The following is a 70,774-nucleotide window of genomic DNA, read 5'->3' as shown; positions in this document are numbered from 1 at the left end:
GCCTCCTGCCTCCTGCCTCCTGCCTCCTGCCTTCTGCCTCTGCCTCTGCCTCTGCCTCTGCCTCTGCCTCTGCCTCTGCCTCTGCCTCTGCCTCTGCCTCTGCCTCTGCCTCTGCCTCTGCCTCTGCCTCTGCCTCTGCCTCTGCCTCTGCCTCTGCCTCTGCCTCTGCCTCTGCCTCTGCCTCTGCCTCTGCCTCTGCCTCTGCCTCTGCCTCTGCCTCTGCCTCTGCCTCTGCCTCTGCCTCTGCCTCTGCCTCTGCCTCTGCCTCTGCCTCTGCCTCTGCCTCTGCCTCTGCCTCTGCCTCTGCCTCCCGAGTGCTGGGATTAAAGGCGTGCGCCACCACGCCCGGCTCCAAATCCTATTTTTAATGATGGTTCTTTTTTTGTTTTGTTTTTCAACAACTAGTATTTTATTCAGATAGCAGTTCCGTCACACATGGTCCAAGAACACTCAAATAAGAACTCAAATCGGAAGTTAAAGGTTGGTTTTCAGACGTCATAGCGAACAATGCCACGTTTGCCTATGATCTCTCTGATATAAAACCACATCCACACCTCAGTGGGCACAGCTTCCTTCACTGTAAGGTGTTTGAAGGTACCAGTGTTAGCACTTTGAATTATTTTTTTCACACTCTGAATAGCTATAGGGATTTCACCAGGGGTTGGGGCGGGGGACCATCTCCACCTTGGCGTAGTGCCAAAATGTGACCAATCGAGGTAAGTCATGGCAATGGCCACCATCGACGGTGCCTTCTCCTCAAAGTGACAGATGAATTTGGCCATGGTCTAAGGTGGAAGGTATGTCTCTCTGGACCACCGGCTGAATCTTAGCCTACCACCCACCAGAGGTAGTGGGAAAGAAAGGATATGGGGGGAAGTGGGCCTGTTTAGAAAGGTTCTTTGGAGCAAATCCCTTCTGTGTGGTCTGGAAATTGGCAGTTCAGTTCATAGGTTAGCAGGCAGCGACAGCTCACACACACCTCACAGATACACCAGCAGTCCAGCTCAGTAGAATCAGGTTAGCAATAGCAGCTGCATGACCTAGCAGAGACAGCCAGGCCTCAGCCTCCGCTCGAGTCAGCAGGGGGGACCCGGAAGAACACCAGGAGAAGAACACCTCCCTTGACTCGGCACTGGCCTTGCCTCAGCTGACATCACTCTGCAAATCAGCCCAAGTGCACGGAAGCAGAGGCAAGAAACTGCAGCACACACTATAAGTTTTTGGCTGTGTTTTTCTCTATGGCGTCCTGACAAATGCAGCTCAACTATGCAATGTAAGCGGACCAATAAGTTCATGTTGTCAGCAAAGACTCCTTCATCACGTGTCCTTTCATGTGCTTGCTTTAGCAGAACATCCTCTCTCCTGTGTCTGCTTCAGTGAAACGTTCCTCCCCGAGTCTGCCTTAGCCTTTCACACCTGTGTCCACTTTAACGAAATGTTCCTTCTTGTGTTTGCCCCAGCAAACCACCATCCGACCAACTTTCCAAAGAACCCTTAAGTTTCCTCATGAGTGTCTGCACACACACCTGACATGGTACCCCTGAGGAGGCCAAAAGGAGCCTGTTCTTCCTTCCACCATGCGAGTTTTGGGGGGTGGAACCCAGGTCATACAGGTTGGCAGCAAGTGTCTTTACCTGCTAAGCCATCTTGTTGGCTTTCCATCTTATTTTCTGAGAGACCGGCTCTCCCTGCACCCAGAGCTCACAGATTGGCTAAGCTGGCCAGCCAATGAGCTCCAGGGACTCACCTGTCCCCACTGTGCCCACCACCAGGCTGACTTTTTATGTGCATGCTGGGGATTCAAACTCAGGTCCTAGTGCTTGCCCACTGAGCCACCACCCCAGCCCCCAGAGGGCTGTCAACAATGAATTTTCTTGTTTTTTTTTTTTCTTGAGGACAAGTAAAATCTATTCTCGAGGCCAAGCTGCCACACCAGTCACAGCTGACATTCACGGGCTGAGCCTCTACAGCCCCCTCCTGCTGGCCTGGTATCTGAAACAATGAGCGACTCTGAGCCACATCTCCAGCGTCTTAGATCTGCCTACACATCTCTCTTCCCTCTTTTCAGCTCTCAGAGACAAACTGGGGCGTTCTTTCCTTGTGTACCGGATGTGTCCCCGCCTGGTGTGAGCAACTAAGTACTCTCTCCTTCCTACTGCCAAGGTGGGGGGACCTGAGTCCCCCTGGAGCCACCCGGATTTGAAGCTCAGCTCCACCCAATGTGTAGCTGAGAAAAATCACCTAACCTTCCTGTCTCTATGGGGAATAACAGTTTTCCCAAGTAGATAAAGCGGTCACAGGACTTATTCAGCCATGTTCCCTGTTGTTACCCTCTCCCCTCTCACATGGAGGTGACAGCAAGGATGACAGAACCCAGGAATTTATGCGCAGCAGTGCAGGTACTCTATCTTCGGGCTACACCCCTTAGCATATAAACTGAAGTTCTCTCGAGTCTTGTTTTAAGACAGGCTCACCGGGATATCTCAGGCTAGCTTTAAATTCACCTGAAAATGAAGACGGCATTGAATTTCTGATCCTCCTGCACACACCCCTGTCTTATGAGGTGCTTAGAGATTGAACCCAGCGCTTCTAGGCAAGCACGCTTCTAGCTGAGCCACGCCCCAGCTTCAATTCTGGCTCTGAGGCTGGCGTCAACTTCTATACTCCCCGCTGCCTTGGCGTTTGAAGCCCATAGACCTTTGCTCAAGCTGTCCCCTCTGACCCTGTTCCCATACTCCCCCTGCCGCTCTACACTCCATGTCTTTCTCAGGTTTCAGGCTTCAGGCCTCTAGGGATCTCTGGCAAACACACCTCCACCCTCAGTCCAAATAAACCACTTCCTCCGGGGATCCACAGCACAGAGTGCAGGGCAGCTCCTTGCTGCTTAAGTTGTTTGTGTAACTCGAGGTTCCTCCCACCCTAGCCCCAGCCCACAAGGGTCACTAGCTCTCAAAGCTCCATCCACAGGCCCCTTGGGGCTTCCCAACAAACTCCTCCTCCCTCCAGCCCTCTATGGGGGGGGGGGGGCACACTCCTACCTATCTTTGGGCTCCAGAGGTTTCAGGCACTGTCATTGGTCCAGGGTAGACCACATGACTGAGCTCACCCAATCATAAGCGGCTGGTGTAGAGGCTGATTTTTCTTTTTTCTTTTCCTTTCTTTTCTTTTTCTTCTTCTTTTTTGTATTTTAGGTTTTTGTTCTTTACTTTTTTTCAAGACAGAGTTTCTCTGCATAGCCATGGATGTCCTGGAATTGACTCTGAAACTCACAGAGATCCTCCTGCCTCTGCCCACCATGGCCAGTCTGTTACATTGTGGTTTGGTTTGGTTTGGTATTGATGCAGACTCTCACTCTGTACTACAGGCCGTCCTGAAGTTTGCTCTAATGGCCGCAGATTCTCAGTCATACTCCTGTCTCTCAGTCTTCCCAAGTGCGGAGATTGCAGGTTTGAGCTAACAAACCCTGCTTAGTCTCTCTCTCTCTCTCTTTTTTTTTTTTTTTTTTGCAAGCTCCAGGACACTTTGTCTCCAAGATGTTGATGGCAGCCACCAATATCCACTACTCTTGGATCAAAGCTCAGAGCGGGAGACATAAGGTTCCTCGGGCCTCGATTGAGACACTGTGTCCATCAATCCCCACACGCGGCATCTCCTGAGACTGTTCCCTGCTCTCCACTGTCACCCGCAGCAGTCGGAGTAGTTTTTTAGGCACCTTGACTCAAGGAAACCAGAATGGATGGCTCTGGTGCTGAAAGGAATCTCAGGACTAGCTAATATGAAGCAAAGAGATTTTAATGAGATATTTGAAGCCTGAGGGTTGGGAGAAAGAGAGACACTCAGAGGATGGGAGACACACCGGAGACCAAGAGTTTGGGACTTTCAAGGAAGAATAAGACAGAGCTAGCGTGGGCCCAGGCACCTCATGGGGGTATCCCAGGGCCTGGTGTTTTTCAATGGTCATGTGTAGGATGTTGTAGGGTTTTGGTTGCTAAGAAACCTAGGTGAGGTCACTGGGTGGTTCCCAAGGCAGCATCTGACAAGATTAAGATTGATGAGGTAGAAACCAACCCATAGGGATACAGGAAGGTAGGCTATCTTTAACTGTAAACAGCTTCTGTTTGGAGAGTTTCAGGAAATATCTACAGGAAGGAAAGATGCCCACCCAAGGTCATATGGGTTCAAACTTTAAACCTGAGTCATTGTTATTGGCACATAAAGGACTCTTTTTACATTTGCAGGATGTGTTAACTGTATCAGAACCTCCAGAGCCAGAGTTACGGGCAGTTATAGGCTCTCTGAAGTGAGTGCTAGGAACCAAATTCAGGTCCTCTTTGAGAGCAGTAAACACTCTTAGCCACTGAGCCATCTCTCTAGCCTTTCTTTCTTTCTTTCTTTCTTTCTTTCTTTCTTTCTTTCTTTCTTTCTTTCTTTCTTTCTCTCTCTCTCTCTCTCTTCCTTCCTTTCCTTTTTTTTTTTTAAAGATTTATTTATTGTCATATGTAAGTACACTGTAGCTGTCTTCAGACACTCCAGAAGAAGGTGTCAGATCTCATTACGGATGGCTGTGAACCACCATGTATGTGGTTGCTGGTATTTGAACTCAGGACCTCTGGAAGAGCAGTCGGTGCTCTTAACCACTGAGCCATCTCTCCAGGCCCAGGTCCTTCTTTTTTATTACCTCTTATATAACTACTTGTCTTCTGGTTTGTTGAAGCAGTTAAGTCAGACAACCCTTGCCACAGGAATGCCTGTCAAAGTGGCTACCCTTGAAAACTCCAGCACCACACTCATCAGAAGGATACTCTCGACGATGTTGGCTGATTTTGCCATTTCCATCCACCTTATAATATTTCAGCACAGCCAACTTAACCTTCTTCTTCTTATGCTTACTCTTTTTGGTGTAAGACTTCTTCCTTTTCTTAGCACCACCCTGAAGTCTCAACACAAGGTGAAGAAGGGTGGACTCCTTTTGAATGTTGTAGTCAGACAAAGTACGGCTATCTTTCAGCTGCTTACCAGCGAAGATCAGCCTCTGCTTACCAGGAGGAATTCCTTCCTTATCCTGGGTCTTGGCCTTTACATTATCTATAGTGTCCGAGGGTTCAACCTCCAGCGTGATGGCCTTCCCCATAAGGGTCTTCAGAAAAATCTGCATCATGGAGGCCGCTCTACCAACGATGGATTGGCAAGGAAGAGCCTAGCATGGCCGACAGGGCCCTCTCCAGCCATTTGTTGTTGTTGTTGTATTAACTTTTTATTTGGGGGGCGGGGATGGATGCATGCATGCTATGACTGGCACGTGGAGGTCTGAGGACAACTTGTGGAAGTTGGTTTTCTCCTTCTTCTTCCACCATTTGGGTCCCAGGATCAAACTCTGATTGATCAGTAAGTTTGGCCAAAACCACCTTTACCCTCTAAGCCAGTGGTTCTCAACGTTCCTACTGCCCTTTGATACAGTCCCTCACGCTGTAGTGACCCCCTAACCAAAAATTTAAGTTTGTTGCCACTTTATAACTGTAATTTTGCTACTGCTATGAATCCTGGTATCAGTATTTTTGGAAACAGAGGTTTGCCGGTGTGATCGCGACCCCCAGGTTGAGAACCGCAGATCTAAGCTCCCTCGCAAATGTTCTCAGTCTTGCTGGCTGTGACATAACACTGTTCATATCTCCACCTGCATTTTACTAAATGCATACGGCTGCTTTAGTTGCATGTCTTTCTGCACACCATGTGCACGTCTGAGGCCCTCAGAGGCCAGGAAAAGGTACTGGATCTGTAAGTATTACAGCTTTGAGGAGTAGGGTCTCCCCAGTGGAGGTGGAGCAGCATTGAGAGGAAAGGTATCCTGGCAATCAGGAGCCAAGTAATGGCCAAGTCATGCCACACAATAAACCTCACAAGAGGTTTATGGGGAAAGACACCTGAGGGTGCCCACCACTGCTCTGAGAGAAGCAACAAACAACTAAGCAAGAGGCAGGCTTTAGGGCTGGTGAGATGGCTCAGTGGGTAAGAGCACCCGACTGCTCCTCCGAAGGTCCAGAGTTCAAATCCCAGCAACCACATGGTGGCTCACAACCATCCGTAACGAGATCTGGCGCCCTCTTCTGGAGTGTCTGAAGACAGCTACAGTGTACTTACATATAATAAATAAATAAATCTAAAAAAAAAAAAAAAAAAAAGAGGCAGGCTTTATATAAGATAGAATTTCGGGCCGGGCGTGGTGGCGCACGCCTTTAATCCCAGCACTCGGGAGGCAGAGGCAGGCGGATTTCTGAGTTCGAGGCCAGCTTGGTCTACAAAGTGAGCGCCAGGACAGCCAGAGCTATAAAGAGAAACCCTGTCTTGAAAAACCAAAAAAAAAAAAAGATAGAATTTCGGGGGGGGGGGTGTTCCAGGGTGGCCCGGGATTGGTGGGATTCTGTGACCTAATTTATTTATTTATTTATCTATTTATCTCTGTAGGGTGAAGCTTGGCTGCCTGCATCTTGAGGGGCTAGAAATGGCCATTATGGCCCTTTAGAGCAGCAGGGGTGGGGTTGGGGAGCTGGGACCAGCCATTCTAGCCCCAAGGGGGTGGGACCTGGCCACTAGGTGGGCTTATGAACCCCATGGTCCTCAGATGGTTCTGGGAATTGAGTCTGGGTGCTCTGGAAAAAACAGCAAGTGTTCAACTGCTGGGCCATCTCTCCAGGCCTTCACCCTGAATCTGTGAAGTACTTGCTGCACGCCAGAGCCTGTTGTGAGGCTGCATGGGCACACATTTCCCACGCCTGCCTGCTTTGAGAGATGTGACCTGTGACAGCCTTTCTGTTGCATTCTTGGGAGAGACTTGCATTTTCCCATCTCAGCTACTCACTGTGTGGATTCGAATTAACTGTGTGTTAAGCCTCCCTCTACACTTTTCAAATCTGAAACTGCACCTAGTTCTCTGGCCCTTGTAAAGATTAAAACAGAATATGAGACAGCTCAGAGGTTAAGAATACTGGCTGCGGGCTGGAGAGATGGCTCAGCAGTTAAGAGCACTGACGGCTCTTCCAGAGGTCCTGAGTTCAATTCCCAGCAACCACATGGTGGCTCAGAACCATCTGTAAAGAGATCTGATGTCCTCTTCTTTTTTTTTTTTTAATATTTTTTATTAGGTATTTTCCTCATTTACATTTCCAATGCTATCCAAAAAGTCCCCAATACACTCCCCCCCACTCCCCTGCCCACCCACTCCCACTCTTTGGCCCTGGCATTCCGCTGTACTGGGGCATATAAAGTTTGCAAGCCCAATGGGCCTCTCTTTCCAGTGATGGCCGACTAGGCCATCTTTTGATACATATGCAGCTAGAGACAAGAGCTCTGGGGTACTGGTTAGTTCATAATGTTGTTCCACCTGCAGATTCCTTTAGCTCCTTGGGTACTTTCTCTAGCTCCTCCATTGGGAGCCCTGTGCTCCATCCAATAGCTGACTGTGAGCATCCACTTCTGTGTTTGCTAGGCCCCCTGATGTCCTCTTCTTGTGTGTCTCAAGACAGCAACAGTGCACTCATATATAATAAATAAATCTTAAAAAAAAAAAACCAGTACTGGCTGCTCTTCCAGAGGACCCAAGTTTGATTCCTAGCAACCGCATGTTAAGTGTCCATCACTCCGGTTCCAATGCATCTGGTGCTCTCTGCTGACCCTCATGGATGCCTGAGGAGTTGGAAGCACAAAGGTCTAAGATCAAAGTCATCTGCACTACACAGAGAGTTCAAGGCAACTTAATCTATACAAGACCCTGCCATAGAAACAATCCAAAACCAACTAAGGCTATTTTTTCCAATGAGGAGACTGAGCCTGGAGTCTGTGACCTGACCCAGTGGCACATATCATCCCGTTGTGAAGCCCGCTGGGGTGGCACACTTGGCTGAAGGCTCTGTGCCAGCCTGGGAGATGTAATGACAGGCAGTGGCCGGTGGCGGCCTCATCTGTTGCCTGGGCTACTTGTTCTACTAATCTTTCTAGAAGCCTTGCCCCTCCCTAGGAGCTTGTCTGTCCTTCCTGCTTTCAAAGGACCATGGTCATGAGTTGGGGCAGGGGCTTCCTTCCAGGTATCTTCTCAGGCAACATGGCTGGCAACTGAAGTGTTTGGCCTCACAGAGATCCTGTCCTTCTTGGAGGCATGTTGTGACTCAAATGTAGTGCTTTCGCTGATAGTCGAGCACCCCGGGTTTCTAACTGGAAGTGTCTGTCTAGGCCTGTGACTTGGGGGCTCAGACAGACTCTTAAGAATATCCAGTCACCCTTACCCTTCCTGTGGACCACCCCAAACCCTGAAGGAACCAACATCTGCACCAGGCCTTCTGGCTTCTTCCTGTCTCCTTTCTGCTAGACTATAATGATCACCAGACCTGCTACAGACACAAGTGTTAGTAGGCTGTCTTGGTTGAGGTTTCGTTGCTGTGAAGAGACACCGTGACTCTTATAAAGGACATTTAATTGGGGCTGGCTTACAGGTTCAGAGGTTCAGCCCATTATCATCATGGCAGAAAGGCATGGCAGTGTGCAGGCAGACATGGTGCTGGAGAAGGAGCTGAGAGTTCTGCATCTTGATCCAAAGCCAGTCAGGAGAAGACTACTGTCTACCAGCCAGGGTCTCAAAGCCCACAAGCTTCTTCCAATAGGCCACACCCACTCCAACAAGGCCACCTAATAGTGGGTGGACTCACCGCTCAGTTCCCTGAATCCTACAACTAGCCCCCAGTTTTCACCCAGGGATAGGGAATTTGTTTCAGAGGATATGCAATGAGTACCAGATGGTGTCTGGGTACACAGTGCACCCCAACTCCTAAAGAGGGGATAGAATTATAGGGAATCAAAGGGTGATCGTTGGGAATGGATAACCTGGGTGGGAAAAGTTCCTAGGCACATACCTCCCTCTTCTGTTTCTCAGATGCATGGCCCTGGCTGGCATGGAACTTGCTATGTAGACCAGGCTGGCCACAAACTCTCAATCCTCCTGTCGTATCTCAAGCCTGAGATTACAAGAGTTCAACACCATGCCCGGCAAACAGGCAAGAATTTTTTTTTTCTTTAGCTTTCTACCTCAAACACCTCATTTATAAAGAAAGCAGAGTCAGTTGCTCCCCAGACTGCCCAGGAGACACTGGATAACACGTGCCTGGACTCCAGATGTGAGAGGCTCCGGGAAGAGATTGTGTAAATCTGAAGCGCAGCCTGGCACACTGTACGTGCTGAGCAGGGTCCCTGCGCCAAACAACTAGAACCACATAGATAGTCCTGGACTACTCTGGGCCCCTCCCACCAGCCTGACTCCTCCCATTCTCTCTGGCAATCCAGTGTCGTCATCTTCCAACCCAACAGCAACCGACTGCCAGGAACTGGAGTGCTGGGTTTAAAAGCCTGAACCCCTATCCCATCCCCATCTCTATCCCCATCCCCACCCCACCCCCGTCCCATCCCCATCCCCATTCCCTATCCCATCCCCATCTCTATCCCCACCCCCACCCCACCCCGTCCCATCCCCATTCCCTATCCCATCCCCATTCCCTATCCCATCCCCATCTCTATCCCCATCCCCACCCCACCCCGTCCCATCCCCATTCCCTATCCCATCCCCATTCCCTATCCCATCCCCATCTCTATCCCCACCCCCACCCCACCCCCGTCCCATCCCCATCCCCATTCCCTATCCCATCCCCACCCCACCCCCGTCCCATCCCCATTCCCTATCCCATCCCCATCTCTATCCCCATCCCCACCCCACCCCCGTCCCATCCCCATTCCCTATCCCATCCCCATCTCTATCCCCACCCCCACCCCACCCCCGTCCCATCCCCATCCCCATTCCCTATCCCATCCCCATCTCTATCCCCACCCCCACCCCACCCCCGTCCCATCCCCATTCCCTATCCCGTCCCATCCCCATTCCCTATCCCGTCCCATCCCCATTCCCTATCCCATCCCCATTCCCTATCCCATCCCCATCTCTATCCCCATCCCCACCCCACCCCCGTCCCATCCCCAACAAGGCTGACTTGTCTTCTGAAGTAAGGTTTCTGATTGGTCTGGAGCCAACCATAATGGGCTGGATCTGCTGGCCGGCACACCGGAAATCCTCCAGTGTCCACCTCTCCCAGCCCTCGGGTCACAAATGTGTGCTTCCACAAGTGGTTCTGGGATTGGAAGGAAACCATTTTATCAATGGGACCACCTCCTCAAACCCTCTCCAGAGTTTTATGCCCAAGCTGGGTGTGTGTGTGTGTGTGTGTGTGTGTGTGTGTGTGTGTGTGTGTGTGCGCGCGCGCGCGCGCGTGTGGAACAGCCTTGGATTGATTCAGGTCATGTGACTGCCAGAAACAGTCATCAAATGGAGGGTCTGGGAATGGAGAGGGACACTGCTTGGTCCGGACTGTGCCTGTCTCTACTATCAGGCCACTTTTCTTCTCACCTGTCCAATGGTAGAGTTTGAAGCTCAGGCGAGAAAACTGACAGGAGAAGGAAGCAGTCTGAACCCTGAGGTGAAGTCAGTGGAAGGCCAGTGAGGGCTTTCATCTAATATGGAGCAGCTTGAGGGAATGGGGACAGAGACGGTTGCAGGGAGCGCAAGTTCCTGCCCAGGACCCCAGGAGAAGAGGAGCAGAGGCTCCAGCTGTTACAGCCGATTGCTTGAGAACCAAGCCCACGTCATTCCTGGCTAGGGGCCTACAGATGCCAGCTCGAGCATGGGCGGGGACCCATGAGTAATCCTTCCCTCTGTCTGCTCCCACACTTACCCTTGCTGGGCGCCAGGGAGCCCAAGCTCCGTGGCCCCAGCTGTGGGGTGGCCACCCCCACATCAGGCTGTGCTGTGCTGGGGGCTGCCACCACCACTTCCCCCGTCCCTGCCAGCCCCTTCTGCCGTGTCTGAACCCCAATCCCTGCCCCATCCATGAGCTGGCTCCAGTCTGAATGGAGCCATTGTGAAAGTCGCCCAAGAGCTGCAGTGGCTCCAGGCCAGCACACGTGGCTCCCTCACAGATGCCCACAGCAGCCTTAGGCCAGGAGAGCCAGGCTTGCCTGAGAGGAGGCTGGAGGGCCTTGAGCTACTGTACAAGGCTCCAGCCTGCAGAGACTGCACTCCTAGATAGGCTACATCCTGACTCTACTTGTCTCTAGTCTGAAAGAGTGGAGGGAGGGGCTAGACTTATCCCTGGAACCTTTGGAGATCTGGAGAAGACCTGAAGCTGGGTGGGCTCTGGGATATCTCAGGCTCTCACCAAACTGAATGTCGTGATTGGAGAAAAGAAGCCAGAATCAGCCAGAACCATGTTCCTCCCGCACAGCTTAGTGTAAGAAGCCTAATAGGAGGGACAGAGCCCTGGGGGCATCCCAGGAAGGTTTCTGAGGTCCAAAGGTGGGTGGTGAGATGAGAAGCCAAGGATTTGTTGTTTCCTGATAGACTGCCAGGGTCTTCCAGACCAAGCCTGCCATGATGGCGTCATAACACCCTAGGAACTGTTTACTGAAGACTTACTAAACGTCTGGGTACTGCGCCAAGAACTTTCATATCTCATTTGACCCTCAAAACATCCATAGAAGGCAAGTGTTATCCTTATCCCTGGGGCAGCAGCGGCCCAGGTTCCATTGCACAAAGGAACTGAGTCAGGGTGGGGCCCTTAGATCGAAAATCCACTCAGTGAGCTTACTCAACAGTCTCCCTGGAGCCTGGCTTATTTTCCTCACATTGTAGTTGAGAGATGGATGCTCACAATGAAGTTGATAGATTAGGGGTTCAAACTTGGATCTGGTTCTAGGTCCTATCAGTTCCCATGACACACTCTTTTCTGCCTCAGAACCTACCTGTCTGCGCTAGCTGGCACTGTCTTAGGGGGTAGCAGGCTGGCCAGGGAGGCAGGAACTGAGAACTGCAAAGGTACAAGGCACAAGCTCCGCCCCTCCCTTTCCATCCACTTCAGTCTTCACGGTCTATGGGAAAGTGGGTGTTTCTTTTTGTGCCCCCTCCCCCGAGACAGGGTTTCTCTGTGTAGCTCTGATTGCCCTGGAACTCACTCTGTAGCCCAGGCTGGCCTCAAACTCAGAAATCCACCTGCTTCTGCCTCCACCTGCCAAGTGCTGGGATTAAAGGCATGTGCCACCACTGCCCAGCTTGTGGTGTTTTAAGACAGGGTTTATCTGTGTATCCCTGGCTGTCCTGGAACTCACTCTGTAGCCCAGGCTAGCTTGAACTTGGAGATTCGCCTGCCTCTGCCTCCTGAGTGCTGGGACTAGAGGTGTGTGCCAATACACTACTATATTTCATCTAGGATTCCTGTTCTGTTTTGTTGGAGACAGGGTCACACTATGTAGTGCAGGCTGGGCCCTGCTGATCTATACCTCTTGAGTGCTAAGATTAAAGATGTACATTATGGCCTTAAGTTTTGTTTTTTGAGGCAAAGTCTTCAGGTAAGCTAGGCTGACCTCAAACTTACTATGTAGTTCAAATTGGCCTTGAACTCCTGAACCTCCCACCTCCACCTCCTGAGGGCTGAAATTACAGATATATGTCACCGCGCCTTACCTTAGAGTCCTTTAATGCAAACAGGAAAGGCCTATTTTGGCTTACTAAGAAAAGGAAGGAATGGACAGGAAGGATTCAGGACAGCCCTCGGACTAGAGAGGAGCTGAGCTAGGCCTTGGACCACCTATAAACCATGCTTCAGGAACCTGCAGTGGGCAGAGTGAAGGCCACCTGGTTCCCTTAATGATAGACCAGGTCCTCAAAGCAGAAGAAAAGGAAGTGGTAAGGCTGGGTTGTTCAGTGGTGGAGTGCTTTCATTCCTGTGTTCCAAACTCAGTCCAGCAAGGAATAAATGAGCAAAGGAAGAAGTGGGCGTGGTGGTGGGTGGGGCAGTGGGCGGGGCAGCCCAAACAGCTCTACCTCCTAGTCAGGTTTCAGGACTGCAGAATGAAGGGAACCGAGGGAGGTTCCTTGTGGCTGTGAAACTCACAGGAATCTGACCAGATACCATGCTCTCTCATCATCTCAGGTTCCGGATGACAGTGTGTCCCTGGGCACTGTCACATCTCTCCTGGACTGTAGTTCCTCCGTCTGTGAAAGGAAGTAAATTAGCCCCTTCCACCCATCCACCCACACACAAGCTCTCGGGCGCGTGCACGCATTCACGTGCACACATGAATTCCGGAGTCAGTTCTCTCTCTCCACCCTAGGGTCTATTCTTGGAGCTTAGGTCAGCATACCTCTTCGCCCAGCCTTACACAGCGAGCCATCTGAATGGCTGGCCATATTCTTTTGATTATTCGTGAGACAAGGTCTCATGTGTCCCAGGTTTATCCCTGATGTGTCCCAGGCTGGCCTTGAACTTGTGATCCTGTTCAGCCTCTGAAATGCTGGAATTACAAGTGTAGTCACCATGCTCAGACCTCCCTTAGTTTTCAAAGCCCTTAGTAAAGTTCCCAGAGGAAAAGAAAGAGCGCTCCCAGAGCACTTGCTCAACAGAAAGGATGAATCACTGATGAAGGAATGTCAGGCATTCCTGAAGATGACTTACACTGGATGCTGTCTGTCACCAAGTAGAAAAACACTCCTTCTTCCAGAAGGTCCTGTAAGGCAAAAGGCAGCAGAGGCCAGGGCCCTCACACGGTGCTTCTAGAACCCACACAGGGAATGGGCTACTGGCCTCTAGATCCTGGTGCCTTTGATGAAGGCACAGCTAGACTTGTGGCAGGCACTGAGACCTTGAACAGAGGATAAACTAATATTATCCTTGGACCTCAGTTTCTACCTCTGTCAAATAGGAACCAATTCACTGCCACAAGCCAGCCTTACGGGGTCTTTCTGAGACCAAGGCAGAGAAAGAAAGCTCGAGGGCTGGCACGGTGGTGCTTTGCCTGTGAACCCGGCACTTGGGAGGCAGAGGCAGAAGGTGGAGGCGGAGGCGGAGGCGGAGGCAGAGGCAGGTGAATCACAGACCTTCCAGGCCACTTAGGGCTCCACAATGAGACCCTGTCTCAAAAATAATGCAAAATACAAAATGTCTGGGGAGATGATCCAGTTGGTAAAGTGCTACCCAAGCCCGAGGGTCTTGGTTCCATCTTAGGAACACACGGAAGAAAGCCCGACATGGTGGCTTCCATGTGTCTGTAGTTGCCCGTGGATGCCAAGGGGCATAGGAACTGTAGTTACAGACAGTTGTGAGCCTCCTGACATGGGCACTGGGAACCAAACCCGCGTCCTCTGACAGCGCAGTTGTTTCCCTTAACCGCTACTTCATCTCTCCAACTCTGTCAAGATTTTTTTGGGGGGTTGGGGGGGCGGCGGTTCGAGACAGGGTTTCTTTGTATAGCCCTGGCTGTCCTGGAACTCACTCTGTAGACCAGGCTGGCCTGGAACTCAGAAATCTGCTGCCTCTGCCTCCCAAGTGCTGGGATTAAAGGCGTGCGCCACCACTGCCTGGCCAGATGGCCGTGGGTGCTGGGAACTGAATGCTTATATTTTTGGTTGTGAGCCTAGCCTTTAATGGTTGAGTCACCTCTCCAGCCCCCTGGCAAGGTTTTTAAATGTTTATTTACGCAGCTGTGTGTGACCATGTGTGTGTGTGCACACATGCGTGCGTAGGTCTATGTACACAGGCACACATGTGGAGTTTTTAGGACAGCGCTCAGGAGTAGGTTCTCCCCTTCCACCGTGTGGATCCCACAGATAGAACACAGGCTTTAGGCTTGGTGGCAAGCGTCCCCACCTGCTGAGCCATCTCGGGAGCCCTGCATTGATTATCACGTGTCCCAGGCGGACCCTGAACTCACTACATAGCTGAGAATGACCTTGAACTTCTAGTCTTCCAGTGTCCCTCTCCTGAGCTCTGAACTTGAGGTGTGTGCCCCAGATCCTGCTAACTTACGATCCTTTCCTTCAGTTAACATAATAGACTCTGATGTCACCTCCCTCATTTTAGAGATAAAGAGACTGAAGTTCCTAGAGAGGAGAGACTAGACCGCAAATTTAGGCAACCTGGTTTTTTGTTGTTCCCCCCCCACCCCCCAGATTGAGGGGTGGTTTCACTATGTAGTTCAGGCTGGCCTTATACTTCTGTGACTCCTCCTGCCTCAGCCTCCCAAGTGCTGGGATTATAGATGTTTGCCTTCCAAGGCTAGCTCAGCTCCTCTCATTGGTTTGGGGGTTCTGCAGGCTGGCTGAGCCGGCCTGGTATCCTCTGGTGGAGATGCTGGAGTACTTGTGGTTGCAGTCAAACCATGACCAGACCCAGTGTGAGCCAAGGCTTCCTCTCTCACATCTCTGAAAGCTATTGCTGGTTGTCAACTTGGATCTCAGGTGGGAAAATTAGCCTAAATACCAAACAGGGCCTTTTCAGTGCCCCGGGCAAAACATGGTGACTGCCTTCCAAGAACCAACTTCCCAGGAAATGGGAAATAGTCCCTGTAATGTCCCAAGATTGAAGTCATTTTGTTCATACTCTGTTGGTCAAATAGTCAGTGACCCCATGTTCAAGGGGAGGGCATACACAACCCTCCATCTAGCAAGTCCAAGAAAGATGGGGCGTTTGTCTTGGAACCGTCACTGTCTTCGTTTTCTCCGAGTTCTTTTAGGATGGGGCCCCTTTTCTTAGGCAACTTCTTCCTCCTTCTGTATATTCAGATTCCACTTTAAAACTAATTATGTGGGGGCTTGGAGAGGTGGCTCAGAGGTTAGGAGCACTGACTGCTCTTCCAGAGGTCTGGAGTTCAGATCCGAGCAAGCACATGGTGGCTCACAACCACCTGGAATGGGATCTGACACCCTCTTCTGGTGTGTCTGAAGACAGCTACAGTGTACTTATGTATAATAATAAATAAATCTTTAAAAAAAAAAACCCAACCTAATTATGGGTTCCTCTGCCACAGCTTATGCGTGGAGGTGAGGGTCAAACACAAACTTTGGAGAGTTGGGTCTCTCTCTCCTACCACTTTTTTAAAAGATTTATTCATTTATTATATGTAAGTACACTGTAGCTGTCTTCAGACACTCCAAAAGAGGGCATCAGATCTCATTACAGATGGTTGTGAGCCACCATGTGGTTGCTGGGATTTGAACTCAGGACCTGTGGAAGAACAGTCAGTGATCTTACCCACTGAGCCACCTCTCCAACCCCTCTCCTACCACTTTTAAATGGGCTCCAGGGATCGAACTCAGGTTGCCAGGCTTGTGCAACAAGCGCCTTTACCTTCTGAGCCCTCTCATTGGCCCACTTTAGCTTTTTGTTTTGTTTTGTTTCAGACTGGTTCTCATTATGCAGCCCTGGCTGGCCTGGAAATGGCCACATAAACCAAGCCTGCCTCTGCCTCTTGAATGGTGTTATGTCACCACACCAAGCTTGGCTTTTTCCTTTTTGAAATTTTTTTCTTTCCTTTTTTGAGACAGAGTTTTTCTGTGTAGCCCTGGCTGTCCTGGAACTTACTCTGTAGACCAGGCTGGCCTTCAACTCATAGAGATCCACCTGCCTCTGCCTCCCAAGTTCTGGGATTAAAGCGGTGCTCGCGCACGTGTGTGTGTGTGTGTGTGTGTGTGTGTGTGTGTGTGTGTGTGTGTGCTACCACTGCCCAGCTGGGCTTCAGCTTTTTCTTATTTATTCTTCTTATTATTTGAGACAGGGTTTCTCTGCATAGTTTTGGCTGTCCTGGAACTCAATCTGTAGACCAGGCTGGCCTCGAACTCAGAGATCCACCTGCCTCTGTCTCCGTTAGAATTCAAGGCGAGCACCACCACCACAGCCCGCCTGCTTTTTTTTTTCCTTCTATCATGAGATGCCTCAGGAGACTCCCTGATTCAACAGTCTGGTAGCCAATGGGATAGAAGACGATCTTCAGACCATCCTCATCTTTGCCAGGACAGTTAGATCCCCACTCCCCCTTCCTGCTCCAGTGTTACCTCCTGCCTCCACCATTCGGGGAACGCCATTACCTTACTTCCCTGAACAGTGAATTCCTCTGCCTTTTCGTCCCAGTGCAAGACAGCAATAGGGGAGTGGGGTGGATCTCTTCCTACAGTGGTAACAGTCTTCAAGCCAGAGCTATTCAGCGGAACACATGCAGTTTCTTCCCCAGGAGGAACCCAATCGACTGTTGGGATGTTTCCAAGCTCAGAATTTGTCGTAGTCAGGGTTTCCATTCCTGCACAAACATCATGACCAAGAAGCAAGTTGGGGAGGAAAGGGTTTATTCAGCTTACACTTTCCACATTGCTGTTCATCACCAAGGAAGTCAGGACTGGAACTCAGGCAGGTCAGGAAGCAGGAGCTGATGCAGAGACCATGGAGGGATGTTCTTTACTAGCTTGCTTCCCCTGGCTTGCTCAGCCTGCTCTCTTATAGAACCAAGATTATCAGCCCAGAGATGGTCCCACCCACAACGTGCCTTTCCCCCTTGATCACTAATTGAGAAAATGCCTTACAGTTGGATCTCATGGAGGCCTTTTCTCAACTGAAGGTCCTTTTTCTGTGATAACTCCAGCTGTGTCAAGTTACACAAAACTAGCCAGTACAATTGACCCCTTGTCAACTTGACACACAAACACATCACTAGTAAGCCTCAACCCTTAATTTCTTATTCATCCCCAAGATCTAAACAACTTAAAAAGTCCCACAGTCTTTACATATTAAAAGTCAATCCCTTTAAAATGTCCAATATCTTTTAAAATCCAAAGTCTTTTTACAATTAAAAGTCTCGACACACAAGTAAGAGGTAGGAGAACCCGGACCGACTCCAAAGTGGTGGCACGTATGTGAAAGATCCCTGCAAGCAGGAGGACGAGGCAGCAGGATGGGGACAGTTAGAGGTCACTGGGGTCCGCAGCCAGGGACTAGGGTTGCTATTGAGCATCACCAGGCCCATTTTTCCTCTCTTTCCTTAGCTACTGGCCAGATGGAGCCCAGCAGCTCAACCAGGAAGCATTTCACCATCAGTGACTTTGAAATCGGGCGTCCTCTGGGCAGGGGGAAATTTGGGCGTGTGTACTTGGCTGGGCTCAAGGAAAATCATTTCATCGTGGCCCTGAAGGTCCTCTTCAAGTCTGAGATAGAGAAGGAGGGATTGGAGCACCAACTTCGCAGGGAAGTGGAGATCCAGGCACACCTACAACACCCGAACATCCTTCGCCTGTACAACTACTTCTACGATGACACTCGGATATACTTAATTCTGGAGTATGCTCCAGGAGGTGAGCTCTATAAGGAGCTTCAGAGAAATGAGCAGTTGGACCAGCAGCGTACAGCCACGATAATACAGGAGTTGTCAGATGCCCTGACCTACTGCCATGAGAAGAAGGTGATTCACAGGGACATCAAGCCAGAGAATCTCCTGCTGGGCCTCAAGGGTGAGGTGAAGATCTCAGACTTTGGGTGGTCTGTGCATACCCCCTCCCTCAGGAGAAAGACAATGTGTGGGACTCTGGACTACTTGCCCCCGGAAATGATAGAGCAGAAACCGTACAATGAGATGGTTGATCTGTGGTGCATTGGCGTGCTCTGCTATGAGCTGCTGGTGGGGAAGCCACCCTTTGAGAGCAGCACCTCCAGTGAGACATTTAGACGCATCTGCAAGGTGGATTTTAAGTTTCCTTCATCAGTGCCTGCAGGAGCCCAGGACTTGATCTCCAAGCTTCTTAGATACCATCCTTCAGAGCGACTGAGCCTGGCCCAGGTCCTGAAGCACCCCTGGGTCAGGGAACACTCTCGAAGGGTGCTGCCTCGCTGTGTTCAGATGTCTTCCTGAGCCCTGTCCGTCTCTATCCCTATATATTTCTTCAGGAAGCTCTCCAGGCTGTTTGTTAGTGTGTGTGGTTTGCTTGTTTTCTCTTTTATGAAATGATGTTAATTAAAACTGATTATTTTCGCATCAAAAAAATAAATAAATAAAAAATAAAAAAAAAAAAAATAAAAGTCTCTTAACTGTGGGCTTCACTAAAAAACTTTCTTCAAGAGGGAAAAATATCAGGGCACAGTCACAATCAAAAGCAAAAATCAATCTCCAACCATCCAATGTCTGGGATCCAACTCACAATCTTCTGGGCTCCTCCAAGGGCTTGGGTCACTTCTCCAGCCATGTCCTTTGTAGCACACATGCTGTCTTCTAGGCTCCAGATGCCTGTACTCCAGTGCTGCTGCTGTTCTTGGTGGTCATCTCATGGTACTGGCATCTCCAAAACACTGCTGTCTTCCACTGTAACTAGGCTTCACCAATAGCCTCTCATAGGCTCTATTCATGGTGCCAAGCCTCAGCTCCTTTGCATGACCCCTTCAGTCCTGAGCCATCAATTGCTACTGTGGATGCATCTTCACCAATGGCCTTCCATGGCCCCTCACAGTGCCGAGCCTCAGCTGCTCTGTGTGACCCCTTCATGCCCTCAAAACCAGTACCACCTGGGTTACTCTTACACATTACCAAGTCCAGCCACAGCACAAGGTACAACCTTGGCTATCTCTGAAACACAGCTTCTGTGCTTTCAGGAAACATTTCCCAGAAGATGTCACCTCAACAATGCTGGTCTCTTCTTAATCACCACTAATTTCTTAGCTCCAGCTAACCAGCATCAATAGTCCCAGTAATTCAAAGTTTTTGCTTTAGTAGTTCTGGTATCTTGTTAATCACAGCTGATTCTTCAACCCCAGCTAACCAGAACCACAGAATCTTCACAATCAAACTAGCAATGGCCCTGAAAAAAGTCTTTAATCTTCCCTCTGAAATTTCACAAGCCAGGCCTCTATCTTCTGCACTGTTCTTAACATTATCTTCCAAGCTCCTACACAACATCTGACAGATCTCTTAACAACAAATGGATCTTCAAGCCCAAAGTTCCAAAGTTCTTCCACAGTCCTCCCCAAAATATGGTCAGGTTGTCACAGGAATACCCCACTATGCTGGTACCAATTTGTCTTAGTCAGGGTTTCTATTCCTGCACAAACATCATGACCAAGAAGCAAGTTGGGGAGGAAAGGGTTTATTCAGCTTACACTTCCATACTGCTGTTCATCACCAAGGAAGTCAGGACTGGAACTCAAGCAGGTCAGGAAGCAGAAGCTGATGCAGAGGGATGTTCTTTACTAGCTTGCTTCCCCTGGCTTGCTCAGCCTGCTCTCTTACAGAACCAAGATTACCAGCCCAGAGATGGTCCCACCCACAAGGGGCCTTTTCTTAAGCACTAATTGAGAAAATGCCTTACAGTTGGATCTCATGGAGGCATTTCCTCAACTGAAGGTCCTTTCTCTGTGATAACTCCAGCTGTGTCAAGTTGACAAAAAACTAGCCAGTACAGGATTAGAGGAGCCCTTGTGGATGTCCCCCAACCCCACCCCTCAGCACAACACTTTGCCATCCTTGTTCCTGGGAGGGGGTGCCATTTCTTGAGCTAGCCACAGAGGTTCCATACAGATAGCACCCTGTGGCTGCTTGTGTTAGGGAAATGCTGGGTCCCACAGCCTCACTGACAGCCTTGCCAAACAGTATTTTCCATGAGGAAAGAGTTGCTTTAATCCATGTGTGCAACGGGGGCCACCAGTAGGCTTTCCCAGGACATAGGGCTTGTGGCATGTAGGGCTTCATGCCCCTGTCCCATTGTGTGCCGGCCCATGGCTTACATGAACCGGGTACACCTGGGAGGCAGGCTGGGGCTGAAAGAGACTTAGACTGCAAGAGAAATTAATGGAGAGCAAGACAACGTTCCTGTTCAAGGCCCGCAAGTTTACTAAGAGACTGTGCTTATAAAGGGGAAGGCCCATCCCCCTGCCAGTCTACTCTTGGTGCCTGGAGCCATTCTGTCAGCACTTGGTCGCCAGGCTGGTTGCTTATTCAGGAATGTCTCAGGAAGACAGGTTCAGCCTCTAGGCAGGTAGCAGAATCTCAGGGCAGTTGTCACTTCAAAAAGGAGCCAACCAAGTCGGAAAGCTGCGCTGCAGGTGGCCTCACCTCAGTGGTGACAAGGTTTGTACCAGCCTGCTTCAGGCTGGGGGAGGCTACACTGTCCCCTCTTCCTGAATCCTGGGATTACAGCATGTACCGTTGTACCCAGTTTTATGCCATGCTGGAGACTGAACCCCCGGCTGCGAGCATGAGCATGCCAGGCAACCACTCCACCAGCTGAGTAGCTACATACTCCTTGTAGGGCTTTAAATCATACCAACTCACGAAAGTCAAAACCCTCCTGCCTCTGCCTCCTGAGAATGGGATTAAAGGTTCGTGCGGATCCTGACTCAGAAATCTTAGCGTTCTTTAGGTGTGGACTTTTGATAAAAATGTTCCACATATGGTAGTGTCTCCTCCCAGGCCTCTCAGCTTGGGAAGTGCTCCTCAGTTGGCAAATGGAGACACTGAGTCTTGGGAAGGGGTGGAGATTTATTCCAGGTCACTCAGCAAGCTTGATGCCCAAGCTGAGGCCCGGATTCTAGCCTCCTCCCTCTCCTGGCTGACCTCTGCCGCCGGGCTTCTTGCCAGCCACAAGCACTAAGGCCAAGCAGGACACACAGCCATCTTAGTGCGGGCTCCCAGGCAGAAGCCAACACATTTAGCACACTTCTTTCTTAACCCGGTTGGGTGGCTTTTAGCAGCCCAAATATAGACATGGGGAAACTGAAGCTCAAAGAGGGCTCAAGAGCTTTGCCTAAAGAGCTAAGGGGTTGTCATCACTTAGAATGAGCAGAACGTCCGAAATGAGCCATCGGGAGGAAGAAGGCGGGGCCACAGGGAGGAAGGAGAATTACGCCGCCGTAAACAATGAACAATGTTCTCGGGTGTGTTCAAGAGCACCCGGAACTGGCCCCATGCCAGAGAAAAGTCAGAGGAAGCAAAGAAATCCTTTGCAAAACCCAAAGCCAACTGTGGTTCCCCCAATTCTGCTTAGGGGTGGGGCAGGAGGTCCTATAGGACGATCTTATAGGTTGGCTATCAACCAATTGGATCCCTGGTGTGAGTGCTCTGGCCAATAGTGACTGGAGTTGGCATTTACACCTTTGTAAGGTGGACTGTAGCAGCCCAAGGATCACCAGGAAGGAGCCAAGGGTCCGTTGGGTTCTGTCAGTTAAAACTTTGCATAACGGCCTCAGCCACAGACATGAGCTAGTTCTGGAGAAAGGATGACGTAAGGGTCCTGGAACAATGGGAAGCCAGGGACAAAGGATGGTGTTGTGCGTGTGCGTGGGTGCAAAAACTTCTCGGTGGTGCAGATGGGGGTTGGAAAAGGATGGGGAGTGCCTAGTTCCGGCTCCCCACCCTCCACGCCCCATACCTCTCTCAGTTCACACAGCCCTTGTGGGCAAGCAGTGGCCCTTGACCTTGGTATTTCCCAGCGCCAGCTAGGTCATGGCATTCACTGCTGTGATGCGGAGGGCCCAGAAAGCTGGGCTGAGGTAACCAGGAGCTCAGATACCACTCAGCAGGGAGGAAGGAAAACAGACGTGGACTTTCCAGCCCAGAGAGACCTGGGAATGTTTCTCCTTCTCGTTATTTATGTCAAATATTACCCAGTTTCCTCTGTCCAGAAGCTCTTTGAGACGACGCTGTTGGCTTTAGTCAATCTGAGAACAGATTCATCAGACTTGCCTGACAGAGTGGCCCCACAGATAGCGTAAGTTTTAAATAGTCCATTAAACCTGTCTGTGACTGCCTAAGCCTCGGCCACATTCCTCTGGATGGACTCGAGGTTGTTGGCACTTCCCGGGCACATACAGCCTCACGTACCTCTACAAGAACACGGACTCACCCTGGTCGGTCTTCACATCCAGGCGTGGCCTGCTCCTTCTGGGGTCCAGCGAGAGTTTCTTTCAGACAGGCTTTCTCTATGTAGCTCATGATCCTGGAACTCACAGGAGTGAGGAGACCAGGCTGTCCCGGAACTCACTGTAGAGACCAGGCTGTTCTGGAATTCACAGACATCCACCTGACTCTGTCCCTCAAGAGCTATAATCAAAAGTATGTGCCACAATGGCTGGCATTCCAGTATTCTTCTTCTTCTTTTTTTTTTTTAAATAGTCTAATTTGTTTGTTTTTTTCTTGCTATTCGAGTAAGACCTGAGTCTCATGTAGCCTAAGCTGGATTTGAACTTGCTGTGTCATGAGAGAGGACCCTCCTCCTGACCCCATACTGGGGTTGTACAGTGAGCCACCATGCCCAGTGGGTAGTGCTAAGAGGGAACCCAGGGTTTCTTGCATCGGACGCACTACCCACTGGACTACTCTCTCCTGCCCTATATTCTAATTTCTCTCCCTCCTTTCTTATTCTTCCTTGTTCTCTCTCTCCCTCTCTCTCTCTCTCTCTCTCTCGATATGATCTCTTGTATTCACATATCCTAGGCAAACTTCTTTTTTTTTTTTTTTTGGTTTTTCGAGACAGGGTTTCTCTGTGTAGCCCTGGCTGTCCTGGAACTCACTTTGTAGACCAGGCTGGCCTCGAACTCAGAAATTCGCCTGCCTCTGCCTCCCAAGTGCTGGGATCAAAGGTGTGCGCCACCACACCCAGCTACCACCTAGGCAAACTTCTAATCACTATGTAGCTGAACTGATTCTCCTGTCTCCACCTCTCAAGGGTTGGCAGCAGCGCAATGGGTATCTGTCTGGTTTTCTGGGTCCCCTTAGGGTTGCACAAGGACCCTGATGGGTCACATCAGGATCACATCCCGTGTCTGAGCTGGCCCCGTAGGTTTGTTCCTGGCAAGTGCATTCATGCGTAGGTGTTGAGATGGATTCCTGTTTGTGTGCCTGTGAGTGGCTTAGCCTTGTGAGAGCATAGCCTTTGTCCCTGGTACCTGGCTTCCCGATGGCCATGGGGGCTGGGAATGAGCTGGGTTCCGACAGTCGGCTGTCACCTGAGCCTGCTTTACCTGTGTTTTAGGTACTCAGGAACATGCCTCCCAGTCATTCACTCAGCCGGTCTGGCGGTGTGCATTGAGAGGTGGCTCCTGCATCTCTACCTCAGACACCTGGACAGGGGCTGGGAAGGAGACCGGAACCGGAGAGCCTGGGCGGTTGGGTGGCGATGGGCTCAGGTTGCAAGCTGGCCTGGCCTGCCAGCTGGCTTGTCCTCAGCCCCTCAGTGTGCCTTTGTCCTTCCCTGGTCATTGCTCAGGGTCCCTACTTGGCTCAGAGCAGTCTCAGCTGACCTTTGACTCACCGTGTGAACCTCCAGCTTGACCCCTAGGCATGCTGGGATCCTGGAATACCAAGCGAAGTTCAGATACCAGCATTTTCCATCTGGCTCATCTCAGGCAAGCTTTTTCCTCTCTCCTGTGAAACGAGGGCGAGATACCCACCCCGCCAGCTGATGGGATGAGAAATGGCTTGTACGTTAAGCGCTCTGCTTCGGAATGAGCAAAGCTGTTATTACAGACCCCCGATGAGTCTCTATTTCACCTTTCGAGGGGAGGGGGTAATAGAAATATCTAAAAGGCAACAGACCCAGCAAACCTTGGAGCTCAGCTCCGCCTCTCTCTGGATGGAAGAACACAAGCAAATCCCTTCCTCTGCGGACCTCCTCTTCCTTGCAGAAGCAGAGGCTGGGGGCCTTTTGCCTTCTGTCCCCAGGGCCTCTGAGCACTTTGCCTCAGGAGGTATTGCCTGAATGACCTGTTCCACTGAAGCAGTTCCTGACCAAGACTGATGTGAGCAATTCTGGTTAGTTCTGGAAATTCCAGACAGTAAGGGAAAACCTGAAGAGCTTCTGGGCGGGGCTCATATCTCTCTTCCCCTCCTTCCAGAAGCACCCCCCTCCTCAAGTGATGGGGATGATATGAAGGATGAGAAGGGATCCTGTTTGCCTCAGAGTGGAGTAGGGTGGGGCTTTCGTTGGTCTCTGGCCCCCTAAAGCCACTGCAGCCTCCGTTGTGGGGATGTAAAGAAGAAAGGATGCAGTACGCGTGGAACTCTTGGGGAGCCAGCCAGCTTGAGTCTGGCAGGCCTGGATTAAGAATCTGGGGACCCGCTAGGTGTGTGGTGGCACACACAGCACTCAGGAAGCAGAGGCAGGCAGATCTCTGTGAGTTCAAGGCCAGCCTGGTCTACAGAGTGAGTTCCAGGACAGCCAGAGCTATGTAGAGAGACCATGTTTAAAACAAAACCAAACACCCTCCCCCAAACAAACAAATAACGAAGGAGAATAAGTGGATAAAGATGAAGACAGGATGCTGGCCTCCCACCCACTGCCTTCTTCTCCTCAGTCAGGTGTCCAGTGTGTGTCTGACTCACTCCCCTTCGCCCCACCTCCTTCACACTGTGGCGCCTGCCCAGCTTGGCTGCTGTCCCCAAGGAGAATCCAGAGAAAACATTAACCCGAAGCCATGGAGTGCATCTATGGAGTTCCGAGGTATGCAACCCCAGAGTCTCAGCCCGTGGGAAGCCAAGCCAAGTAGACAAACCAGTGTAGACAGGCTGGTGGTCAGCTCTGTCATCACAGAGCTGTGCTCACTTCCCCAGGCCTTGCGTCCACACGTTGCAAACAGTGGGACGGTGAGGAACGAGTAGGTGCTCAGGTGCCTGGAGACAGAGGTGTCTTTAGTTCCTTGGTCACCTCCCACCCACCTCGAGACCTTTAAAAGCCTGCAGTTGCCAGCACTCAGAAGAGAGGCTGTGACACCGGACACCGATGTGTGCATAAACCCAGCACCAGGGAGGCCAAGGCAGGAAGAGAGCCGCTCAGAGCCTGAGCATCAAGACCTTGGGTTGGGGGGCTGGAGAGATGGCTCAGCGGTTAAGAGCACTGACTGCCCTTCCAGAGGTCCTGAGTTCAAATCCCAGCAACCACATGGTGGCTCACAACCGTCTGTAATGGAATCCAATGTCCTCTTCTGGTGTGTCTGAAGACAGCTACAATGTACTCATATAAATAATTAAAAGAAAAAAAAAAAGACCTTGGGTTGGGAGTGTAGCTAAGTGGTAGAATGTTTGCCTAGCATGCACAAGGTTCTGGGTTCAAATCCTGTCACAGGTTTAAAACAAAGAGTTGAGTATAATTTCATACTTGGAAGCTGGAGGCACCAGGATCAAGAGTTCAAGGTCAAGTCAGACATCAATGGGAGGAGAGGCCCTTTGTCCTATGAAGGCTCTATGTCCCAGTGTGGGGGAATGCCAGGGCCTGGAAGTGGGAGTGGGTGGGTTGGTGAGCAGGGGGAGGGGAGAGAGAATACGGGGGGAGGATGTTTTTCGGAGGGGAAACCAGGAAAGGGGATAACATTTGAAATGTAAATAAAGAAAATATCTAATTAAAAAAAAAAAAGGAAAAAAAAAAAAAAGAGTTTAAGGCCAGCCTAGGCTGCAGGAAACCCTAACTAAAAACAACCAAAATCCAGCTTTTGTTGTTTTAAGGGAACTCCTCAGAGAGAAAGCGAAGGTGTATTGATTTACTGGTGTAGGCGTCAAACCTCAAAAGGCGCTGGAGAGATGGCTCAGTGGTTAAGCACATTTGCTGCTGTTCCAGAGGAGCTGAGCTTAGCTTCCAACACTCACAGCAGCTGCTTCAGCGGAATCCAACACATCTCATCTTCTTAGGCCTGTGAACTCACGTGCAGGCATGCAGATACCTACACACACACACACACACACCACATATATTTTGAAATAACACAATTAAGAAAAATCCCTTCAGGCCTGGAGAGATGGCTCACTGGTTATGCGCACTGGCTGCTCTTGCAGAGGACCTGGGATGGATTCTCAGCACCGATGTGGTAATCTCACGACTGTGTGTAACTCCAGTTCCAGGGGGTCTGGTACTGTCTTCTGAACATTGAGGGCTCTGTGTGCTTGAGATGCACATACAGACGTGCAGGCAAACACTTATACATAATAAACATCACCTTAACCTGCACATGTGAACTGCATGGCGACTTATGTCAATTTTTTTTTTTTTTTTTTTTTGGAGACACGGTTTCTCTGTGTAGCCTTGGCTGTCCTGGAACTCACTCTGTAGACCAGGCTGGCCTCAAACTCAAGAGATCTGCCTGTCTCTGCCTCCCAAGTGCTGGGATTAAAGGTGTGTGCCACCATGCCCGGCGACTTATGTCAATTTTATTGCAATAGAAATGCAACAAGACAAAAAAATCTTATGAAAACTGTGGCTCATTTGTAGGGCGCTTTTTTGTTTGTTTGTTTGTTTGCTTGCTTGTTTTTTCGAGACAAGGTTTCTCTGTGTAGCCCTGGCTGTCCTGGAACTCACTTTGTAGACCAGGCTGGCCTCAAACTCAGAGATCCGCCTGCCTCTGCCTCCCAAGTGTAGGGTGCTTTTTAAAAACACATGCTCGACCCTGGGTTCAAGCCCTCCCAATACAAAACCAAGAGAAAAAAAAAAGACTCTTGTGTAAATTCCCCAAATAAAAGGTGAAGATCAGCAGCCTAGGTGCTGGGGTGAGACAGACAAGCAACCTGTGCCCTCGGCTCCCTCCCTGAGCCCATGAACCCGATCCCAGTGAACAGACTTAGAAATCCCGTAGGAGCCTTTGACAGAGGGACCTAGGGACTCAGTGGAGCAGAGCGGAGCAGAAGTGGGGGTCCTGCTATGAGTGATCAGAGCTCTTGGTGACTGGCACTGGAGATGACCCAGGAGCACACCCACCGTAGTCGATGCTAAGCCTTCAGTGGAACCTGGAGGAAACCCAAGGGGACCGCTGTCCGGCACAGTCCTCAAAGGGCTCTCAGACAGTGCTAGAGTCACGTCTGGGGAAACATAGCCACTCCCAGAGTATCACACCCCTGAGACTGAGCCCTGCCATCCACCAACAGAGGGGTGTGGGGTACACTTCTGCACCAGCCGAGAAGGACTCAGGACGCTTCGTGACCCTGTGGTGAGGCTCTGCCTCAGGAACACAGTATGCCGGAGTCCTTGGGCTACAGTTTTCTGTAGTCCAGGAATGAAGCTGCTGCCCAGAGAAGGGACTCCCAACCCCAGCGGGAGAGCTGGGCAGCCATCTGCTCCACTGCAGCTGTGGGGAGGGTGGATTCAGTGCAGGGCAGGACCATGGCAGAGAGGCTGCCAGTGGGAGGGGCTTTCCCAGACAGCCTTCCGTCTGGCTGATGCCAAGGCTAGGGTCAGATGATGACAGATTTCCTGCTGAGCCCTCTGGAATGTTTGGAACTCAGCAATGACAGTCCAGAAGTTTCTGTTTCCCTGGAAGGCCCTGAAAGGAGAGTTCTAGATAAAGACTCTGGTTTTGTTTTTGTCCTCTTACCCTGCCTGAACTATCCTGGCACCTCCACTGGGGTGGAACAATGGCTCTGAGACACTTGGCCACTTCCTGTCTCGAGTCTCGCACCAGCATTTAAGAAGCCCACTTCTTGGGTTTCACAGAGGCACACTCTTCTCTGAGACCCACTGAAAAACCATCCCTAGTTTTAGTTCAATGCAAAGCATCGCTTCATTCTACAGACAAGGAAACTGAGGCCTGGAGAAGGTCAGCTCTGGTGTTGGTTCCCAAACCCATACTGTCAGCCTCCCCATCCTTGCCACACCCTTCAGCTTCCAAGAATGCCTCAAGAGGGAGTGTTAGGTGACAGGAAACAGAAACACAGAAACGCTGGCTTTGAGGTACTAAAGCTGGGCCTGCCTCCCCCTCTCCTGCTTGCTTTGGCTAGAATTGTCCCTTCCCCTCAGGACTTCAGTTGCCTTATCTTGTAAACGCAGATAATTATAGCAAGCGCTCTCCGGGGTTGATGTGTGAATGAGAAGAGCTGGTCATCTGTTGCGAGCTTGGTGCACTGTAAGCTGAAGACACTGAGCAAAATGAACAGCCCTGTTTAGTCATGGTGACAACTCGAATGTGCAATACCCCCACCCAGAGACCCATGCATTGAACACTCCACAGCTTGTGGGAGGTTGGGAAACCTTCGGGACATTATACACATGGGTCACTGTTTGGTGGGGCTTCCTATCCACCAAGATACAAACAAGCCACAGTCCTAGCTTGTCATCCAGGTATGTCAAACCCTTCCTCTGTGGTGGAGCAAAGGTCGCTGTGGTGACCAGCTGACCCCTTATCCCTGTAGCCATAGCAATGACATCAGCAGACACACTCAGAAACAACCAGGTGTGTGGCAAGGATCCTGGACCGTTCTTCACGCTGAGAGAGGTGGAGAGGTCACGAGGACTCCTTCGCTCCCCTCTGCCTCCCTTGAGGTCACAGAAGGAAGGGAAACTGAAAGCAGAACTCTGATGCGATTCTCCTGAAGCCATCCCTCAGAGATGTGGGACTTTTGGGTGACACAGCTTTCTGAGTCGCCCACGCCTGTGAGTTTCCCTGCACAATGTTTCCATCAGGAAGTCTGAACCAAGCTGGACTCTGGGTGAGACTTTCTTTTTTTTTCATTTTGGGGTGTGTGTGTGTGTGTGCTCAAGAATGAGTGCATACTTCTTTTGTTTTTCAAGACAGGGTTTCTCTGTGTAGCCCCAGCTGTTTTGGAACTCTGTAGACTAGGTTGGCCTTGAAACTCTCAGAGACCCACTTGTCTCTGCCTCTTGAGTGTTGAGATTAAAGGCGTGCATCACCTTGTCTAGCTGCGTCTCTTTTTTTAGTGCCTCATCCGTGGCCTGCCTTGTCCCAAGAAAAGCAACACAGCGGCTACACGGGACCTCCTGCCGCCTCTGGCTGAGCCACTGTGGCAGCCACGTCTTTACCACAGGTCTTGACAGCGAGTCCCTCATGTGACCTGTAGCACCCAGATATTGCATAGCCCCGTTTTCCATCAGCACCTGGCCCTGTGTCCTCACTGGCTTCCGGGAGAATGTTTCAGTGATGGTGGTTCCTCAAATGTCCTATCATTTGACAGAAATGAGTTCATAGCATTATCAAACATACCAACAGAGCCTGTATATCCCTAAGGGATACCCAGAGCCTCAGAGAGGGATAAGGACTTGCCCAAGCTCACCAGCAAGGGCTGATGGGAACAGGTCCCAAGCTCTACCCACATGGACACATAGCTCCTCCACCTTCTTCCTGAAAAGAGACTGGCCCAGGTGAATGTTTAAAGGCTACATCCAGGATGGGATGTAGTATGTAAGGATGCCTGAGTATGTAAGTCCCCTAGGAAGGCCCAATGTTTTGAGTCCTGAGTCCACAGAACAGTATGAATTTCAGAGGCAGAGTGGCCATAGATCAGTGGACTTTGCCTAGTTGTAGGATAAAATAGCAGTGTTTGCCACGGGTCTGTCTTTATGAGCCTGGGTTCAGCTCTCAGGATTGCACTTGACAGGTACAGGTTGTAGTGGTTTGAATGAAAACGACCCACACGTAGGCTCCAGTGTTTGAATCCTTGATGCTTAACTGGTAGAACTGCCTGGGAAGGATTAGGAGGTGTCCTTGGTAGAGGATGTGTCCACCAGGAGTGGGCTTTGAGGTTTCAAAAGATGCATGCCATTCCCAGTATCTTGCTCTGTCTCATACTTTGCAGGCCCACGATGTGAGCTCTCAGTTGTTCCTGCCCTCGTGTTTTGTGTTTTTGTTTTGCTCTGTCAGCGAGGACTCTAACCCTCCGAAGCTGAAGCCCATTTAACCACTTCCCTTTATAAGTTGCCTCGGTCATGCATGTTTTATCACAGTAATGGAAAAGTAACCAAGACACAGGGTGAGTGGCCTGGCAACTTCCAGCCACAGCCATCAGCATGGGGAAGTCTGGGCGGGCTGGAGTCTGCTGACATCCCATCCCTTCCAGAGCAGAGAGCAGGGAACTCGAGCTGGATCGCTGGTGCTCGCTCAGTTGCCTCTCTCCGCAGGCAGGACCCAGGGTCTGCTCACAGTGAAGGAGACTCTTCCCTCTTCAAACAATGACATCAGGCTGGAGAGATGGCTCAGCGGGTAAGAGCACTGACTTACTCTTCCGAAGGTCCTGAGTTCAAATCCCAGCAACCACATAGTGGCTCACAACCATCCGTAACAAGATCTGACGCCCTCTTCTGGAGTGTCTGAAGACAGCTACAGTGTAGTTACAGATAATAAATAGATAAATCTTAAAAAAAAGAAAAAGAAATGATATCAAGGAATAAGAGCCTGCTTGTGAGGAACTGAGACCTCCTGACAGCTGCAGCGTGAGTGGGGCCATCTGGGTCCCCAGTGTCAGCCAGGCCTCCAGCCTAACACTAAACACTTTAACAGCATTTTATGATGGATGCATCAAAAACCACAAGCCACTACCGCAGACCTAGATTACTTCGAATCTCCAACCTCCTGAATTGTGTCAGGTCATGCCATTTTGAGGCAGGATAGCCATGCAATGAAAATTAAGGGGCCACAGGAAAGGCATCTCCCACTCTAGGCTGTCACTGAAGTCAAGGATTCCATAACAATTATGATCTGTTATGAAGGCCGCCTGCATATACATGATGGTCCATTTGTTTGTTCATTTGTTTGGAGACAGGGTTTCTCTCCATAGCCCTGGCTGTTCTGGAACTAGCTCCATAGACCAGGCTGGCTTAGAACTAAGAGATCCATTTGCCTCTGCCTCCCAAGTGCTGGGATTAAAGATGTGTGCTACCATCATGTGGCCCACGATAATCCTTTTATGTAGATATTTAAAACTAGAATGTGAAAAGATGGGGCTGCAGAGATGGCTCAGGGATGAAGAACTCTTGCTGCTCTTCCAGAGGACCTGGGTTCAATGACTAGAACTTACAGGGCAGCTCACAACTGCCTCTCTCTCTCTCTCTCTCTCTCTCTATATATATATATATATATATATATATATATATATGTGTGTGTGTGTGTGTGTGTGTATATATATATATATACACACACACTGTAGCTGTACAGATGGTTGTGAGCCTTCATGTGGTTGTTGGGAAATGAACTTTTTTTTTTTTTTTGGTTTTTCGAGACAGGGTTTCTCTGTGTAGCCCTGGCTGTCCTGGCACTCACTTTGTAGACCAGGCTGGCCTCGAACTCAGAAATCCGATTGCCTCTGCCTCCCGAGTGCTGGGACTAAAGGTGTGCGCCACCACGCCCGGCTGGAAATGAACTTTTTTAGGACCTCTGCTTGCTCTGGTCAGCCCCACTCAATCAGGTCAGTCCTGCTTGTTCAGTCCCTGCTTGCTCCGGCCCAAAGATTTATTTATTATTATACATAAGTACACTGTAGCTGACTTCAGACACACCAGTAGAGGGTGTCAGGTCTCATTAAGGATGGTTGTGAACCACCATGTGGTTGCTGGGATTTGAACTCAGGACCTTCATAAGAGCAGTCAGTGCTCTTACCTGCTGAGCCATCTCACCAGCCCACTGCCTGTAATTCTAGTTTCAGAGAACCAAGGCTAAGTATGCACATGGTGCGCAGACATACCTGCAGGGGAAAATTCATACACATTGAAAAGAGATATCAGAATGGCAGGGACCCCGGCTTAAAGCCTGAGCGTGTGTGGCCTTTTGATCCTTCCTAGATTCCAGGAATCTCACAAATGAGACTTTAAGAGACTCTGTACACAATGAAAATATGTCTCAGCTTCCTTGAGTCACCCTGTGACCCATGCTCCTTCTCATGGGCTCTAGAACCTGCCCTGTCATCTTCAAGGCTCTTATCAAACATCTAAGACTTCATAAGCCCTCCAGGTCATGTACGCTCGGCCACTGGAAGGACACTGAGGCGGATGTTCCCTCTTGAAAAGCCCTCACACCTTTAATCCCAGCACTTGGGAGGCAGAGGCAGGCGGATTTCTGAGTTTGAGGCCAGCCTGGTCTACACGGCGAGTTCCAGGACAGCCAGGGCTATATAACGAGACCCTGTCTCAACAAAACAAAACATAAACCAAAACTGCTCCAAAAGATAGACGGCAAGTGAGCAATTGCAGCAGAAGTAACGTTACCCTTGAGTTTGAACCTGGATAAAGTGGGAAGAATGGGCTTTGTGAAATTGTTCTTTGACTTCCACATGAGCACTGGGGCACACATAAATGCATATTTATACAGCATACACGGATGGAAATGCACTCAACAATATTAAAAATAAATAACATCTGCTAGGCATGGCGGCACATGCCTTTGTTTAATCCCAGCTCTTGGAGACAGGGCATGCAAGCTATCTGAGTTGAAAGGCAGCCAGGTTCACATACTGAGTTCCCGTCCAACCAAAGCTACATAGATGGCTCAGTGGTTGACAGCAATGGCTGCTCTTCCCGGAGGACTGAGGTTTAATCCCCAGCAACTTTGTGCAACCATCTATAACTCCTGTCCTAGGGAATCCAATGGCCTCTGAGGGCATGCACACAGGAGGTACAAATAAACAAAGACATATGCATTCAAGCAAAATATCCACCTCTTTCCTTTCTCTCTTACACATTCATACACACACACACACACACACAGGAACTGAGTTCAAGGTCATCCTTGACCATGCAGCAAGTTCATGGTCAGCCTGGGCTATATGAGATCCTGCCTAAAATAACAATAAAAAGGACCAGGCTGGGTGTGGTGGCGCACGCCTTTAATCCCAGCACTCAGGAGGCAGAGGCAGGCGGATTTCTGAGTTCGAGGCCAGCCTGGTCTACAGAGTGAGTTCCAGGACAGCCTGGACTATACAGAGAAACCCTGTCTCGAAAAAACCAAAAAAAAAAAAAAGGACCAAGCAAGCACAGGAGTCTTAGGACTGCACAGTATGTCAGCTCACTCTGTGGCTAAGCAGGGACTAGGTGCCACCTAGTGGACAAATCTGAGGACAGCTGGGACCAGGAAAGAATGGAAAGCCTCTGGTGCCTATCAGGATGGTGCCAAAGAAACTTGGGGGTTGTTTTTTTTAAGATTTATTATACAGTACACTGTAGCTGTCTTCAGACACACCAGAAGAGGGCATCAGATCTCATTACAGATGGTTGTGAGCCACCATGTGGTTGCTGGGATTTGAACTCAGGACCTCCTGAAGGGTAGCCAGTGCTCTTAACTGCTGAGCCATCCATCTCTCCAGCCCAATTTTGGGTTTTGCTTGGTTGAAATTTGCCATTTGATAATGGAATAATATTTTTTCCTGACAGGGTCTCACTATATTGCTCTGATTAGCATGGACTTTGCTATGTAGATCAGGCTGTCCTTCCACTCCCAGCTGGAATAAAAACATTCTCCGTGAATGACTGCGATGTACATGTCTCACCTTAGTTTTATGCTAATGATTCACCATTTAATTATGAGGACACTATAGAAATGATGCTAAAAAGAGGTCCAAATTCTAGTAATTTCTATGTTCAGAGATGGGCTGAGCCTTCAAGATGAAGACGGTGCTGAGGAAGGTGACTACCTCCTCTGTTTGAGTCCAGTAGTGCTGCTGGCTGAGAGGCTGACTGGTCTTGCTGGCGTGGCCTTGTGCAGGTAACTATAGCTTCTGTTGAGTTCACAAGCAACTAAGAGGGACGGCCCTTCCGCTGTTGCCTAAGTCCGATGGTTACAGACATGTGCTCCATTTTTGAGATAGGGTCTCAGGTAGAACCTGGGTTAGCCTCTAAACAGCTTCAACTAGCTGTCTAGGCAAGGACTGCTCTGTCAGGTTTCAGTTGGGAAGAATGAAAGCCCCTGTGTCGCAGGGGTCAGCCACAAATGTTCCAACTGTCAGGCTAAACAGAAGCAAATACTCCGGCGGCTTGGCTTATACTGGGAGTCCGCATTGTAGTCGCTCATACTGCTTCTCCTGTCTCACATGGGGTTAGTTTCCACATGGAAGGACACAGAAAGCTCTGCACATGAGACTATTCCCAGCTCTGGAGTCCTCTAGGATTGTCTTCACTGAGTACCTTGTTTTTTTTTTTTTTTTTTGGTTTTTCGAGACAGGGTTTCTCTGTATAGCCCTATCCTGGAACTCACTTTGTAGACCAGGCTGGCCTCGAACTCAGAAATCCGCCTGCCTCTGCCTCCCGAGTGCTGGGATTAAAGGCATGCGCCACCATGCCCGGCTCCTTGTTTCTTCATTATAACTCACTGTAGGTTCCATGTAAAACCAGCTCATCACTGCTTAAAAGTCTTTTGATTTAGGGTTTTTTTTTTTTTGGAGAGAGTTTCTCTCTGTAGCCCTGGGCTGGCCTCAAACTCTGCCGGCCTCTGCCTCCTGAATGCCGGGATTAAAGGAGTAAACCAGTACAAAAGGCCCCAGATTTTTGGTTTTTAATTTCACATGCACTGGTGTTTTGTCTGCACGTATGTCTGTGTGAGGGTCCAATGCCCTGGAACTGCAGTTACAATCAAGAGTTGCCACGTGGGTGCCGGGAACTGAACTCGTTGGGTGCTCTGGAAGAGCAGCAATGCTTCCACCACTGCGCCACCCTACCTCTCCAGATTTCTTTTTTTAAGTCAATGTATTAAATATGGAAGATTAATTTACAGAAAAAGAAAAATATTAACGAGAAAGCTGTCTTTGTATGTGTAACTTTGGGGTAAATGTTGGGGATTATAAAGAACTATATGGAATCATTAAATTTCCCGGTATTTTTTCCACTGCCCCTCTCCTGGTCACTTCACCCCCATAATTCTTTCCCCGTTCCCCCTTCCCTTCTCTTCTGAGCTGGTGTAGGTCCAGATTCTTAATCCAGGGCTTTCTGAAAGGCCCTTCTAGGTTCGAGCCTGGCCCTACTGAAGTTTTTTTTTTTTTTTTTTTTTTTGGCTTTTTCGAGACAGGGTTTCTCTGTGTAGCCCTGGCTGTCCTGGCACTCACTTTGTAGACCAGGCTGGCCTCGAACTCAGAAATCCGCCTGCCTCTGCCTCCCGAGTGCTGGGATTAAAGGCGTGCGCCACCACGCCCGGCTCCTACTGAAGTTTTAAGTGTCTTGTCTTTTGGTTAAAAGTCATAAACAGAGCCGGGCAGTGGTGGCGCACAACTTTAATCCCAGCACGTGGGAGGCAGAGGCAGGCGGATTTCTGAGTTCCAGGCCAGACTAGTCTACAGAGTGAGTTCCAGGACAGCCAGGGCTACAAAGAGAAACCCTGTCTCAAAAAACCAAAAAAACCAAAAAAAAAAGTAAAAACCAAAACACCTTTAGGCTTTCCTGAAATTCAGATGTGGACATTTTTTTATTCTAGTTTCATCTATTAGAAGTCACAATCAAATTTACCTGTGCCTCCAAAGACTAGGCTCAGACTTCTGGTGTCACAAGCTTCAGGTCCACCTCCAAGTGCCACCTGAGAGTGTGCCAGGCCCTCCACACTGACACCATGCCCTGCCGTAACCAGCCTCTCTCCTCACCAGCTTTCCATGTTCCAAGAACACCCCTGCTCTCCCTTGCTGACATCTCTGCAGTTAGTTCTTTCAGTAAGAAGGGGAGAGTCTGCAACATCACTTCCTATTTTCCCTGAACTCCGTCCTCCCCGGCAGGTGAATAAATGTGAGTGGCAATGTTCTTAAATTTAGAAATTTATTCTGTTTAATCCACAAGCTTTATATAGCTTTAGTTAAAAAATAAAATAAAATAAAACAAGTGAAACCAAGACACTGTCCAGGCCCTTCCAGCCCGCCAAATACACGCGCTCTTCAGTTGTGGGTACCAATTGGATGAATGAGTAAGGAGAAACATGACGGGAGCCACCGGGTTCCATAAACAAATTTCTGTAACTGAAGGGTCCGTCCTGGGTCTAGGGAATCGCCTTTACAGAGAGGAAGAAAAGGGCGAAGGAAACAAAACGACCCTACCTGGAGGAGAAACCCAGATGCTAACCAGCTTAGGCGCTGCGCTGTCCCACAGGGCAGCCCTGCAGCTCTAGGGCTGGGATCCTGCCACACAGCAGACTCCACAGGCAACAGAGTGAACACTCACTCGTTCACTCAAACCTTTGTGGTACTTCAACAGTGGTCTCACTTCTGGGCAAGCTTACAAACCTATACAAGGTTGGAAGCATAATTTATGTGGATGCTAAAATTCAAGAGAAAAGGGAGGAAAACAAAACAAACAACCTCTTGGAAGAGGTAAGGGCATTTAAAGGAACCACAAGAATGCCAACAATAGTCAAACCCCCTTTTTTAAAAAAGAGATTTTTTTTTTGGCATAAAATATTTCACTCTAAATGTCAATGGAAGAATGTCACTAATACACCGTGGACACCTTTGTAATGTAAATCCATGCCCCCCATTTTTTTTAAACATGGTGAACTTCAACCTAGCAATTATTACAACAAATGTTATAGTCTAAAGCTCAAACACATTTTAGCAATTTTGAAATTGAATTGAGTACAAACCAAATAAAATTTACAACGTAACAAACATGTCTGCTTAGGACTGTGGGGACACTTGAGCCTTCCGCATGGATCGCAGGGCCTTCTCCCGTAGGTGCCTCTCTAAGTCATCAAGGTTGTCGTCTTCAGCTTCACTCTCAGTCTCCTGACAAACAAACCCAAACCAGGCAAGTATTAAGTCTTGAGACACAGTGGGAGACCCGAGTACAGACCAGAACCAAACCACAACAACCGCACAGCTCTGCATACACAAAAACCACCCAAAGCTATTGAGGCAGGGCTGCTTTGTAGCCTAGGCTTGTTTAGAATTTGTTATGGTGCCAAGATCAGCCCAAGATCCTTTTGCGTCAGCCTCCCTCCCAAGAGCTGGGCTTACCACCATACCCAATACAACTAGAGCTAGGGAATCAAATCCAGGCCTTGAGCATGTTAAGTAAGCTCCCAACCAACTGAGCTATGTTCCTGCGCTTACTATGCAAGCACGAGGACCCCTGTAAGGTGACAGCACGCCTGCAGCGCCCCAGTGCTGACAGTGAGCTCTAGGCAAGACAGCTTAGGGAGCCTGCCCCAAGCCCTGATGACCTGTGTCCCATCCTAAGGAATTAACTCTACAAATGGCCCTGGATTTGTAAAGTGCAATAAAAATATGAGAGAAAGAGACAGACATCAACGGCCTCTACATGCACACTGATGGGTGAGCACACGCAGACCCTACTGTGATCAGTTACTCTCGGACGCCCCCACTTTTGTCCATTATGGGAAGTTTCTTTAATTGCACTTATTGTGTGTATCTAGGGATGTGGCTCAGTGGTAGCATACATTGCCCAATCTACATATAGCAAAAGGCCCTGTGCTGTCCCTTGAACGTAGTTGTAAAAAGTTGAAACACATTAAGTTTTTTTTGAAGCCATTTGTACTCTTGATTCTGGCAGGTCACCAAGAAACATCAAAATACTACAGAGAAACAGGCAGTTGTTAGAAAAAGCACAACCACTTCTCAGACAGCAGGCAGAGGCGGTGTGAATACCTTCCTGGGCTCTGGTGCTGCTGCAGGCTCTTCCTGTGCTGATGTGGTGGTGGCAGCAGAAACAGCTGCAGGGGCTGCAGGAGCTGGGGTGGCTACGGCCACAGCCTTCTCCTTCTTGTGTTTTTTGTGCTTCTTGTGTTTCTTATCCTTCTTGTGTTTCTTGTCCTTCTTCTTCTTCTTTTTCTTCCCACCTCCTTCCTGATCAGAATTCTAGAAACAGAAACAGTGAAGTAATTGAGGTGATTAAAATCCTTTTTTTTTTTGGCTCTGAGGGAATTTCAAACAAATAGATGTTTCACAGTTGTGCAAAGACAACTGGCACCAATGAGGGCACTCTCAGAGAAGTGAGACACACACTAAAGCCAGCTCCGCCCACAATCAGTTGGAGAGTCTCAATGCTGACTGACTCAGTACTAACTCCTTACTAACTTTAAGCCAAGTTCCCAGATTCAGGATGTGAGTGGGTGACAAGAGTTGGGGTCCTGAGCAACACAAGTTGCCTTCCAGCTCCTGACCATGAGCATTCAATAAGGAGCAATTATAAACCTCTGACAACACTTAGCTAACACACAGCAGGATTCCAATTCGCAGTGCCATTAGCCCAATACAATGCCAGGATAAACTCAGCCACACACATTTAAGAGTGGGAGTGGTCTGTCTCACTCCTCTACAGAGATGTTCCTCTTACAGGAGTTAGTCCTTCCCATCTACCATGTGTATCCCAGGGACTCAACTCAGGTTTTCAGGCCTGGAAGCAGGTGACTGAATTAACTGAGCCATCTTCTAGCTCAGATATTCCATCCATTACAACAGGGCAGAGTCTCCATAAGCCCTGTAAGTTACGCCATCATCTAGTAAGATACCCAATCCTATCTTTGCATCTACTGAACACTGTGGGCTATCCAAACTGTCACCAGTGCACTCCAAACACAAGCTGGCCTACAGCCAGGCAAAGAAACCTAATCCTAAAGCCAGTAGCGCTTGCTGGGCACTGAGTATCGTAGCCGGTTTTACTCTTCAACAGCCTAGAAAGAGAATCAAACCCCGACTCAAAGTACAGTTTCTATTGAACATTAATCACTTCCATACTACAAGATTCAAAGACTATTTAACTGGCAGGGCAGCAGCAGTGCACTCCTTTAATCCTAGCACCTTGGAGGCAGAGGCAGTGGCAGTCTGATCTATATAGAGTTCCAAGACAGCCAGGGCTGCACAGAGAAATCTGTCTTGGGGTGGAAAAAAGATTTAATGGAACCACCATATTCTAGGTACTGTCTTTACATTAAATTTACATAAATTATTTTAACTGAATCTAACTTGTAACTTCATTTTTTTTGAGTCGGTGTAGCCCAGGGTAGCCTCTGGAATGCGTAGGATTAAAAGCATATGTTACAACACTGGGTTTGAAATTTCTGTTCTTTTAAAGAATTTCACCCACTAACTGGTCTTTTTGAGGTATAATCACAAGGCCAAAGCTGAGGCTCGTCTTGAACTCCTGACCCTGATTCGGTCCACCGAGACCTGGAATTGTTAAGTACACTCCCCCACCCCCAGCCGACTAATTTATAAAAGATGTCCAAAACCAGGTAGGCACATACCCGGGCAGGGGACGGGCTTGGTGTTGGGCTCTTAGCCTTTTTGGCTGGTACTGCAGGCGACCAGTTTGTGGAGGGTGACTGAGACTGCACAGGAGAGGGAGGTGCTGGAGGCTTTTTAGCTGCTGGCTCAGGAGATCCAGAGACAGATCTGGAAGATGAAACCCTTCTTACGGACTGAGGGCTTGGTGAGGCCGCCCTAGACAGAGAGAGGAAAAAAAGACAAAGCTGAGAACAGACACTCCAAGGACACACACATCAAGCTTTCTGTCATCCAAGTCTTCTCCATGGTCACACATTCCCTACAATTCTGCCACTTTCTTGATGGGTCATCCTGTAGCACAGGAGTGACACCAGTCCCTTACCTTCCTAAAGTATCAGCTCTGTTATCAGTCTCACGTGCTTGTCAGGGGCTGGAGAAACGGCTCTGGACTGGGGTTCATTTCCCAGCACCAACACAGCTCACTATCACTTCAAGGGAACTGACATCTGCTTTTGGGCATACAGATACACCTACAGGCAAAATACTCACTTACATAAAATAATACAGAGAGTCTCCTGATGCTAAGAACCAAGTAAAGCCCTCTGGAATTTATGCTACAAGGAGCAAAGTAGGGAAAGATGTGAGCACACCTAAAGTTTGTACCATCACTATTATTGGCCTTCTGAGACAGGGTTTCTCTGTGTAGCCATGGCTGTCCTTGAGTTCAGAGACCTGCTACTCTCTCTGCCTCCTTAGTGTTAGGATCAAAGGTGTGCCAACACCAGCTTGCTTATTATTTCTGTAACTGTTCAGTAAGAGAAAGAATTCTTCTACATGTCATACAACTACATATTCCTAACAAACAAAAGCATTAGGTATTTTTACTTTTTTATCTTTTTGGGCTCCGGGGTCCTGGAGACTCTCCTAATAGGCCTAGTACTTGGAGATGGGGACTGCCTTCCTTGGGGTGACGCTGAAGCTCCTCTTCGTACAGGGGGAGGGCTTGAGGTCTGAGGAGCCCGAGGCCGTGGTGAGGGCGAATGCCGTTTGTTTGGTTGTGGTGAGCGAGCCTCCCGGGTGGATCGGCCTGGGGAAGACCCTTTCCTATGTTTTGAAGATAAGGAGGGCGAGCGTCTCTTGGTGACTGGGGGGCTTCTTTGTTTAGGAGGCGGAGAGTGGGAGACCCGGCGCTTTGGTGGTGGAGATGGTGATGCCCTTCGCTTGGGCGGGGGTGGGGGGGAGGCGGTTCTCCTCTTTGGAGGGGGGGAAGGAGAATATCTCCTCTGAATGGGAGGAGAGTATCTTCTTGGAGACGGTGAGCGGCGGCGTGGGGGAGGAGAAGGGGTCCTAGAAAAAACAATACACCGTTAAGATGAAATGGACAGCATCCCAAAAAAAAAAAAAAAAAAAAAAAAAAAAATCAAACTCACTTATTGTTGTTTGAGCATGGCCATACACCATGCAAGTTAAGGATAGACATCTTTGTGGAACCAATTCTCTCCACCCACCTTTATGTAGATTCTGGGATCAAACTTAGGTCACTTAGGTTTTTTTGTTTTTTTGTTTTGTTTTTTGAGACAGGATTTCTCTGTGTAGTACTGGCTGTCCTGGAACTCACTTTGTAGACCAGGCTGGCCTTGAACTCAGAAATCCGCCTGCCTCAGCCTCCTGAGTGCTGGGATTAAAGGCGTGCGCTACCACGCCCGGCTTGGTCACTTAGTTTTATGGCAAGCACTTTCACGCACGGAGCCATCTTGCTAGCCAATCCAGAATCAGGAAAATTAATTAAAAAAAAAAGTAACTAGTCAGGCTGGAGAGATGGCTCAGTGGTTAAGAGCACTGACTGCTCTTCCGAAGGTCCTGAGTTCAAATCCCAGCAACCACATGGTGTCTCACAACCATCTGTAATGAGATCTGATGCCCTCTTCTGGTGTGTACTTACATATAACAATAAATAAATCTTAAAAAGAAGAAGTAACTAGCCATCACTATCCTGTAGCTAGTGCTAACTATCTCAGGAGATAAATTCCAAAGCAATACACATACACCATGACTGACAAGAGGATACTGTCTTGTGTTTAAAGGAGAAAGTTGAAATTCTCAGAAACAATTTAAATTCAAACCAAGAGAATTTACATAATTATATAAAACAAAGTACTGTTTCATAAGAGAACCTCACACTGTGTTGTGCAACTGTGAGCACCAGCTGTTGCCAGGCAATCTTTACTGAGTTCTCTGTGACAGGAGCTGGAGAGAGGGCTCATACCCCGCCCCCCCCAAGTGTTTTTCAGATAATAGTTTCTCTATGTAGCTCTGGCTGTCTTGGAACTTTCTTTGTAGACTCAGAGATCTACGTGCCTGAAGTTAACATATGTGCTGCCATTTCCTGGGTGTGGTTCAGCTCCAAAGAGCACGTGCTAACCTCGCAGAGGACCTGGCTTGGGTGCTGAGCACCCATGTGGTAGCTCACAAAAGTCCGTAATTCAAATTTTTTTTTTTTTTTTAAGATTTATTTATTTATTATATGTAAGTACACTGTAGCTATCTTCAGACACTCCAGAAGAGGGCACCAGATCTCGTTACGGATGGTTGTTAGCCACCATGTGGTTGCTGGGATTTGAACTCTGGACCTTTGGAAGAGCAGTCGGGTGCTCTTACCCACTGAGCCATCTCACCAGCCCCCGTAATTCAAATTTAAGGGGGATCCAATGCCATTTTCTGGCTTCCATGGTTAGCAGGTACACACAGTGCACACACACATATGCAGACAAAACCCTCCATATACAAAACCAATAAAGGCGGCTTTCTGTGGTACTGCTCTGTCTCTTTTGAACCAGTATCCTAGTCTACTGAGAAAGCTTTCAACAGACTGTCCAGTCTTCCGTCTCAAAGAACCACTTCTTAAGTGTTAAGTTCACTGCCAGGAAGATATTTCTAAAAGCTCTATCCGGCTTTTCTGTTCAAGGTGACAAAATTCTGTTATGTCCAGAGGAATTACAACGTAATTACAACGATTTTCAACAAAAATTCCTGCCCAGAGCTGGGTTTACAACAAGCCAATCTTCAGGCAAAGTGGTAAAGTAGAACTGGATAATTATTTAATAACTCTGGCACGGCACAGTGGATCCAATCTGTAATCCCAGTACTTGGGAAGTATCGGAGACAGCACAAATCTGAGGACAGTCTGCTATCCATCCTAAGATCTTATTAAACAAGAACAACTGAAACAAAAGGATCACTCTAGAGTGCTTGCTGTGGATTCACCCACACGCATTTAAAGTGTATCAGCTGACCTGGAACTTAATACAATTTAGGCTGGTTCCAAACCAGTGTTGATCTTCTGCCTCTGCCTCCTAAGAGCTGGGATTATGGCTGTGTGTTGACACACAGCCCATGACTGACATTTTCTGAAGAGTTCTAACCTCTCCCTTCATGGAATCCCCTTTTGACTGGGACTGCTAGCACTTGTCAGTCTAGGGTCCTACATGATTGGCAGGAGGATCACCAAGGCTTTCACAGTGCGCAAAATGCCAACAGGTTAGTGCAGCAGCTAATGTGCACAACATGGTAGCTTCAGAACTCCTGTGGTTGTGCAGCCATCGATAGTCCTCACTTCCCGCATCCTAGATACCATCTGTTTACTTCTCCCATTTGTTTGCTGGGCAGGGTTTAGTTTCTCTATAACCCAGGCTGACCTCCAACTCAAAATGCCCCTGGCCCAGCCTTTCAGGAGTATAGATTCTGAGCAGAATACCCTTGGCTCCTATTTCCTTTTCTGCCTTTGTTTTTTTGTTGCTCTATGTAGCCCTGGCTGTCCTGGAACTCCATCTGTAGACCAGGGCGGACCTGAATTCAAGGATCTGCCTGCCTCTGCCTCCTGAGTCCTGGGATTACAAGTTAGCATCACCAGTGCCCTGTCCTAAGTTCTGTTTCCACATAGTTCTGAGTCCCATAAAAGAGCTCACATTTATGCGACCTTTTACAACCTAAGATGCCTCTTACAAAGCAACTTCCATGCTAAAGACCCAGAGTCACCATGAGCCACCTGGACACAGTACCTTCGTCGTGGTGGTGGAGTGGGAGATCTGCGCCGCCGAGGAGGAGGAGGGGGAGGTGGCGGCGGCGGGGCTGGAGAAGGAGACCGTCGCCTTCTGGCAGGAGGCGGGGAGGGACTTCTCCTCCTTCTACTACTAAATAAGAAAGCAGAGTTCTCCTCAGTCGGTGACATGTATAACTAAGTCCCCCTAGGAAGTATATTTCCAGTGGTTAACTAACCCAGAGCAGAAACATTATGTTTTGCTTTTGGTATGAATTAAAGACACCTTTGTGATACTAGCTTCAGACAAAAACACGCATTTATGACATAAATCACCCAACAGAGGAAGAGAAAAAATTCAAAAACTGTCATTAGAACACTTATTTTTTAGTTGGGATACACACAACAATCAGTTGGAAACTTTTCTGAAATGCATATGAACCATGTCAGGGCTAACAGCCAATGTTAATAGACACCAAATGACTTAAGGCCCCAATCTGGAAGCCCTGGCTTAGAGCTGCCCCTCCTCTGCAGCAGAGACAGAGGGCAGACAGAAGGACTGCACACACTAAGTAAATGCTCTATCTCCGAGTGTATCTCCAACCTTTACGGTCTTATCTAAGAAATATATACCCACCACTGAAAAGGGCCCATGTGTCTCACCTACCAATACCCCAAAGACAAACCACAAAGCTATCTTAAATACTAGAGCTGCCCTGGGGGTAGTGTGGTTAAAAGTATATTCAAGAACCAAACACTCCCCGATTCTGAGTTCTGTAATAAACCCGTAACACAAGCCATATATCGAGCACCATACATTAACAAGCTAGAAGCAACCTTACAAAAGACTTCAAGCCCGTCTGTCACCCTTGACACAGAGAGAGAGAGAGAGGTCAGTGTAAATAATCCTTTGCTCCTGGCCCAGCCAGGGTTGACGCTGTGGACCTGGCTCAGTTTTTAAAGTTTATCAGGTCTCGACTCTTCAAAATTCACTACCACATTGAATTTCCAACCAGATTTGGTTTAGGTTTGCTGGTGATATGTGATTAGTACTTCATAGTAACACTTTACATACTCAAAATTATACTTCATTTTATCCTCCTTAATATATGACACTGAGCCAGGTGATCATGGCACACATCTTTAACCCCAGAGCCTGCAAGTCAGAGGTAGTTGGATCTCTGTGTTTGAGACCAGCCTGATCTACACAGCAATTTCTAGGACAGTCAGGGCTACCCATGAAAACCCTCTCTCAAAACCAAGAAATTCAACAAGTGGGAGTAGAGGGAGAAAGCCAGAGCTAATAAGATGAGCTCAGGAGATAAAGGCACTTGCCACTGAGCCTGAAGAACTGAATGAGTTCGACTCCCAGGACCCACTTGGTGAACACAGGGACCCAGTTCCTACAAGTATCCTCTGACCTCCAACAGACTATGGCATGTGTGTATTCACAAATATATATCCACGACAAATAAAAATACAATGAAGACTTTAAACAAGTCACTCCCTACAGAGTCTAGAATTACAATATTAGAAAAAGATCTACAGTCAACTCCTCACACAGCTCTTTGTATCATTCATCTGACACGGTAAAAACAAAAACACACACCAAAGCAACTTAAGACTTTCTCCGCTGGCATGTGTCTGTAAAATGGGGACAGTCACCTTAACAGAAAACTAAGTAAACTTGGTATGTAACCCTCATTTGCAAAAACAGTATCTAACCAACCTTTTAGTCACTGGTGACTGCCATCGCTTTCCCATCTGCATCCTGAGAGCAGTGGAGAAAAACAAATGTCAAGAATTCCACTCATGAAAGTTAAATCCTTCTTGCGGAAGCATTTTTTAAAGCCTCAAGATGCCTGGAATGATTTAACTGCTCTATTCATGCATAAATGAGGCAGTTACTGAAAACTTGTCTAGTTTTAATGTTAACTATCAACAGCAAGAAAAACCAAACTAAACAAAAGCCCAAACCCAACCAGTTTTGACATGAAGAATCTGCCCAACTGTAAAGTAATTTTGAGGTCCAAGCTATAAATTACAGTTTCAACCCAACCACAGATCAGTCAAAACTATTAATGAAGATTGTTACCGAGGGGAAGTCTCTTTTTGGCGCTTTCGAGGTGATGGAGAGGCACTCCGAGAAGGGGAATGTCTCCGCCGCCTGCCTACCTCACCGTTCTTTACATGGGATCTCTTGGGCCGCTCATCTTCTGAGGTGGAAGAGGAGCCAGAGTCTGTAATCACAGAGCAAAGAACAACAACAAAATATCACACACACACACACACACACACACACACACACACACACACTCACTCACTCACTCACTGCCCCCTGTAGTACCCCTTGGGCCCTTACACTGCATACTCAAGGTCCTGGGTTCTACACCCAGCACTGGGAAAAATGTTTCTTAGAGGTTAAGACTCAATGACTCCACATTTACTTAGTATGGATGGCATAAAGCCATGGGTTCAATTCTCAGTATCATCAGGACAACCTACACTTACTTATTATGTATATGAGTACACTGTAGCTGTCTTCAGACACACTAGAAGAGGGCATCAGATCCCAGTACAGATGGTTGGGAGCCACCATGTGGTTGCTGGGAATTGGTCTCAGGACCTCTAGAAGAGCAGTCAGTGCTCTTAACTTCTGAGCTATCTCTTCAGCCCCCATCAGGACAATCTAATCAGTACAATTTTAGTGACAGTCAACAGTCCATACCTAGCAAAAAACTAGCAAATATAAGACTAGTATATCTCAAAAGTACTAAGGCCTGCACGGATCTCTTAGGAAAAAAACCCAGGGATGTAAAATCAGGCTCATTGGTGTATGTGCACATCTGATGACAGGGAGGTTAAGGACGGAGAATTTGAAGTTCAACGTGAGCCTTGCAACAAAACTCTAGTGAATTCTTTCCCAATTAACAAGGTAAGGCTTCAAAAGAATCTCAGGGCTGAGCGTGTAATTCAGTGGAAAGCCCATGCCCAGCATGAGAAGGCCTAGTGTTGCACACCAGCAGCAAAAAAAGCACAAAAAAGTATCAATATGCCGCTTGAACCAGAAAATAATTACAACTCTAACCTGAGGCATGAGGGCGTGGCTGTTAGTAGAGAGCTTGCCTTAGCACGTGGGAGACCCTGGGAATCAAACCCCAGTACTGCACAAACTGCGTCCAGTGGTGCAAAGCTCAACTCTCAACACTTAGGTGGAGTCAAAAAAACTACAAGTATAAGGTCATTTTTGGTTACAAAGCAAGTTCAGAGCAAGCCTGGACTACATGGGACATTTTCTTAAAACCTAAAACCAAACTAAAGCCACACAAAACCCAAGTAAGTAACGCAAGAACAGAGCCCTGGCTTAAACATTAGGCTTCTGTGCCCTTTCTTTTTAATCAAACAATCAGAACTATAGTGAGTTCCAGGCTAGCCCAACTACATAGTGAGGCCAAACAAAAACAAAAACAAAAAAACAACCAAAAAGCTACTAGTAATAAATGAAGTAGATTCATAAAAAACTAGTATGATCTTCTAAACCAGAGACTCCTAATTATATAGAACAAAGTTGCAGAAAGGCTCAGGAGTAGACTAAAATATTAGGGAATAAATTAGTCTTTCCAATTTCATTTTGTTTTACTATTGTACTCTACGTCAACTACCTTTTGTTTTGTTTGTTTTTGAGACAGGGTTTCTCTGTGTAGCCCTGGCTGTCCTAGAACTCACTCTGTAGACCAGGCTGGGCTCAAATTCAAGAGACCTGCCTGCCTCTGCCTCCCAAGTGTTAGAATCAAAGGTTTGTGCCACCAACACTTGGTCCAATTATGTTCTATTTAATAATGTTGGGAATGAGCCCAGAGCTGTGCACACAGTAGGCTGTGCTCTACCAGAGCCGTGTTCCTAGCCAGATTGACTACCTTCCTAACAACACAGCAATTCAAAAGCAAAGTTTAAGGGCTTAAAACAAGAAAGAGATACCCAGTGCCCAACTGAGACCTACGGCCCAAACACAACCCATGAAGGCAAATGGTTCAATTTCCAGCACCCACATGGTGGCTCACAACGTCTCTAATTCCAGATTCTCACTGGATCTGATGCCCTGTCTTCTGGTCTCCTTGGGGGCCAGATGTAAACATGGTGCAGACACACATGCAAATACAAACAGGCATAACATTGCAAAATGGGGGTGGGGGTGGGAGAGACCCAGGGTCTCATGTAGTCCAGGCTGGTCTCAAATGTACCATGTAGCCAAGAATAACAGAGCTTTCCCCTCCTGCATCCACCTTCTGAACCACAGGATCTCAGGCTTCTTCCGCTTTGCTGTTCTGGGGACTCTCACTATGCAGCCCTTACTGGCCTCACACTCTACAGGAATTCTCCTGCCTTAGCCTCCCAGTGCTGGGTTACAACAGGTGTGAGAGCGGAAAGCGTTCGTTCGCTTGTTGTCCATACCAGATGAAGACTGCTGGTTCTGCCGTCGGTATTGTCTTCTCTGCTGCACAGAATCAGCTGCAGCCATTTTGCTGCCTTTGTCTTCTTCTGAAAGATGGGTGCATTTAGACAGTGTTTCTTTAGTTACACACAGGTAATGTGACACAACACAAGGCATCAGCTCAGTTACTACAGGTCAGTCCATAAGATAGGAATATTATAAACATCCCAGACAGCTGTCCAAACCCAAAATTTTGTCCAAATACAGAAGAAAAAGAATGAGGTCCTGAACGAATAACCAAACAGCGCACACTTAAATGCCGGAGCTGGGAATCGCAGAAAGTCTGTGTGACGTCACCTTCAGCTCTTCCCTACTGGGTGCCCTGGACAATCAATCTCCAACCCCAGGGAATAGTCACACACGGAAGGAAAAACAGAAAACCAACCTCTAGAAAATCATTACAACTTACCAGACTCAGACAGCTCCACTTTTCTAGGCTTGGGCGCTGGAGAAGGTGACTCTCTCTTCTCAGTACCTTTATGTTTTGTCACTAAAAAAAAGAAGAAAAATAAACCTCACACAATAAAAAGAACAATTTTTTGTTTTGTTTTCGAGACAGGGTTTCTCTGTGTAGCCCTGGCTGTCCTGCAACTCACTTTGTAGACCAGGCTGGCCTCGAGCTCAGAGATCCGCCTGCCTCTGCCTCCCAAGTACCAGGATTAAAGGCGTGCGCCACCACTGCCTGGCCCAAGTCTTCTTATACTCCATTTTACAAGTGTTCTTTGGAAGCTTAAACTAAGATTACATTAGCACAATGAGAAACACAGAGACAAGTGAACGGATTGCGACTGGGAGCCCAAGAGTCTGTGTTTAGGGCACTAATCTCACTGGGCTGCTCAGATGCTTCAGTCACGGTCAAGAGCATTTGCTGCATTTGCAGAGAACCTGGGTTCAGTTCCGAGCTCCCACACAGCAGCTTACAATTACCTCTGCTTCAAAAGACATTTGAAAAGGCCCATCTAGGGCTGGCGAGATGGCTTAGCAGGTAAGAGCACCGACTGCTTTCCCAAAGATCCTGAATTCAAATTCCAGCAACCACATGGTGGCTCACAACCATCTGTGATGGGATCTGACGCCCTCTTCTGAGGTGTCTGAAGACAGCTACAGTGTACTAATGCATAACAATAAATCTATGGGCGGGAGTGAGCAGGCAACTTAAGATTCAATTCCCAACAACCACATGAGGGTTCACAACCATCTGTACAGTGTATGCATATAGATAACTAGATCTTTAAAAAAAAAAAAAGGGCCCATCTAAGACACAAATCCTTGAGACTCTTGTTTTATGTGACTAGTGAATTTTGATAAACTATTTGTTAGAATACAGTTATACCTTATTTCATACTATAAATTCTATCATAGACTACCACGATGATCCCCAAGAACTGGATCGAACACTGAGGAACCTACTGCCTAACCTCACAGCAAGCCCTGCATCCCTGAGCTCATTCTTGCAGTTAATGACTCCATCTACTGAAGTTACCTGGACAAACTACTGAACTGGGCAGAGAATGCCTAACACCTGAAGTCCTACCGTTCATAAAGTAACGGGCTGGAGTGACTCAGTGGTCACGAGCACTTGATGCTCTGACAGAGGATTTAATTTGGTTTGCAGCTCCTGCCTGAGTAGCTCATAGAGCCACCTGCAACTCCAGCTCAAGGTGATTCCTCCTCTGGCCTGTACACACCTGCACAGCGTGTGTATATGCCTACCACTGAACACAAGTCATTTTAAAAATCCCAACACATAGGAGGCTAAAACAGGACTGCCAGTCTAGATTATATAAAAAGACTTTTATAGAACTAAAATCAAAACCAAACAAACAAAAGGCGCGAGTGCACACACACAATCTAAGAGGCCCAAAGTGGCTTGTTTGATTGTAAGAAGAAAATGAAGTGGTGATTCCTACAAGATAATTGGTGTATGTCTAGAGAATAAATAAAATAACTAAACTGCAACATCGCTTTTATTTATCTTGAGACAAGATCTGGCCTCAAACTGGCTATGTAATACTGGAATTAAGGACTACTCCCTTGGGGGGGGGGTATGGGGGACTTTTGGGATAGCATTGGAAATGTAATTGAGGAAAATACGTAATAAAAAAAAAAAAAAAAAAAAAAAAAAAAAAAAAAAAAAGAACTACTCCCTTGCCGGACATGGTGGTGCACACCTTTAATCCCAGCACTTGGGAGGCAGAGGCAGGCGGATTTCTAAGTTCGAGGCCAGCCTGATCTACAGAGTGAGTTCCAGGATGGCCAGGGCTACACAGAGAAACCCTGTCTCAAAAAAAGAAAAAAGAAAAAAAAAGAACAACAACAAAAAAGAACTACACCCTTGGCTGGGCGATGGTGGAGCACACCTTTATAATCCCAGGACTTGGGCAGGGGCAGGGGCAGAGAGGCAGAGAGGCAGAGGCAGGTGGATCTCTAAAACCAGCCTAGTCCACAACAGAGTCCCAATACAGCCAGGGCTACAGAGAAACTGTTCAGGGGCTAGGGGTGGGGCGTGCCATCACATGGAGCCAACATTATGTATTCTGTTAAACAGAGTGAATAAACACAGGGGAGGGTCACCATGACTTAGTGTCTCATTAAGTCTTTGACACTATTATAGCATACGCTTTATCCTTCCACTCAAGAAAAAGCATTATAATAAGTAACACCTGTTTCTCTATTTTTCTAAATGACATTTTTTCCTTTTACTTACTGTTATGTTAATAGCGTTTTTAATAATTCAAAGAACAAATTGTCCTAGTCGGAAATTCAAGAGACCAATTCTAAAACCAGAACTTTAAAGCACTTCAAAGTCCTATTAATTATTAATCTCAGATTGCCCAAAAGATAACCTGTGAAGTTAAGTTACTATATAACCAGAAATAGGAGAATACAGGACGCACCCCCAGAGCACAACTCCGCTGATTTAAAAGGACAAGCTGTAGCAGGACACTCGACTCAGGACAAGTCCATGCAGTACCCAGACCAGGAACGATTCAAGCTCCTCCAAGGCCCCTCAGACGGGTCTGTAAACTGTACTCAACGACTGACTTCCAAATTCCCCCTCTTTTCTTTCCTTACTCTTAGATCATTAGCCCATTATCAACAACGGATCCTAAGACAGCCAATTAACAACCGGTATATACAGGAAACACAACCAGGAGCTCTTATTCCATCACAGCAGCACCACAGTCCTACGTATCCAGAGACTCCAACATAGCACTTCTCATCACAGTGTCTAGTAGAGAAGCCAAAGCACTTCTGCATTCCACCCTTCATCTTCCCCCCTAGTCGTCGGAGGTAGCAATTGGGCAAGTCTCACTGTGTAACTGGGAAGAAGGAATGCTTCAACTCTTTAACTAACCTTGACTAAGTCACTCAACCAAAGAACCTGACAACTGGGAAGGTCTTTTCTAACTCTCAAATTTCAATGGACATAAAACAGACAATAAACTGCCCACAGTTCAACTGTCTGGCTAAAGCAGCTGGTCCCCACGCGCACAAGAATACACAACAGGTCTCTGCTCCCCACAACGGACGTCTCTGGAATGCAGTTATCTATTACATGTGTACAAGGTGTGTGTCAGAGCAGGAGCCTGGCACCCGTGCAGATGAAGAAACAGGTAACTAAAAGTTCCAACTGTGGCCTATTCAACAGTTAACTCCTTCTGCCTTGGTAGCTTAAAATGTAATCTAAATGAAAAATGTATTTCTCTAAAATAATTGTGAGAACTCTTATAAAGAGTTTTTCTCCTCCAAAAGCTTTCTAGCTCTAAACCCTTGTAAATAAAATCCACAGGGAAAAACAGTGAGCATTTGATTAAGACACTCAGGATGAGGGACTCAGAGAGGCTGAAATATGCTCATCTTTATACAAAGTTCATAGAACACAGGCTAAAAACAAGCTGTCTTAAATCTCACACATTTGGTTACTGAATGCACTTGAGGTTAAAATCCAATGATTTGTACTTTGCCATTTGTGGCAGGTTCTGTCCCCGCCACAGCTTTCCCTCAGTGTCACAGAGTTAGAACACACAGCTTGGCTAGGCCTCCTGGTGCTTGTTACCCAGGCACTTGGTCAGTCAATGGGCTCAGAGCACCACTCTCTAAAAAACTCGCACCCCAGCCGCCCACTCACCTTTCAGGCTGCCCCCCTTTTTCCAGCCCCGCTACCAAAGACACCACAGAAACGGAACATATCCTTTTTTTTCATGTGTGCTTAGTGCTAAAGCAAACCCCAGTAAACCCGTTTTCACACAGACTAACACTCTACTTTGCTGGCACAATCACAGGCCTCCAATTCCTCAGAAACCAATCTACTGAACTGAGTAGGGGCATCATCCTAGAACCTAAATCCATGAACCAATCAATAAATAAAACAAATCAACCTCTAAGGGACACCATGTCCTTCCCTTGAGAGCATAATTGTGACCAAAAATAACAACAGAAGACAAAGTCTGCAAATAAGATATCAAGCAAAAAGCCTTACGAAGAGGTCTGAGGAGGGAGGGCGGAAAGCAGTTAGCCGGTCTCAGTAAAATGAGCCTTTACAGCAAGAACACAAGCTTCAGGCCACTGCCCCAACTCAAACAGCCTCCAGCCAGTGATCTGTGCCACCAAGAAAACAAACCACATTATCATCCCATTTCAGGCAAGGCCTGAGAACAGAAGGCAGGACAAGCTAACTCTGTGCCATATAGAAAGTACTGCCCAGCTGCTTCTGAAGGAGGGAGGGACTACTGGGTTCACCCAGATGCCAAAGGGAACAAAGTGCCTTTTGTTTGTACCTTTACCAGAGGTTCTTCCTGGAGACACAGAAACACGACTTTTTCTTGTACGGTTTGACTGCTGGGGAGTTGGGGAATGGCGAGTTTTGGGTGGTGGAGTTGCTGGAGATGACGGCCGGTGCCTTCGCCGTGGAGGACTTGCTGAAGGTGATAACCTACGCGTTTTCCGAGGAGGGCTGGATGTCCTCTTGGGAGGCTTCTTTGGTGGTGACCGGGAACGAGATGAAGAGGACGACGAGCTACTTCCAGACAGGGATGCGGAAGAACGCCTCCTTCTGTGGAATAAAGCACTCACTTCACTATCCGCATTCCTCTCAAGAGTGACATCACAGTATGTACAATATGCACAGAAACACAGCTATTTCTTTTAGTCCAACTTTTGAGTTTATGTAGCTAAGTACATAAATAACTTCAAAAAGATTGGAAACAAAACCATAACCTCGGACAGGAAACAGCTCTTTCTGAGAGTAAATCCACATAACTCCTGACTGTGTTTGCGCTGTGAATGCTATAATCCAGTAGCCGAGCACCTTCCTCCTGAAGAGCAATGCTGGGGTCATGGAGTTTGCACAACTCTGAGGGTGAGAGAGCACTGCTCATTTAGAGTGACGTCAAGCAGCTTTTAAGTTTCACTAAAAAATATGTGCAAGATTTGAAATTCATTTAGCTACATAAACTTAGAAGTAGGGGCCTCTCGAATTCTGCAGCAAAATCTGTGGTTAAGTTCTGTTGCAATTACGTGTACCTGCAGAATTCACCTTTGGCAGAAGAATTCCTGAGAACCTGAAAAAAAGAAACCCTACCTTAAGTGTGAGATTAAAAACTGGCTGAAAGGGAATCTTACACAATCTGCAAAATACCGTGCCTGCTATATTGCTACGTGCGTACTACTGAGACATGCTGTTTGCCAAAGTCCAATAGAAGAAATCGGTCTCTCTCTCTCTCTCCCCCTAAGGGAGCACCGGCACCACTTCTTCCCGAAGCAGAAGGATCAATCTGAAAAGTGTGATGCCTGGAATTCCACCAGTGCTGGATGTCTGTCCTGTCCACCAGCTGCAACAGCAACTTTACACACTTAAACATCGATCCCTTGACAACAATCCCAAAGAAGAATGGTATTTGCTGTTGTTGCTGTTATTAAAGTATGGGTCTAAAAGTCCTACCTGCAAAGATATAACTGGAGGAGCTTACTGGATGGTTTCCCATTTATAGTTGGTGTGGTTGTCTGTAAAGAACATTAACTCAACAGCTTTTCCCAGGGCTAAGAGTGCATTTCCAAGGTGGAGCACACGCTCAGGCCCAGTGATGCCCTGTGCTTAGCCAGCAGCAACAAGGAAAAATAGCCATCAAAGTTCTATCCAAAGCGGAGTTGAAAAGTAAGCCCAGACAACATACCAATAAAATCCTCTGTCCCCATGCACCAGACTGCTCCTTCGGGTAAAGTTAGATCTATCTTCGAGTGCCACTAGCAGTGGCTTCATCTAGGAGTGCAACTATGGGAACCTTATCCTTTGTTTCCTCTGTCTGAGCTGTTACAAAAAGCTTTATTACAAAGTGTGGCAGAGATAGATGGTTTAGCAGTTAGAGCATGAGTGGCTCTCTAGAAGACACTGGCTCCCGGCACCAGCAGGTGGCTTACAAGTGTGCATCACTCCAGGTCCAAGGGATCTATCTGGAGGCCTCTGCAGCACCTGCACTCACATGAACAAAGCCAGTATCCACATGCAGACACACACCTACACATAATTCAAAATACATCTTTTTAGAAAAAAGGAAGACACTGTAAAGGTACTTGCTCTGCAAGCCTGGAACTCAAGCTCAATGTCTCAGAGCCACCCAAAGGAAGAGGAGAACAGACACTATACCACCAGTCCAAGTGCTTGCACGTGAATACACATGCAAAATAAGCTAAGTTCTTAAAAATTGGGAACTACTGGAGATGGAGTTTTTAAAAAACTGGTAAAACAACCCTCATTAACCCTGTAGCCAGCTGCCTTTGAAAAGCAGTCTAACTTAAAAGCTGGATGGGAGGGGGGCAGCTCAGGGAAGGATGGCTCAAGGGGTAAGAGCAGCTTCTTCCTGTGCAGCAGAGGGCCTGGCTTTACTTCCTAGCACCCACATGGCAGCTCACAACCATCTCTTAGCTCCAGTTCCTGGGCATCCAGCACTCTCTTGTCTTCTCGGGGGCACTCAACACATGTGATGCACAAACACAGACAAAACACTGTACACATAAACACACTGAGAAGTAGTCAGTTTCTTTTTTTTCTTGGTGTGTGTGTGTGTGTGTGTGTGTGTGTGTGTGTGTGTGTAAAACACAGAGTCTATGAAGAGGATGAACTTCAGGGCCTTTCCCTCTACCTCCAGTGTGCTGAAATCACAGGGATGAAACACCATCCTTAAAGTCTGTAAGTACGGGGAAAAGACCCAGGGCAGGGCGTTATGCATTCGCAGCAAGCATCTTACCAACTGAGGTACGCTGCAAGTTCTTATCCACAGAAGAATTTTAGTGAGATCTTAGAAGGCTAACATACAGGATCTAGAAGACCAGTGACTTTGTTTCTTCCTCAACATTGGATGATTCTCACAGCTAAACTATTTCACTTGAAGTGCAGCAGATCAGGCTACTTCAAAGATATTCCCTAGTATAATTTCTGTCATCCAACAGACAAAAAATTTCCCCCCTGAAATTATACCAAGGACTACCCTAAATTCCAGGCACCCAACACTAAGAGAGCCTCACCGTCTCCCTGGAGACCTACTCCTCCGGTGCCTTGGTGGAGGAGGCATCCGTCTTGGTGGCGTTCTTCTTCGGGGAGATGGTCGTCGTCTTGGGCTTGGCCGCCTTCTAGGAGAGTATGATCTGCCGTAAGAAACAGAATTAGGCCCCAAACAAACTAAGAACAAACAATTCCTTGACACTAATTCCACTACCATGACCACTTCCATTCCTGTAGATTTTGATGGTACACCACAAAGTGGACTTCATTCTTAATGTTTTCTCTAACGTTGACACTGTTTACAATGCTACCTCAAAAATCAGCACATACAATTCAAATGTGCACTATTCCCAGGGCACCAACGCACCTTGATCGGGATCTATGTCTCCGTCTTGGTCTAGTATGAGAAGGTGATCGAGATCGGCTCCGAGACCGTGATTTGGAACGTGACCGAGATCTTGGTCGAGTCTTTTCCTTTTCCTTTTTGGAATTTTTTTCTGGAGACGGTTCTTTGGGCTCTGGTACAGGCTCAGGCTTGGGAGCTTTCAAGATGTCACTGTGGAAATAGCATTTTGGTTTTTTTCCCAACTCTCCTCAGAATTCTAAGCCAATTCAACAATATTGGCTGTCTTTAGTAAAGTATTTATGGTACAAGCTCGAACCCCACACTGGAAATTAAAAAAGAGCCGAGTTCATAAAGCTATACGCTTAACAATGTGACTTGGCCCTCCCTACTAACAAATTACAAAGTAATAACAGATGTAGATCACCATATTAAAAAAAGAGTTTTCAAAACCTGCAAATACCTCTTGGTTTCAAAATACAGGTACACATCAGAATTCACTGAGCAACTAAGAATTAACATCTCATTTTCATGTGTGAGACAAGAACTGTGTTACTGTCAACTGCATGAGTCCAGAAACCCTGATCCCCGGGAACTCGAGGGGAAAGAGGTGAACACGATCAAATGCCCACAGGCACAAAGTTCAGGTGAAATAGGATCTCCACACCTGCTTGACTACCGGCTGAGCAATCTGTGGACAGCAGTTTGCAGTCACCACAAATGGGTACTTTGTGAGCAGTGTACACAACTGCAGAGGCTGCAGTGTTGTGGCCTGCATGCTACGTGGCCTTGCGAACTATGAAACGGGAGATGTAGCAGATGCATCACACTCAAGATGAACCTGTCCACAGGACACAAAAGGTTCCCCTGAGGCTAGAGATGGCTCAGCGGTTGCTCTTCCAGAGGTCCTGAGTTCAATACCCAGCAACCACATGGTGGCTCACAACCATCTGTGATGGGATCCGATGCCCTCGTCTGGTGTGTCTGAAGACAGCTACAGCAAGCAGACTCATATAAATAAAATAAATCTTAAAAAATTAAATAAAGGGTTCCCCCAAAGGAGGAGGGAGTAGCTTTTATTTGGTATATTTTGTACCCCAGTTAACAGAAGTGAATAAATCTCGTTATGTTTGGGGGTAAAGATGTTATATAGGATATAAGTCAGTGACAAAGAATGTGCAAAGCTCTGGGCTATATCCCCCTCTTACAAAAAGAAAACAATAAACAAAAGAGGAATTTATCCACAATATATTGTGGCAAGCAGGTAGGAAAATCAATAATTATGATCAATAAAAATTTTTGAAACAATATGGCAGACAGGTAGTCACCTCTGGGGCATTCTCCTTATTTTATACACACTCACACACACACATATAATCTCGGCTTCATTTCCAACACTAACTTTATAATAAAAACTTAGGAGAAGCTATCTGAAAGGAAAACACGCCCTTTGCTTTGACGTTAGCAATGAACACTGGCAGTGGGTATGACCAGCCTAAGGAGTAGGTGACAGTTAGGAACGTGCCTTGTAGAGGTGGCCTCCTGTACTGAGGAGTCCTTCATCCTCACGGATGGCTCTGGGAGCTCTGGAGATTTCTCCTTCTTTTCTGGGGCAGGGGAAGGGCTCCGGCTCTTGGTTCTGTGACGGGGAGATCGAGAGTGACTGCGCTTTCTCTCTCTCCTGACAGGGGAAGATCGTCTTCTAGGGGAAGGAGATCTGGATTTGCGTCTAGGATGAAAGCAATTTTTTCAGATTTTTTACTAATGTGGTTTAGAGTAGACAACGGGAAAATCAAGGATTAATCTTGTAAGTTACCCACTGTGATCTGTATCTGAGAAGTTTCACATGGAAACAAGATATCCATTTCATCTACTTGAGAAGGAAAAGGCCAGAGAGAACTAGAAGGACAAGCAAACAGAGGTGACAGCCTCAAGAACCAGTTAAAAGGGGAGGCATAGAGTTAGGCTGGAGGCATGGTTCTCAACTATCCAGGCGATCATTCAAAGACCAGGGCCTCAGATCAAAGTGCTTAAAGCAACCACTTTCTTAACAGTCAATCAACCCTACCAATATACAGGGACTAAGTACAAGTAGCTCATATCAGAGATGACCAGGCAGAGCCCGAAGATGCAGAAAAGTGGATAGATAGTGCAATGCAAGTAGTATGCTCTTCACAAGAAAAGAGAAATGCCAATTTTTTATTGGTGGGAGCCCCTCTTCCTTTTTAAGCTGTAATGTGCCTAATCCAAAAGTGTTGATTCTTTTTAAGACTTGTAGTAAAGCTGCCCAGCGTGACGGAGCACACTCAGCCTTAGAGGCGCTGCTTCTCTAGGTTTTCCAACCCAGCACAAACTAAACAACAAAAATATTACCTCCTCTTTTCGTTACAAATCCCCACAGATTTATTTTTTATTTATTTATTTTTTGTTTTGTTTTGTTTTTTTGTTTTTTTGGTTTTTCGAGACAGGGTTTCTCTGTGTAGCCCTGGCTGTCCTGGCACTCACTTTGTAGACCAGGCTGGCCTCGAACTCAGAAATCCGCCTGCCTCTGCCTCCCGAGTGCTGGGATTAAAGGCGTGCGCCACCACGCCCGGCCAGATTTATTTTTTAAAGTCCTAAAAATGAAAAGCCTAATGGAATTCTCACCTTTCACCACAAATATAGCAGAAGCTGAACCGAGGATTTAAAAATGTGAACCTAACAATAGTCTCATTGGAAGAAAGAAGAAAACAAACAAACGATTTGAAGTTTGGGTTCAGTACAACCATCTAAGAAAAGCAGAACATGGAATTAGGTAAGTACATGAACGCTAATGAGCAGCTCTGTAATACAAGGGACTGGAAATAATCAGAATACAGCAACAACAAAAATTCCAATGTCTTATTTAAGCAAAGCAATATGAAATCCAAATCCTTACTTAAGAATAAGTAACTCACCTAAATTACAGAGGTGATCATTTTGGTCAAATGATCTGGCTTTTTTTTTTTTTGAACAGAAGCTTAAGAAGCCATCCCTAGACCCCCACTGCCTTAATCTCCTGGATAGCTATATAAAAACATGTGCCAAAAGGCTAGCAACAGAAAAGCTCTCTTTAGCCCAGAAGCAAACAGCAGCTCTCCAGTGGTGCTCCCCAGGTCTTCTAGCTGGGGAACTTGGACCAGAGCACCCCTAAGGGACCCCAGGCACCTTACACACCACCACATCTCTATCTGCTCTGCCGTACCTTCTTGGGCTGCGAGACCGCTCCCTCTTCTCTCTGCTGCTTTCCTTTTCTTCCTTATCCCTCTTATCTTTATCTTCATCTTGTTTTTTCAGAGACGCCAATTTTTCTTGTTCAATCTGCAAGCACAGAGTTGAGCACTAAGAGCATCCATTAAGGTACTGACACAGGTGATGCAACTGCCATTTCACATGCATGACTGGCTACAGGGTGTTCCATGTTCTCAAGTTCACTCTTACAACACTCTTTCACTTATCCTTTATCATTAATGTAAGCTTATACCATTTATATCGCTTCACTTATCATTTATATAGTCACTCTCTTGTGACTTTATAATCACTACCTGTGTGAGAAGTTGCATACACTTTTTAGATACTTTATTTAGACTCCCTTTTAAGGTAAATGCATTTGTATTTTAAGAACTGAGAAAAACAAAACAAAAACAAAGCACTCTGTCCAATTGTCACTGCCTCTGGGAAAACGCCACTCTAATTTCAAATGTGGTAAGCCACAACTCAGTGTGCAGACACATCCAGCAAACTAGCCTAGCCGGATCAGAGGCTACAGTAGCTCAAAGAGACAAAGCCCTCAGGGTGGCCATCCGACCGTGTATGACATCTCAAGTCAATACAAAAAGCATTACTTGTCTCTGCTTTATCTCTTCCTTCTTCAACTCTAGGAAAGCAGAAGGGATTCCGGCGATATTTTCTTGCGCACTTAGCAGCAGGGGCCACAGTTCTCCCATGAATTCTCTAGCATTCTTCCCATTCAAAAATCCAGTCAGGTTGATTTGCATCATTTTGGAATCTGGGTTCTGCAAAAAGACATGACAGGAAGAAAACCAGGTTACTTCGAAACTAGCCAACCTATCTGAAACTCATTTAAATTAGTATTTAAGTCTACCATAAGGGGCTTAGGTACATATGTATGCTCTACTATTATAAAAATACTTTTCCCTACTTGCTTCTTGGTAATATAATTTCTAGATCATCCAATTCTCCCTCACTGAACCAAAAGCATTAGAGCAGCCTTTGTGGATTTCCTAAGTATTTAGACTGTATGGCTGTTAGTGGGCTTATACATTTATCAACTTTAAAAACAATCATGGAACATCTATAAATTCTTGCATTTACTAACAGTATTTGCTTGGCTGGAAAACTTGCCCCAACAAGAAGTTGAAAACGTACATAAACCCTTCTCTTTACACTACAGGTAACTTTCTATCAACTGTCTAATATCTAGTGCTCAGTTACAAGAGCTAACGAGTTAAGCATGCACTCTGTAACATCTCAAGACTAAGCTAGAAGCCTGACTACTGCACATGACAACCTGTTACTAACAATGCCACAGATGCTCAACTGTCCACAAAACTAAGAGTCAAGATTTCTAAAAGTAATTTGGGTTTTTAAACACTAGATTCTGTTGGTCAAGCAACAAGGTCCGTATAACAAGCACAGCTCAATAGCACAAAGCAAGTACAGATTCCAGGTGTCTTCAGTTTCTTCTCGGAACCTTGGGGGTTTGGAATCGCCAAGTCCCCTGTAGAGAAAGATGTTCCCTTGGCTTGCTTCCGACTCCCTACTGCAACTCAACCACCTTGAGTTTAATGTTATATCATTTATCTAAATTGCAAAAGACGAACAAGCAATAATGAGTACACAACCACAAAAAAAGAAAAGATTGTTTAAAACGCTCTACACTTTAATCTCATGCTCACTACAGGGGAATACTACCAGGTATTTAGGTTTTAAAGTTCACTACAATTCAAGTCAGTAAAGCATTTCTCTAATAAAATTTACTATTAAGCATTTAAAAAACATCCTCCCATGTTTCTGGTCTCTAAAGGAAATAAATAAATAAATATACTTAAACATAAGGTCCTTTCTTAAAATTAAGTCTTTAAAAACATTCAAAGCAAAATAATTACCACATTGTTTTAAAAATGAAATACCTTATCGTTTGGAATGATAACTGTTCTGTCAAGATTCAAGCATGAGCTCTTGGGAAGAGGAGTAATGTAAGAGTAAACTCACGTCAGTACAGTTACCAAAAGTTTTTATGGTACGGCTTTACTGTCCTTTGGGTACCATGACAAAATAGCAAACTATGTTATAACAGAAATCATTGTAAACAGTTATATTATCTTGTATTATTTCATATTGGAAGATAGAAACAATTATGTTAACTGGCTTTTATAGGACTGCCAATTCATCTGCCTGAACTTCTAACTACAATGTAAATAAAATCCTGTGCCGTAATTCTAACTGGTAAGCAGCTGACCTGCAACTACAACTCAAGTCTTCAGTTCCTTTAAAAGCAACATCCAGTCAAATCAGATCGCCCCTCATGCTTCAAATAAATGTCCACCTCAAAATGCTACTTTAAAGAGCAGTATATAGCTTTACCAATTGCTCTTGTTTGTGTTGTTGTTGTTGTTGATGTTCGGCCACTTTACACAACTCACCTCCAAACACACACTGCGTCATCAAGGGAGTTGGGTCAGAGCGACATTGGGACACTCACTCTGCTGTGACCTAATAAGGTGATGGTGCTATACTTCAGACGCAAGGAATAACTTCCATTTTGGTTCAGGCCTTTTAAATCATAAATCACATTATCATTAGAAAATTGCTGTCAAAGTAACTTAACATGTAACAGCAAAATTACAAACAGTAAGTTTGATTTTTTTCACCTGTGTAGCTTTCAAAACTATGCACCTTCACTAGACCTCCAGCCTTAACAGTTGTTTTACAAAGTGAATTCTTCTCACAACAAACATTGTACAAATAACCCTTCTATATTTGTATTCCACAGAAAACCTGAGTTTCCACAGATTCACAAATCATGTCATAAATTCAGAAGTAAGAGCCATCTGTATATTATACCTTCACTTCCAGCTGGTTGAATATAAACTCAATGACAACATCATCTTCGAATCCAAGGATCTCAGTTACTCTTTTGGTTATCCAAGGCTTTATAACCTCCAAATTTACTTTGCTCATGTCCACCTGGTGAAACATGCAAACCAGTAAGTACAAGTTCACTGCAGTAAGAGCTTGAGTTAGTTTGTCTAAATGTTTCCTTTAGCTTAATAAGCACATTTAAGAAAGTTTATCTAACATGCTCATTCTTTGGTTATACTGTATAGGTGGTGGCTAAAGGGTGGCAAATTGTAAACTTTTTTTTCCTGCACAAACAGTTCATCTCTCAACCCTTAAAATGCAGCAACTACAAGAGTCCCACCCAGAATACCTTTTTTTCTAGGCATTCTGCAAATTTCAGCTGCTTGAGGAGTTTCTTCTGTTTGTTGCTGAACCGATTATCCTGCTCCGCACTTGTTCCCTGCAGGAAGCAAACACATGGCCTAAGAATCCAAGATGAAACTTCTCCTGCTTCAGTTAAAAACCAATGCACCAGCACTCGGGAGGCAGAGGCAGGCGGATTTCTGAGTTCAAGGCCAGCCTGGTCTACAAAGTGAGTTCCAGGACAGCCAGGGCTATACAGAGAAACCCTGTCTCGAAAAACAAAACAAACAAAAAAACCAAAAAAAAAAAAAAAAAAAAAAAACCAATGCACATCTGAAGGGGTCGGAGAACAACTTTGGAGAGTGAGTGCTCTCCTTCCAGCACGTGGGCCCAGGGATGGAATTCAGTCCATCAGGTTTGGCAGCAGGTGCCTTTTCCCATCGAGCCATTTTGCCAGCCTTTTCTAAGAAAAATAAAATTACAACGAAAAACTTAAGTTTCATACATTAGCCCAGGCTAGCTCTCAAACAATCTTCCTGTCTTAGTTTCCCAAGCGGCAGCCTGAATCACCATATTGTTGATTAAAAGAAGTTTCCATTTCATTTATTTAGTTACATTTGCCCCCTTGCCAGCGCTTACATACAGTGATCTCTCTGTGCAGCACTGGCTGACCTGGAATAGACCAGGATGGCCCCCAGCTCACAGACCCTCTGGCTTGGCACTGCTGGGACTGCAGGCCTGTGCCACTAACATAGCCCAATCCCTTTGCCTTTAGGATGTGTGTCTCTGTCCCCACTTCTTTCTTTGCTCATTTTACCACAGGACAATGCTTTCTAGTTTTCTGAAATTGTTTATGTTTTGCCTACATTATGTCTGAGCCATCTATCCAGAACCCAAGTAAAATTCTTTAATAGCAAACAAAGGTTGCAACAACTTTTACAGTCAAAATAATTGAGTAGAAACACAGTAACTAATATTCCGATAGAAAATGTACATTCTTTTCTAAATGTAGTTGACACAGTGTCTATATTTTAATATTAAAAAACACACATTCTTAAGTCAAATATAATACAACAATAGTCAGAGCAAGATACCCTCTCCACAATGTTAACTTTGACATATACTTTCTTTGCTGTGTTTAAATGAGAAAACGGATACATTTCAAGTTTTCATCCTCTCCTAAATGCAGCACAGTGAGACTGTTCTGTTCCTCTGGTCACAACTGTAAGAACGTGATGAGCAGAAGCATGAAGACTGCAGCAAGTCCCAGTGTGGCCTGGCAGACACACCAAGTTCCAGTCAACGTATCGAAACAACTCACTACCAAAGGACAGAAGCTGGAGGATAGGGGTACACCTCAGTGGCAGAGCTCACCCAGCATGCAGGAAGCCCTGGCCTTAGCCGGGCGTGGTGGCACACGCATGCCTTTAATCCCAGCACTCGGGAGGCAGAGGCAGGCAGATTTCTGAGGCCAGCCTGATCTACAAAGTGAGTTCCAGGACAGCCAGGGCTACACAGAGAAATCCTGTCTGGAGGGGGGCGGGGGGGGGGAAGGGAAGCCCTGGGTTTAATCCTAGTACCACATAAGCCAGGTATAGCTGTACTTGTAATCTGAGTCCTAGGGATTTGAAAGGTTAGAAGTTCAAGGTCATTTTTGGCTCCACAGCTTGAGAAAGACACGGGAAACCCAGTATGTTGGAGGGGGTGCATGCCAAGAACCAAAAAATGTTGTGCACAGTGGTGCACAAATATAATCCAATAATATGGGCGTTTAAGGAAGACAAGGTATCTTAAACCACATACTGAGTTCAGGCCTCTAATTCTGTCTCAGAAAGGAAAATGAATGGGGGAAGGTGAAGGGGTGGAGAGAAAGGGGGAGATGGAGAGGAGAGGAGCAGAGAGAGAAAGAAGAGAGAAAATGTGAATTAATGAATTTAAAGACAGGTGAGAAGGCATACTCTCGTAATTCTAAAATTTAAGGTAACAAGAAAGAATTAGGGGTTCTTGCAGGGCTGGAGAGATGGCTCAGAAGTTAAGAGCACTGACTACTCTTCCGAAGGTCCTGAGTTCAAATCTCAGCAACTACATGGTGGCTCACAACCATCTGTAACGAGATCTGACACCTTCTTCTGGTGTGTCTGAAGACAGCTACAGTGTACTTACATATGACAATAAATAAATCTTAACAACAACAACAAAAGACAAACTTGCAAATTCTAGGCCAGCCTGGACTACAACCAAACCCTATCTGGAGGAACAAACAACAGTTCTTAAGTAAATGAGAACAAAACTTCACCAAAGGACCCATGAGAACAGCACCACCTCTCAGTTTTTGTTCCTTTCATCCTTCCTCCTGGCTCAGTTAACCCTGGAAGTAACTGGCTGACTTGAAATCTACAGACTAGTTTGCGGACTAGCTCCATTCCCTTGAAAACATTTGTTTGGCCTGAGAATAGCAGAGGGACAAGAGCACTCAGCTAACATGCACAACACACGGGTGAGATCCCCAGGACTGTATCAGCAGCAAAAAGTTTTGGGTTGGGTATGGTGTCCAAAACCTCTAATGCCCACACTCAGGAGGCAGAGGCAGAGGCAGGAGGGTCTCCATGAGTTGCAGGCCAGACTAGTCAACAGCTAGAGCTTCAGAGTGAGTCCCTGTCTCAAAACTAAGTTTTGAGAAGGAAGAAAAAAAAAAAAAACCCAACAATACAAAACAACAACAACAACAACACAACAAAAACCCTGTAATCGTGTGTCAGTTCTGCTACTATGCCACCATATGTCTTGAGAACAAACAAAACGAATCTCTGAGAATGTTTTCTTCACGTCAAATTAGTGGCAATGAAGCAAAAAATAAAGATGGATGTCTGAGTTGATAAGGTACGCCAATCACCCTCATTTGATCATTACATGGCATAACCATTGAATGTCAGTGAAAAGATCAAACCTAGTCACTGGAAAGAGAGAGTGGCAGAGCTTGGCGAACATATACAAAAGCCTGGTGCATGGGCCCTAGTACTGCAAAACCAAAAAGGTTTTAAAGAAAAAAGTTTTGGGCCAAGAGTGGTGGCATATACCTTTAGAGATAGGCCATCTCTAAAGAGTTCAAAGCCAGCCGGGAGTGGTGGCACACGCCTTTAATCCCAGCACTTGGGAGGCAGAGGCAGGCTAATTTCTGAGTTTTGAGGCCAGCCTGGTCTAAAGAGTGAGTTCCAGGGATAGCCAAGGCTACACAGAGAAACCTGGTTTCAAAAAAAAAATTCAAAGCCAGGCTGGTGAGAGGTTCTGAGTTCAAATCCCAGCAAACACATGGTGGCTCACAATCACCGGCAATGAGATCTGACGCCCTCTTCTGGTGTGTCTGAACACAGCAACAGTGTACTTATTAATAATAATAAATAAATCTTTGGGCCTGAGCGAGTGAGGTCCTAAAATTCAATTCCCAACAACTACATGAAGGCTCACAACCATCTGTACAGCTACAGTGTACATATATACATAAAATATTAAAAAAAAAAGTTCAAAAGCTGGCCTGATCTGCTTTTGATCTTATCAACCACCTCTTCAGAAAGAAAGAAAGAAAGAAAGAAAGAAAGAAAGAAAGAAAGAAAGAAGAAAGAAAGAGAGAATGCTATCACCAATTCTTTTTTTTTTTTTTTTTTGGTTTTACATTTGCCACCACGCCCGGCTTGCTATCACCAATTCTTAAATCGAATTCTAGTCAGAATCAGGTTGTACTAGGTAACTGATCTAAAATTACCTACCTCCCCACCCCCATCCTCCCCTTTATTTATTTGTTTGAGACAGGGTTCTATGTAGCCTTACTCTGTAGACCAGGCTGGCCTCAAACTCAGAGATCTGCCTGCCTCTGCCTCCCCTCCCTCCCAGAGTGTTGGGATTAAAGGCATGTGCCACTGTCTGGTAAGTTTTTCTAACTCAGAACGTAAATCCTTCGACTCCCCCACTTTGCCAGTGTGTAGCATATGTCTGAAATTCTAGTACTGAGAAGTCAAGGCAGGACTCTATAGGTCCAAGGCCAGTTTGGGGAGGAGAACCCAGTTTCAAAACACTTCAACTGCCCCTGCCCCCAAAAGACCCAACCCAGGGACAACAAAACTACTTCATTTAGGTAAGTGTAAAAAGAATATTTTAAAAAGTGGGTTATTTTCCAGATCCTGTCCTTTTCAAAGGACAACTTCGCCTGAAAATTGACATATTGCTTTGTTTTCGTTCTTTCGTTCTTCAATCTCCTTTCCACTAGAAATAACGAGAAGGCTGGCCAGGGTGCAAGTCTTCATTCAACCCCAGCATTCGGGAGGCAGAGGCACACAGATCTCTGAGTTCAAGGCTAGCCTGGCCTACAGACTACAGAGTTCCAGGATGGCCAAGGCTACACACATAAACCACTTCTTGAAAAGGCAAAACAGGGGCTGGTGAGATGGCTCAGTGGGTAAGAGCACCCGACTACTCTTCCAAAGGTCCAGAGTTCAAATCCCAGCAACCACATGGTGGCTCACAACCATCTGTAATGAAATCTGACTCCCTCTTCTGGAGTGTCTGAAGACAGTGACAGTGTACTAACATATAATGAATAAATAAATAAATAAATAAAATCTTAAAAAAAAAAAAAGGCAAAACAAAAACTGAAGGGGGAACAAAAAGAAAAAAAAAGACAATTGACAAGTGAAAGAAACCTTCGACTGTTTTTTGTTTTTAAGTGTTAACATTGGTGCCATAAGAAATGAGTATTGACTACAAAGGTTAAGTGCCTAGTTTGTAGTGCAAATATCTGAGGTGGAGATAGACCCCAGTGTCTTGTTCATACTAGGCAAGCTCTCACGAACTACATACAAGAAGCACCTTTATTATCTCCCTCCTCCTTCCCCCTCCTTCCAATTTTTTCTTAAAAAATGCACACAAACTGTAAACTGTATGCTCGATTCGGAGAATGCAAAACTCTAAGCGGTATGACAGAGAGCTGGGATCTGGACTTTTACCAAGCCATCTTACAAGGTTCTACTCTGCATTACAAGAATCAGCGATCCCTAAGGGGTTCGTTGCTACTTTTAATCCCACAAGTGTCCGTCCCCATACATCCAGATCTCGACCTGTAGCTACTTTCCTTCCAGAGTGGACCTAATAAACTGCCTTAGTGTGTGGGATATATGTACCACCTCCAAGGTAACGTCCCCCGCCTGGACATGGGCCGCTGGGAAAGGGTGCTATCGAAGAGCGGGAAGCGGGACGGAGTCACAACCGTAATCTGCCTCCACCCTCGCACACACCGTTCACTCCAAAAGCCTCCGATTCAAATGTTCCAACTACAAATTATCTAAGCTCCCCTCCCCGAAGAGCTATCAAATTGGGCGGGAGCGCTCACGAACTCTGACCCTGCGCCGCCGGGAAAGCTTAAGACCCAGAGGGTGGACGCTGTACGTCGGGGTTTGGGGGGGGGGTGTACCCATTTTCTCCAAAGCTGCCGCTAAAATATAAAAAATAAAAAAATAAGGCCCCTCTCCTCAAACACCTCTCTCAGGACGTAGCCCCAAACCATACAACCGGTATCTCGTAGCCGCCCCGGGCTTCCCACCGGCCTCCCCCTAATGACTTCCTCCTTGGGGCTCCGCTAGGCCCCGAGCCCCGGCGGCCGGCGCGGCGCCCGGCCTACAAGGCCTCGCCAGGCGGCCGGTGAGGTTCCGCTCCAGCCCATTCCCGCCGCCATTTTCCGGCCACCGCCACCGCCACCGCCGCGTAGTGGGGGACGATCCCGGAGGAGGAGACTGCGCAGGGGCGCACCGGTCTCGGCCGCAACGCCGAGGCCGGGGGACGCTGCCCACGAACCCCCTCGGGGTCTCTAAGGCCTCCCTCCGCGGGCCGTCCTGTTCGGGATTTTGAGCGCCTCCCCCTCGGGTCTTACAAACAAGCCTCTCGCCTCTCCCCGGATCCCCGCGCTCGGACTTACGCGGAAGAATCCCGCGTCCATCTTGCCGCCTCGCTCGGAGATCGCTCCCTATCCCAGCGTGCACCGCGCCGCCGCGACGGAGGGCGGGACCGGCAGAAGGGAGCCCAGCGCCGGGAGGCTGCGCGCGCCGCTACACCCGCCCCGCTCCGGCGGGCCTGCGGCTGCGCGTGCTCAGTGCGCCACGAGAACGACCGGCATGCGCAAGCGCACCAGGGCGGCAGCCTTTCGCTAGGAAGGGTGGAGAGCTGGGCGACTTGGAACCAATGGAAAGAGGAGGGAGAATCCTTGGGTCGCCCAACCCTACCGATCTTTTTTTTTTTTTTTTTGTGGCGCACGATCAGCGGTGTTCGCGCGACTCGAGTTGATCCTTCCTTTGATCCGTAGTGGGAGGATGCGGGGAAGTGGGGAGTTGAGGGGAGATGGGGGGAGGGAGCCTCAGTCCTGGGGTGCATGGATAGTCATAAAGGAGGATGCTTGCTTAGGGGCGGCCCGATACGCTAGTTAGTTGTTGTCATTGTGAAAGTTGAGCTAGGAGTGGGCTTTGGGAGTTTGCTGGCGGGGTTGAGCTGCCTGCAGTGTCAGCTCGTATGAAGCCCGCGTGTTCGCCGGATGTGCGTCGCATCTGGCTTGTACTGGAGGTGTCCATTGGATACCTTTCTGTGCTTCTGCTGCGAAACCACGCCGAAGGGCAGGAAGTGGAAGAGGGCCAGAACCGGCCCTTTAATGTGCTCACCAAGCGCTTTCTCTCCAGAAAAGCTTCTCTGGGGCCACCTTGTAACATTCCATCTTTCACAGACACGCGCGCCTCTAATGATTTTTCATGGAAAAGTCGGGAAGTGGGCATGTCTGCCCTAGGAGTGCTAGTGTAGAAACCCGAATGTCTCCAGGCATTTTATTCTTTCCTGGCTTTCCTACTTAAAAGGGGTTGACTTTCCCACTTGAACGCCCACAGAAGAGATATGACTAGGTTCGTCTCGTCCATTAAAATCATCAAATGAAGCGAAATAGCCGGGAAATCAGAGAGGCTGTCTTTGAGCCTTCTCTGTCTCTGTAGATGGCAATAGCTTTCCTTTTGTTTAGGACAGTTTTGCTGTTGAGAGTCCTTTTTCCTGCACACCCCACTCCCAAGCCATGAGGAAACACACATGCATCTATGATGGAGGCCCAAGGTCCCTTATCTGAGTTGAACTCCTGCACTACTTCTGTCACAGATAGCCCTATTCCTGACCTTGCCACCCAGCATCCATTCTGAAGGAGGCCCGGATGCTGAACGATGCTGTTGAAAACCCTAGGTATCTCTGTGAGTTCAAGGCCAGTCTGGTATACAGAGTGAGTTCCAGGACAGCCAAGGCTACATAAACCCCATCAAAGTACAAAGAAAGGAAGTTAAAGAAAGAAAGAAAACCATGGGCACTTGTCTGCTGAAAAGTCTCCAGTGGTTCCTCACTTTTTTTTCTCCCTCCAAAAGTCAAAATTGCAAAAAAAAAAAAAAAAAAAAAGCTGGGCGTGGTGGCGCACGCCTTTAATCCCAGCACTCAGGAGGCAGAGGCAGGCGGATTTCTGAGTTCGAGGCCAGCCTGGTCTACAAAGTGAGTTCCAGGACAGCCAGGGCTATACAGAGAAACCCTGTCTCGAAAAAAACAAAAACAAAAAAAAGTCAAAATTGCCCTTTCCTTGATCCCTTGTGCCTCAACCTCACTCCCTGAATTTCCTGCTGCCCAAGGTTTGTACCAGTCTCTGAGCTTCATGAAACCTCTGACTGAGATAGGCAACAGCAAGGTTACTTGGTAATCCTCAAATTCTATTCAAGTGTCCCCCAGGAAAAAGGCTCACGCACCCTCCACCCCCAGCTTTTATCACCTGAATTTAGGGGGGTTTGTTTTGTTTTTTTCACTTATCCTCAACCTTTGTTTCTCACAATGAATGGTGCCCTCTGGTCAAATCTTGACTTCTGCGTCTCTTAATGTTTAATAGTGGGTGTGGTGGGTCAAGCCTGAAATCCCAGCACCTGGGAAGGCAGAGGATGTCTGAGGATTCTGAGTCTGACACCATCCTGAGTATAAAGAAAAACCCTGGGCTGGAGAGATGGCTCAGCAGTTAAGAGCACTGACTGTTCTTCCAGAGGTTCTGAGTTCAATTCCCAGCAACCACATGGTGGCTCACAACCATCTGTAATGGGATCCAATGTCCTCTTCTGGTGTGTCTGAAGACAGTGACAGTGTACTCATATAATTACA

At 47.3% G+C, this 70,774-nt stretch overlaps 1 protein-coding gene, 1 long non-coding RNA gene and 3 pseudogenes across 11 annotated transcripts; 2 read left to right on the top strand and 3 right to left on the bottom strand.

Annotated features, from left to right (window-relative positions):
• Positions 1 to 488: 488 nt before the first annotated feature.
• LOC110292085 (ATP synthase F(0) complex subunit g, mitochondrial pseudogene) lies at positions 489 to 782 on the bottom strand (annotated as a pseudogene).
• A 3,907-nt stretch (positions 783 to 4,689) lies between these two features.
• On the bottom strand, positions 4,690 to 5,155 carry LOC110293569 (ubiquitin-ribosomal protein eS31 fusion protein pseudogene; annotated as a pseudogene).
• A 12,737-nt stretch (positions 5,156 to 17,892) lies between these two features.
• On the top strand, positions 17,893 to 18,878 carry LOC147004199 (aurora kinase C pseudogene; annotated as a pseudogene).
• Positions 18,879 to 24,588: 5,710 nt separating this feature from the next.
• On the top strand, positions 24,589 to 25,542 carry LOC147004198 (uncharacterized). The gene is made up of 3 exons (XR_015047227.1): positions 24,589 to 24,639; positions 25,182 to 25,327; positions 25,438 to 25,542. It is a non-coding gene; the product is annotated as an uncharacterized LOC147004198 (long non-coding RNA).
• A 10,758-nt stretch (positions 25,543 to 36,300) lies between these two features.
• On the bottom strand, positions 36,301 to 68,658 carry Srrm1 (serine and arginine repetitive matrix 1). 10 transcript variants are annotated; one of them, XM_021159547.3, is made up of 18 exons: positions 68,538 to 68,658; positions 62,583 to 62,672; positions 62,216 to 62,338; positions 59,974 to 60,144; positions 59,334 to 59,449; positions 57,636 to 57,839; positions 56,135 to 56,323; positions 55,791 to 55,910; positions 53,048 to 53,322; positions 48,676 to 48,756; positions 48,227 to 48,313; positions 45,870 to 46,014; positions 45,504 to 45,545; positions 43,797 to 43,928; positions 40,624 to 41,085; positions 39,759 to 39,954; positions 38,161 to 38,370; positions 36,301 to 37,278 (listed from the first exon to the last, which is right to left on the bottom strand). In XM_021159547.3, exons 1-18 carry the CDS (start codon positions 68,556 to 68,558, stop codon positions 37,171 to 37,173), a joined length of 2,772 nt encoding a protein of 923 aa, XP_021015206.1. In that variant the 5' UTR covers positions 68,559 to 68,658; the 3' UTR covers positions 36,301 to 37,170. The 10 variants fall into 10 exon arrangements, with proteins under 10 accessions (XP_021015206.1, XP_021015208.1, XP_029331813.1 ...); XM_021159549.3 differs by having other exon boundaries at positions 43,797 to 43,925; XM_029475953.2 differs by having other exon boundaries at positions 45,870 to 45,990.
• Positions 68,659 to 70,774: the final 2,116 nt, after the last annotated feature.

This window comes from Mus caroli, unplaced genomic scaffold (assembly GCF_978045245.1).
Source record: "Mus caroli unplaced genomic scaffold, Mus_caroli_1 scaffold_6, whole genome shotgun sequence".
In the NCBI taxonomy this organism is placed as follows: Eukaryota; Metazoa; Chordata; class Mammalia; order Rodentia; family Muridae; genus Mus; species Mus caroli.
The sequence above is the reverse complement of the archived record's forward strand: the minus strand, read 5'-3'. Positions and strand labels throughout refer to the sequence as shown.

Excerpts from the sequence above, each read along its gene's own strand:
- Srrm1 (XM_021159547.3), bottom strand. The coding sequence starts at position 68,558 with ATGGACGCGGGATTCTTCCGC. Across the intron at positions 53,323-55,790 it reads AGTAGGTCTCCAGGGAGACG|AAGGAGGCGTTCTTCCGCAT; the intron begins GTGAGGCTCTCT and ends TTTATTCCACAG. Across the intron at positions 37,279-38,160 it reads CAGCACCAGAGCCCAGGAAG|GAGACTGAGAGTGAAGCTGA; the intron begins GTATTCACACCG and ends TTTGTTTGTCAG.